We start from the raw sequence: 72,089 nt of genomic DNA on the forward strand, positions 1-72,089 counted from the left end.
TGTGTCCTAGGTCATGTTCAGGAGCAGTACAATTGGCCCGCCCTGACATATATTGTGGGTATTTATTTATATTTTTTTATATTCACGTACACACTCATGTGCATTTCACTACTTTTTGCACTTCTTTGGTCCTGATGAAGCGCCAACGACTCTAGCAGCGACAGAGGCGCGAAACATGTTGACCGTTTTAATGACACCGAGGCACAATGTGTCCTTGGGGACCATACTCAAAATGAGAGTTTATTGTTGACAGGAGGGTGACTAAACCAACATAACCCCCAGTCATTTTTTTAATTCACATTGCACACACTTTAGCTACCCTCTTTAGAACCCACACCCCACACACCCTCATACACCATCCGGCATGCCTCAAAAAGATCTCCGAGAAAGTGACCCTTCGGGGGCCCGTTGGGAATTGCAGCGCCGGCCCGACGAGGAGCATAGCCCGATGATGAAGCATGACACCCTTCGGGGTGTGTGAGGGCAACAAGAGGCAACATATGTGCTTTCCCCCTTGTGGTGGGTCTGCTCAACCCAGGACTCCCCCTCTTTTCTTTTTGTCTTTTTTATAAGACATATGGGTCAACCTCTGGACCCTATCCTTGGAACAGTGTCCAACCTTTGTTGTGGTAATATAACCTTTGGGAGCATGGACACTGGACCATTAACCGGCTCCTTGGTCCCCCCCCCCTCTTTTTGATGGAATATTTTCCATGAGTGACAGAGCAGTGGCACCAGATCAGCAAATGTGAGGGTCTACCTTTTTTGGAGATAGTCATAAAGTACATACCTACCTCCAGGAGGCATGTGAGTGCTGTATATAGCAACCAGATAAATATGTCATAAATGGGGGAAAAGACACTTAGGTATATTATCAATGAACAGATAAGCCATAAAGACTAAAGCGCAATATTTAAGGAGGAAGAGTAAAGGGGGATGCCATATAGATAGACAGGTAGTTAGTGTTGTGTGGATTTTAAGTTCTTCCATCACTGATGTATGAGAAAGTCGAAAATTCTTAGGTAAAAAAGTAGTTTATTGCAGAGTCTGGGCCATAAGTTGAGAAAACCTGCTGACATGTGTGTTCTTTGTTGGCATTTGGATTTCCAAGTTAGACAAAGGATGTTCCTTGTTGTGCATGTGCCACCATCTTTATTGGGCTTGGTGGACCGTTAGCCAGGTTTTGTTCAGGTAGTGTGCTCTAAATCAAACAAATAAATGTAAACTTGTTTCTAGCACTTAGTTGGAGCAAATAGAGATGAATTCAGAGAAGTCACCTGCAAAGCATAGCTGTATCAAGGAGGCAATAGATGAGATTAAATAAGGAAAAGAAGGTAGGTGTGTGTGAGTTATTCGAAGAGCAGGAAATGGTAATGATAATAAAAAGTCAGCGAGTTTCTGTTGAGTTCCGTGAGCGGAAGAATTGAAGTCCATTGTGCTGATCACGCTGATTGTTAGTGCCAGGAACTTGTCTCACACTGTAAAATCAGTGCTAATGGCAGCATGTGGTGCACCAGAGGGCACTGCTTCTTTCTGCTGCCTGACTAGATTTTCTTTTCGAGCTTCAGCTTTTGCAATTTCTCAATGTGAGCGGTAGCAACCTGTTGAACCGACCATGTTGAGAAATCTCTTCCAGGAGGCGTCTAGCGCGTGTTTGTCTTGTTTGCGCTCTTCAACTTAACATTTGTGAGCCGTATAGAAGAGAAACTCCACCACGCTGTGGTTGGGCTAGTTTTTGCCGGCAAAACTCCATGAACTCCACTGGCAGAGGGGAGGTTACCGCTCACCCCTAATTATAATTTGCATGTAGATATTATAGTCACCTATTGTTTTGTGGGGGCAATCGCTGGTGGTGATAGATTAATGGTCTGGTGTGTGTATATCAATAATGTGGGAGTAAGACATGATTCTATAAAGGAGACATTATCTAGATAGTTCAGGGTGATTGGGTCACTGATATCAAATGCATGAGTTGGGACTGAATAAATGTTGATGAACAAGAGTGCAAAGCAAGGATAAAGCAAATAGTAAAGGTGGGGTGTATGTGATCTCATCCACTGGTGACTGGCAGCATGTTGCCTAATTACTGTCACTTAAAAGTTGTTAGTTTTGTGTATCTCTCCATCTTCTTTTCATCCTCTGCACAGCTGTATCACTTAAAGATGGTACTTTGGAAGCTGACCAACGGAGGATCAGACCTCTCTTGGCTTTGTGCTAACTAGTCTATTACTTCAGTTACTGAGGCTCCTATCTCACCTACTAGACAGACCTGTCCATGTTTGGGGCCTCCTGGAGGAAACCTACTTTTCCATGACTTCATGCTCCAGTAAAGGTTAAAGCAGTGCGGGGCTGCCCTGTTGCAGGAGAGCCTGCCTGCTGGACTTCCTAACACTGAATGCATCCAAGTAAGCCCAGTCAACTACTGGCAGGTACTATCAGGCAATATATTTCCTATCAGGGCACACTGTGACTCAATTGTTGTTCCATCCTATCAATCATACAATGTTCCTCGTAGCTTTCTCAGCACACTAAGGACCTGATTCACAAAGGTACACTTACAGGTTTGTGTAAGTTTATGCTTTTTCAGTATTCACAAAACTTCATTTTTATAGTAAGTTTACAAGTGCTATCTTTTTACATGTGGAGACTGCGTAGTCTCTGCACTTGTAAACTTACTATTAAAATGCAGTTTTGTAAATACTGAAAAAGCATACATTTACACCAACCTGTAAGTTTACTGAATCAGGCCCCCACTGTGGTAGCCAAAAGATGACTAAAATGGTCTGTCAAAACAGTAGATATGGCATTCATATACACTCTTGCATACTATAGGTAAGAGGTCCCTGCACTAGTATATTTTTAGTGTGCATATTGAAGCAAGGGAAAGTGTTCTCCAATAATATGAGGTATTGAGGCAATTTACAAATGTGTGCACCCGTATTCACAGCACAGGCATAAATAAGTTTAATGTTTCTTTTTGTGCAATTTATGGTTGGTATAGATTATTTGCTTGTTTCTATAATTATTTGGATCATTAATATATATATGAGTACCACCCTCATCTCTTGAACAAATAATTGTGTGCATGTGTGGAAGAAATATTGCATAGAGCTCAAAATTGTGTCTGTAGACAGAACATACATATGTTCAAAGGTTGTATGTGATTCGTTCTGAAAGCTGATACTCTGGATTCAAGTTAAGAAGTCTGTGATCTGAGAGGGTTTGCAGTAATGTTTAATTTCTTGGTGCTAGTCTTGCTTCCTTTTGAAACGTCTCAAAACATTTGTTTGCATTCATATTCTATCAGGAACTGCAATGGTATAGATCAATGCCATACAGTAAATGATGCCACTATAAGTCTCAAAGCCCAAGCAGACGTCATCAAATGAACATTCTTGAAAGAAAATGGAGGGGTGAGTTGTTGTATTGATTAGTTTAATATTTCTTCCGATTGCTGTCCAGTAATATCATCTGCATAGTAGCAGTACCGTTATTGACTTTATACAGTGCTTACTAATCCTGGTGAGCCATTGAAGTGGTTTATGTGGCTCCAGAATTCAACGTTAGCGGTTAATCCAGGGGTATTTTTGGCTATTGGGATTAGTCTTGTGCGGTAAAAAAAAGTTTCTCCATGTTATACTTGACATCCTTGGTGTGGTATTCCCTGAAACCTTTTGCTTCCACTCCTCCTGTTTGCTGAATTTGTTTTTGTTAGGTTTAACACTTTACTGCTGCTAACCACTTCTAAAGTGCTGGTGCTGTCTCCATAAAACATGGCAAAATTGACACATTTAATTTACTTGCAAGTCCCTAGTTAAGTGGTACCACATGCACACAGGGCCTATAAATGAAATGCAACTAGTGGGCCTGAAGCACTTACTGTGCCACTAAAGTAGCATTTTAAAATGGGTCTCAGGCCTGCAATAGCAGTCTGTAATGCTGCTTAATACTGCCATCTCAGCTTGGCAAAATAAACCTTTTGCCAGGCCTTAACCTTACTTTTTAATACGTATAGGCCCTCCTAGAGTAGGCTTTAAAGGTTCATAGGGCAGCGTGAGGGGTATTTCAAACGTAGGACATTTGGGTTTAAGTTCTATTTGTCATAGCATTTAAAATCTCCTAGTCCTATTTCACAACTGTAAGGCCAATCTCTCTCTTGGACTAACACTGGGTTACCTTATTACTTTTAATAAGTGCTACCTTTGGTTTGGGAACAGGTAGAGCAGTCATATTTGGACACAAATGAATTGTAATTTAAATTCTTCTTTAATAGTAAAGTCAGATTTTAAATCACAATTCTGAAAATGCCACTTTTAGAAAGTATTTCCTTGTCCTATCAATTAGTGCCTTCAGCCAGTGTCCAGGGTCACATGATTGTGACCTTCTCTGCTGTCGGGTTTGTGTTTTCCTCTTAAACTGTGACACAAAAGGGCACTAGTTTTGGGCAGAATGAGCCATCCTGCCAGGGTGGCTGGGGCACCACTGTGTACTTCCCTACTTACACTAGGAAGTGTGTGTCTCCAGCACACACAAAGGAACCTGGCACTAGTCTTTTGTCACCCCAGACTTCTTAGAGAAGAACTTTCCAGAATCAGATGTGGGTATACTATAGGCAACCTCCTCCCACTTCAAAGGCTGACACCAGATACAAATATTGGACTTCTAGAGTCATACATCATTACAATTCTGGACCTGTGGACTTTACAGGAGAAGGACTGGCTTGCCTCCATCCCCCACATTACTGCCTTGCTGCCACCAGAGGCCTGCCCATTTGGTTGAGGTCTGCCTTGCTCTCTGTGAAGGAAGAATGGTTCAGTTTCCTTCATCCCAAACTAAGCTTAGTGACTCAAAGGATCAGTTGTCTGGCCTCCTGTTGGAGATACAGGGACCCAATTAGTTCCAAAGGCCTCCCTACTACTGACCAGCTGACCTGCTGCACTGGACCTTCCTGGCCCTGCAAACGGACCTGCCTGAGCCCTGCAGCCCTCTGCTAAATTGAGTTCTTGATCTCTAAGTTGGGCCGCCCAAGGGCCTGGACACTTGGCTGGCGTCAGTTGAGCTCCTCTTTTGAAGAAAGGTGAAAATCCAGAGGTTTTTGTGCTCTCCGGGAGCTTAAACAGGACTGTTTGTACCATTACTCTTCTGCCTGTAACAACCGCCAATGTGAGCCTCCACTGAACCGGACTCTTCGCTCTACAACCACGGCCAGCAACGAGCTGCACTTCGCACTACAGCAAAGACAGCCTGTGGGGACCACCAACATAAAGCTCCAGCAACAACTCGAGTAAGAGTTTGTCAGCTCTGCACACTACAGCAACAACAGCCCATGCCACCCAGCATGATCTTTGGCCTACAGCGACAGCCAACCACAATGCTCTCCCTGCTTCTCGTGGCCACCTCCACCATCAACAGTTTACTTCACACCAGACTTTGAAAAGGTAACTTTTTGAGTGGGACTAACCGGTTCCCTCTATCCAGCCCATGGTCCATGGCAATAAGCCTGAATTTGTGATGTTCCCTTGGTCTAGCTTGACCAGATGACCTCAAGTGGCACTTTTAGGTACTATATCTAGCAAAAACTTTAAAATTGAATATCTCAGGATCTACTGGTTGGATTCTCGTTGTTCTGGTATTATTCTATCTATTAAACATTACTCTATTATCCTAAATTCTCATGTGTGTTTTCACTTTGCTTCTGTTTCACTGCTGCAGAATACTTTACACTTTATCTCTAAGTTAAGGGTGGCTATTTTGTTCCAAGCTAACGGAAGGTTAAGCACTGGTTAATGTAGTGAAATGTGTAGTTAACCCTGACAAGGGTGGTGCTGGTCGACCGAGTGGGGCTTCCACCCCCTCAATCAATAACACTATTGCTTACACTCCAGTTTCTTTGTAGCAGATTACATTAATTCCAGTTTGGTGTGATCATCAGTAGGGGCCATAAGGTTAATGCAAATGGTTGGTGAGATAAATAGTTAGGGTGGCAGAGATTATCTCATCACATGGATGTTTCCATATGATTACTATTCCCTCCTGTGGGAGTGGAGTGTGTGTTCCATGGTGGGAATTCCCTAGAAGTTTTTGAACACCAACATGTGTTTACATTTGTGGTTATTGAGAAATAATGTTTTGGCCCCTTCGAATCCTAGAAACTGTTGGATATTTACACTTGTGATGGGAGGTGTCAATTACTTTTCCAGGTAAGTGTAGGTAACACTTCCCAGGACCACTGCCTGCTTTTGAAAAATATTTTTCCATCATTTACAAGGGGGGAGGGGAATCCTAGGTAATGCAAATACATTACCACCAACTTTGAGTTGGTGGTAAAATATCAAGGTTTTGTCACCGGATTTCAGTCACAAAACCTTGATACATAACACTGTAAATCTCTGTTTGTAAGGGACGCCCTAAACACGCCCCTTCCATCTAGTTATTTCAACACCCAAACTGCATTCTGGAGAATCCCAGTTTGAGTGTTAGTACATCATGAATACATTTTTTTGCCGTCGAAAATGGCACGATTTTGCGATTTAACCTGTTTGCGGCTGCAAAAATGCTTCATACATATGGCCTTATGTGAGCTAACTGAAGTCTAAAATCTGTGCCTTCTGGTTACACACACATTGCAGCATTAAACGTTATGCTCCTGGCTTATTAAAAAATACTATCGCAAAATCAAAACCCAGAAGCCATACAACATATATATAATGGTCTTATTCTATGTAACTGTTAGACCTGGCATCTGTGGAGTGATCTTCCCAATATTTTTGCTTCTGACCTCCTGTTTTGACTGTGTGCTGTATTTCATTTATGCTAGTTTTAGAACTCTGGGGACTGTACCACTGCTGATCACAGCTAAAGTGCAAGTGCTCACCAAACTTGATTATACAAATGCACAATTAGAGGAGCACATCGACTTAGAGTATTAGAGCTTTTTTTAGCCATAACAGAGATCCATTAGCAAAGAGTCCCCACTACCATGGTGTATATTATACACTTACAGTCAAAGTCAATATTGCATGTGAGACAATGTGAACGGAAAAGAGGAAGAGCGCTCCATGCTCTTTTTTCTTTTTCCTAGATTTAAATCGCTTGTTTGGACGATGCATGTTTTCAATATGTGGTAAATTGGATCGTGTTGTGTTGAGTATTGGATAGTAGTTGAAACCTGAAGTGAGTGACTTATTGTTTTGCTGTGAGTTTGGACTATATATGCTTGATAACCCTGAAGAAGTCCTGTGAACAAAGGACGAAACGCGTAGGCTGTGTTCTAGTTGTGTCAAGTCTTTTGTACAACGTTTTTGTGACTCAAGAATAAAAAGGAAAAAGAAAAAAGAACATGGAGAGCTCTTCCTCCTTTCTTTGAGAAAATAATGTTCACATTGTCTCACATGCAAAATTGACTTTGTCTATAAGTATATATTATACATTATGGTAGTGGGGACTCTTTGCTAATTGATTTCTGTTATAGCTAACAAAAAAGCTCTAATACTCTAAGTTGATATGCTCCTCTAATTGCAGAACTGCTAATTTTGTTTTTTTACTATTGCAAGGACTATCTCTCCCATAGATTATCATTGGAGCTGCTTGCAACCTCTCACAACTGTAACTTCCAATTAGGAAGAGATAGAGAGTTGTAGTTTGGGGTCCCTGAACTCACAATTTAAAAATACATCTTTTAGTAAAGTTGGTTTTTAAATTGCGTGCTTGAAAATCCCACTTTTAGAAACGGGCATTTTCTTGCTTGCCATTATGTGCCTCAGCCTGCCTGCATTTGTGGTCGAAAATCATTCGCATTTTACCACCCAATTTAAGTAGCTGGTAACCCATTTGCAAATGGGAAGGGGTCCCTAAATGACCCTTTCCCCCGTGTGAATGTTTGTAAAACCATTTTTAAGAGCAGGACGTGGTCCCAGGGACCACTGCCTGCTCTTAAAAAATGAAAAGAAACTTTTCATTTTTCGTTTTGTAGAGCATCTTGTTTTCCTTTGAGGAAAACGGGCTGCTTTACAAAAAAAAAAATTGCTTTATTGAAAAGCAATCACGGACATGGTTGTCTGCTATCTCAGCAGGCCACCATCCACGTAATTTTTGCGATTCTTAGGGGGTCGCAAATTGCGACCTACCTCATTAAGAATCATGAGGTAGGTCATTTGCGACCCCTAGGAATCGCAAAAGGTGTACTATATACCTTCATACATTGCATTTTGCGATTTCCTAATTGCGAATCCTTGTGATTCGCAATTAGGAAATCGCAAAATGCTATCTACATACATCTGGCCTACAGTTCCTTGAGTTTGCAAATAACACAAACTAGCTTTATATTGCTGGATGAATATAGAGAACAAGGCTACAACAGACATGTCTCTAACTTCTCCAAACATTGAAACCAAAAATGATAGAAAGATAAAGCAACCTCAGGTGCCATAGACATATATCAAAAGAACCAGACTTGACAGGGGAGAGCGGCAGGCAGCACATTCCTCAAAGGTATTGTTTATCAAAAAAGGCAAAGACTGTAATTCTTTGCTTTTAAGTGTAAATGAAGCTAAAAAACGCTGAAGTACTGGATTATTTCTGGCATCACCCCCGGTGATGGGAAATATTTGCTGTAGACAAAGAAGGTTAAAGTGTTTTTGTAAAATACTAGACTGTGAGAAACATTGCTTTCTATCCTTAGAGACAGACACTGTAATAGGCAGAAAGAGGACTGCGGGAGGACTGCACGTCAAGAGCTGACAGCAGATTAGCATCGCACTAGAGCAATGGTCCCGGATGACTTTGAGGATTGGCGATATGAAGGCAGTATGGAAATGGGGAAAGGACTGCAGCAAGGCGTTTCTAAGAGATTGCTACAAGCATCATCATTCGAAACAATTATACTAGAAATATTCAATGCTTTTCAAATTATTAGAATGAAAATCACACTAGTCGGGAGGTAAAATGTGATCTATTCATGCCCAACCCTTTACTACATCACTCCTAATCCCACCATCTCCTGGCACAAGCTTTTTTTCTTTCTTTTTGCATACTTTGCCATGTCATGTACATCACTATTCACGTGACCCAAAGCAACACAATTAATGTAAGAAATCTCTGCCTGCTGTGCACAGCACATGCGCTGGGCAGTTTTATGACAGGCATATACACACATAAACTTGCCCCAAGGTTTTGTATGTGTTTGCAAGGTTTTGTATGTGCGTTTGTGTGTGTGTGTGTGTGTGTGTGATGTCTAGCACAGGTGTTTTTTTAGTGTAATCGTACAGTAAAAAATACTTTTCCTAGACATAGTTTAACACTTTTCTGTTTTGTAAAGCAGAACAAACATGCAACCTTCGAAAGATTTGGAGAAAAGAAACCTTTCTCCAACATTACAGTTACCTCAAAGAGGTGTTAATTTTTGGTGCAAAACCCCTGTATGCCTTTTCAGTAGGTAGGGCTTTGTATCAACATATATAAGTGGTTGCAAGGTAACACACCTATATACCACCCATTCTATTGTGTTTCAGGGATAATTAAGAGAACCAGTGAAGCAGCACCTCCCAATGGCAAGGAGCATGGGGAAAGATATATGATCCATAACAGAAATGTGAGAAGAATTCCTGTGCCTTTTTACTAGAGAAAGGTGGAAAGGAGAAGATTGAGTAATGGTGGACCTTATGGTAAGGAGAGACTCTTTCATCCCAGAATCATGTATACTATTTTACTTAAATGTATTGCAATGGATTCTCCAAAGTATCTCAGGCACAGTCTGAGATCTTAAGGGCAGTAATGAGGAAGCTCATACTCAAAATAAAACAACACTGGTAATTAATCGAGCCATTTATAGTATTTTCTCAGATCTCACCTAATGCTTGTAGAAACATGCCCTCTATAACTGGATTGATAGTAATAGTAATGAAGTACATTAGCAAAGCACGTTTAATCGTGAGCAGAAATGCAAAAAGTGGAAGGAAAAATGGAAAACTACTAGGCTTATCTAGACAACTAGAAAACAAGCATTGTCAAAGCCAATAGGTTTCCCCTCTGAAATCTATTGCTTTTATCATTTTTTTCAAGAAATGTTGCACAGCGGTGCTGTCTGCTGGGCAACATGGCTTAAAGTTTTTTAAAAAAGATTTATGATGTGGACAGCACTGACCGCACCACAGTTTTTGTTTTACTTTAAAACATGCTTCACAGCAGCTGGCCCTGCTGTGTACCAAGTTGAAAAAACATTATGAAAACCAATTGATTGTTCTCCTTGCAGCCCAGCTTGGCATATTAATGATTATTATTTTAACAGCCATTTTCCAAGAGTCTCTGTATAACTAAGCGCAATAAAAACACCCAAAAATCAATGTGAGTTGTCAAACATTTTAGAAACACAATTGAAGTGTATACATGCTTGGTAAACTCCATAAGATGCGTCAAATACAAAGCATAACCAGCAATACTTTTATTTGTGTTGAAAAGAAACAGTGTTCGGTAGGATGCCTGTGATTTTGAACTAGAGAGAGCCCAATCGGGACCTGGGGACATTGCTAAACACCCAGTCAGCATTCTAGTGGTTAACACTGACATTCCAGCACAGGTTAAAAGGGACCCCACCAACCATAATGGAGGTAAAGACCCAAGAGGAGATGATAAATGAGGCGGAGAAGGACAGCAGTGCAAGGAAGCCTAGAAGGAAGAGGAGGTGGGGCAGGCGGCCCTGAAGAATAGCTGCAGGACGGAAGATTCATTGTGGCAGCTGGGGTGAGCCGAAGGAGCATAAGAGGATGATTGGCACAGAAGAAGAAGTAAGGTCCGGGGAACGCCAGCAGGAGACCAGGAGGATGCAACTACAGGCTCCAGCATCAAAGGAAAAGTTGGCAACCCCGGGGAGAGGCATACAGGAAGCCGTCACCACAGTTCTCACTCAGGGGTATATTTACACCAATTGCCACTAACCATTTTTTGCGTTAATTAGCGGCAATTTTTTTACCGCTATTGCTGAAAACTAGTGCCGTGTCAGTGACGTACTACATGTGACGTCACTACATGGTGATAGTATCAGCTAGCTGCGGTGAAAACTGGAGCTAACATTAGCATCAAGGCGATAAAAAGTTTGACATTAGCGAGGGAAAAGTGACGAAAGGCCAATTAGCGGCAAACAAATTCCTGTTAGTCAGCCCAACATCACTTTTCAGCCTCCAGAAGCAAAAATAGCCTATGAATCCACCTCTAATGAGAAAAATAAAATGAAAACAATGGAATGCTGAATGGGGCAGCCAGGGCCAAGTTCAACACAGGTCAACGAACCCCCCTCCCCCCCCCCCCCAAAATCCCCAACAGCCAGGATGACCAGCCAAAGTCCCTGGGGAAGAGGAAATGCAGAATCAAGGCCTCATTTATGAAAATAGGTGCATCGCTGGGGAAAAACAGTGATGCAGCACTTTTCATAGCGTCATCCTTGCGACACCATGCCAGTCAATGCCTGGAAGGAGGGATAGTCTCCAGGGTCCCGGAGATCTCGCTGGGCCTGTGTCTGAGGCCCGGAGTGGGAGGTGGCGGTGCTGTGGAATCGCTGCGGCCTGACAGTCGAGGCAGGCCGCGTCAAACCCAAGACTGTGGGCTGTGGTGGTAGACCCGGAGGCGTCGACGATCGGCCTTACTTGGCAAATGCTGACATGTTGCATCGAGACAGGTTGCTGACCTGTGCGAGAAGACCGCCTGCTGCTCCTTGGAGCTGTGATCAGTAGAGGTGCTCCTGTGGACCAACTTAGGGAGGTCTGCATTGCATAACACTTGCCACCACTACACCGGGGTGCACGGAGGTGATTGCCAATGGCGGGCGGTGCCTCTCTACATTACAGGCCAAAGGATGTGGTGCTGACCGGATGCAGTGGAGGGTTAGGCCCCTGAGCTGCGCCGAATTTGTGGGGTGGGAGAACTGCAACTTCACGGCTAAGGAGACCCTGTTGCACCACCTGCATCGGAAGGTTCCCCAGCGCACTTGGTTGCGACTGCTGTACCCAGGCTTGTAAAATCCCACCTGTGTGAGGCTCATGCTGGCTGAGTCACAGCATTCAGAGAGTGTGGTGGATTGAGCCCTGGTGTCGATGTCCAGGTGAGGAGAAGGTGGGACGCAGAGTGGAGGTGGCCCGTGGGTTGAGTCAGGCCCAGGCCCTTGGGGGTGCACCTTGATCTGCCATGACTCAGTGGGGCACTGGTAAACATGTAATCTGATCGCCACTGTTAGATCGGAGGACGCAACCAGGTGGTGCTGCTTTTCCTTACCCCCTGGTATTAAACTCTTGAATGTACAGGGGATTACCATAGTTGCTGCCTGAAGGAAGATTCCTGGGTAGCATACGCCAGACTGGAGGAGAGGGGCCGGCTGGCCACACTGCACTGCATGTCATACAGAGTGCCTGGGTGTCTGGTGCAATGATGGACCACCTACAGATGGGGGCGGTGTCGACATTTTGCCTCTCCTCCGTGTCAGTGAACCAAACAGATGGGGATCACTGGCCGCCAGGGCAGGTGACAGTGGACAGTCTGGACTCCAAACTAAACTCTATACTCACAGTGGCTACCTCTTTTGAACAAACAAACACTTCTTTTGAAAGCTGCATAGATAAAATAACAGTCGACTTCACCCTGGAGCACGCAGATCCTCCCAAGCTGAATGCTCCCTCAGCGATGTGGGCTCCACTGCGATGTGGTCACCCAGTGCGGAGTCCATGCAGCCCCTGGATGTAACTCATCAGACGGCAGATAACCTAATTTAATGTTGACTGGTTGTGCGTCTCTCCTTCTTCCACGGTTACAGCCAGCTCCGGAGAGTCTCTGGCTTTCTACGGTTCCTAGTCTCCAGTTTCCTCTTGGTAAAGTTACAATCTACCGAGATCAGCACTTAGAAGGGATCAGGTCCAGTCATCACACAAAGGGAACAGAACATTTGTTCAGGTGAGTGATGCAAGTCAGGGGTAGTGATGGTGGTCTCATTGGGGCTCCTAGATGCAATGGTATGAGGTCCATGGTGTTGATGACCTTGCCAAGGATGAATTATGGGAGTTATTCTATTATCCAAGGGCCTCATTGATGAAGCCCTATCATCGCTCTTGCAACACTGTAACGTCACTTGTTTGATGTTCTTGTGGCGCAATGGCCCAAGCATGTTTACAAGGCCACATAAAGCCACTTCAAGTGGCTTTTCATGGCCTTGTAAATAATATGTGCCCCTTTCATGCATTAAACAGTGTGAAAGTGGTGTTCAATGGGTGTTGGTGTGGGAGTTCTCACACTAAATCAATGGACTTTGAAGCATTCCTAAGGTTACGAGAAACCATAAACCTTTGAAATACGACAGAATCTAACACCACCCCAAGGGTGGTGTTTTTTTGGGAAGCTGCTAAGAGGATAAATGTATTAATTTCTCCTCTTTTTATCACTTGTTCTATTTGTGCAGCATTCTGCAGCACAGAGAGAAAGAGGGAATACCCTGTTTTGTGCAGGTAGGTGTCCCTTCCTGCACAACATCAATCAGTTCCGGAACACAGTCACCTTTGCAGCATGGGGCAAGGGTGCTTGTTTGGCACATGGCAGCCATAGTGGGACACCATTGGGGAAAAAAATAGGGGGGCTTATTCATGAGCCCCTTGCGACAGTTTAAAGCTGCTGGTGCATCATTTTCTTGACGTACTTGCAACGTGAATTTTGCACCATGTTACACCGTATTTACAAAGTGAAGCATCTAGACACATGAGTGACCTTGTGAAGCCCTGCGCCACATTATACCTGCTTCAGGTATAATGGTTTAGGGTGACCGTTCCCACACAACAAAGCCTTGTAGGAGTGGTGCAGTGAAATCTATGAGATTTCACTGCGACAATTCAAGGATGCCACTGCATTAAAACCTTATGCCTGCCTCATGCCAGGCGTAAGGGTGATGTAGTGCCAAAGGGATAGGCTGCCCCATGCATTGCTGGAGTTGCGTCATACTTGTGACACAACTGAAGCAATGAATGACTTTAGCGCCAATAGATACATCAGGATTCCAGATGTATCTGTCATTGATTGAGACATGGCACACCGTACACTAAATACAGCGCTTCCATGGAGTTACAGGGAGAGTGCAGTGAAAAGTATTACATCGCTTTTTTATTGCAGCAATGCAACACTTTTCATGAATGAGGCCCAGGAATGCACCCAATCTTATTAATAAGGCACATTCCTGACCTTTTGTTTTGGTGCAGCGCAGCAATATTCCTTGAAGTGCTGTCAGGTACTCAAACATCTTACATGTGGACCTATGTGTTTGCACCAATTTTAAGTCTAGGTATTTTTTGGCCATAAAACACTGCCTCTAATTGGACTTAGAGGCAGTTTTATTGGTTTTGCAACATACAAGGAAATCCTTGTAAATATTGCGTAGTGTGTTTTGCGGGAGTTCTCACACAGGGACGCCTACCTTGCATCTAGTTTTTGGTAATTCATGCTAAAAGAAATGCTGATGTGAAAATTGCCACTAATTTGTAAATAGGGTGATAAAAAAGAGCTGTTATAACGTCACAAAATTGACGCTACGGCGGTGTTCAATTTGTTGTAAATATGCCCCTCAGGGCCATGGCCTTAGGAAAGTACAGCCTAGTGCACCTGGCGGGACAGACGGATGGTTGGCAGTTCAGGAACTGCTACTGAGGTTTTGTTCTGCCATGTGTGGTCATTGGTGATGGGACCCCTTTTATTTCCGCTACCTCATTAACTGCCCTGACCCCAATAAAGAGCAGAATGGAGCAATGAAAACGATGAAAGAAGATATGGTGCAATGTCTAGAGCCACAAGTGAGGTATCATTTTACTCGGGAGACTGAGGGGAACACTGTGTGTTAGAACACTTGTGCCAGCATGGTGATCCCACGCAAAAATATGTGGAAAATGTGATTTATTCAGCTTAATTTGAGGTTTGCAGGGTATTCTGGGTAGAAAAACATTGGGGGAGTTTGAGTTTGAGTTTAAAATATTTATAGAGCGCGCGGACACCTGGCGGTTTCATGGCGCTGTGAAGTACTGAGCCCAAGAGGGCAAGAGGGTCGGAGAGGAGGGGAGGAATAGGACAATTATGATGGGAAGGCCTGTGAGAAAAGCAAGGTTTTGAGCGCCTTGCGAAAGTGCGGGTATTGAGTGGAAGATCTAAGGTGAGCGGGGAGAGAATTCCAGAAGACAGGGGCAGGTGTGGAAAATCTCGTGCCCCCCCACTTATTACACCTAAAGCGGGAAACTGTCAGGAATTGTAGAGAGGATGAGCGTAGTTCCCTGACGGGGGCGTAAGCTTTGATTTTCGAGGCGATGAACGCAGGGGCTGCGCCGGCCCGAGCTAGAAAGGTGATACATCCTATCTTGAACTGAACTCGTTCTCGTATAGGGAGCCAGTGCAAGGACTTCAAGAGCAGGTGGAATTTGGCCAGATTGTGAACCAGGCGGGCAGCCTGGTTTTGGACCAGTTGTAGTCGGCGCATGCTATAGGCGGGCATGCCGCAGTATAGAGCGTTGCCGTAGTCTAGGCGGGAGATTACCATCGCCAGGACGATGAGTTTCAGGGCGGAAAAATAAAAGAAACGGGAGACTTTGTGGATGGTGCAGAGTGAGAGAAAGGAGGAAGAGACCACGGAGCTGACCTGGGAGTGCAGTGTGAGTTGATCATTCAGTTTGATCCCTAGAGTGGGGGATCCGCGCAAGCCATACCGCCCTGGACTCCCAAGGGTGTCTAGCTTTCAGAATGTGTGAGTTTGGTAGATGTCCCTAGATGGCCGCCGAGTCCGGGGCCAAAAACCCAGGTGCACCCCTTGCAAATCCATGTCATTTTGTGATAGGTAATTTTGATATCTTCTCAATGGGCCCGATTCACAGAACAAACTTAAGACTAAATCCTAACCTTAGTACCATTCTGGTATTCACAGAATGCACCTAGTACTTCTGGTATTCACAGAATGAACTTACTACTTTTGCTATTCACAAAATGAACTTAGGACTTTTGCTATTCACAGAATCCATTTACGACCACTAAACTTACGTCCGCACTCGGGCCGGAATTTCCGCACCCGGAGCGGAATTTCCGGGCCCGGAGCGGAAAGTCCGCACGCGGGCCGGAAAGTCCGCTCCGGGTGCGGAATTCCCGCTTCTGGGCCGGAAATTCCGCTCCCGGGCCGGAAAATCTGAATTGGGACCAGACTACATTAACTGTTGCCATTGATCATTTGAGCCAAGGGGAAACACCTGTTCAAGTCCCTACCATCCCCCACCATGCATCAGCTGACGCACTCCAGCCAATCCCAGCCAACAGCTCCAGTTAGCCATCATGTTGCTAGTGCCTACCATCCCCCACCATGATCCAGCTGAAGCCAATTAACACTGATTGACCAGCAGCAAAAAACATTTAAAAGCAGCACACAGTGAAGGAACAGGTTTGGCCACACACAGTTTGTATTTGCAAGCAGAGACCGGCTAAGAAAAATGGAGCTCCTGAAGAGAAAGAGATACTACACAGCAGAGGAGACCACCATGCTTGTGGAGTTCATTGTCAGGCACCACAAACGCCTCTATGGACTCCCACCCTACTGCACCAGTGGGACACAGAAGGCAGCCCTGTGGCAGCAATTAGCCACTGCTGTCACAGCATTGGGGGAGGAGAGGCACACTGTCCAGGACCTTAAAAAAAAATGGCAGGATGAGCGGCTGAGGGTAAAGGAGAAATACTCCAGGATTGAATTACAACGGATCCTCCCAGCCGCATACTCTGGACCACGCATCCGCCTCACCACACAGCAGGAGGATATCCTGACAACCATACACCCCCACTTGGTCCATGGGCTGCCTGTCAGTGACGTCCACTACGTGGTACCAGGTAAGTGGGATGAAAAGATAAAGTGCATGAATAGAATGTCTGTGTTGCACTGTCAGTGTAAATAAGGAAGTAGTCCAAAGTGTATAAATTAATCCGTCAGTCAGAGACTACTGTGTCACCCTCTGTATGTAGCACTGCAAGTCCCACAATCCTTAGCGATGGAAATGGCAAATCCCTCCCCCACTTCAGAAAACATGGCCACTGTCCAGTTGCATTAATACACCAGCCCGCTAATTAGCAATTGACAAATAACAGCAGAGATGCGCCAGTAACAATGCCACACCCAATCCAACTCTTGAGCAACCGCGGATGCGTCACATTTACAATGCAGTGCACTGTGGCGCTGGGATAGACAGATGGGTGTCGCAACTGATGGCATTAGGGGGATGCTCTGCTGGAGTAGTGTCGCAAGTGTGACGCAACTCCAACTATGTCCATGGACCGCCTACACCTAACGTTCAGGGCAACTCATTACAGGTGCCTCAAGCTGGTTTAAGTTTGCATGGCACCACCCTATGAAAAGTGACTACGTGAAATGCCGTCGATTACAATGCATCACTTGTACGAGGCATAACCAAATAAACACACACCCTGCCTACATCACAGCTGATGCATGTTTAATGTTGCGCAGGACCGCACACCGTGAGGCATCCCCATAGATGCATAACATTGTGAATAAGTCTAAATGTGTCACCTGTATTACCCCACCGCTGTGTCACAGAAGTGATGCAACTGCGGTGTAAATGTATTACAAGGGGCGTGGAAACATGCCACTAAATCTCAAAGAAGTAAATCACCCCGTGCAAGCTTGAAGCACAAAGCAGAAGGTGAGAGAATCATCTGATCCAAAAGTCAGACACCTATTCTGTTGTACATTTCCCACCCTGCCACGCCATTACGACCCCAATGCACCACTGCTCCTACCTGCCCAGTCAGTAGCAGTACTGCATAACACTATTAGCATGCAGAAGAAATGGGGAAATCACAGAAATGTTCTACAAGCACATATTCCAGATGTTTAGTTTTCTCTCTTCTCGCCCATTGACACATTCAGCCAGAGCACAGACAACTGCCGCAGCAGAGGTCCCTGCATCGATTGGGAGGCATCGCCACCGTACACCCTCACCGACTGGTAAGTCAAAGTGGCCAGGAGATGGTCAAAATGCATACATTGTCAGGAGTGACCGAGGGACATGTAGTGCCCACATATGAAAGTCAACCAGAGATGAACAAATAGCTGCATTACTATTGGAGTAGTCAATGGACATCCACCTTTAGCTAATTATAATTGTGAACAGCTGAAGACAATATATTACATGTCTTGGCTCATCAAACCTTCGTAATTGCGGAACATGACATGTTTTACAGCAACAGGCCCAGACCTGGGAATCCAATCCTGTTATCGAGTGCCACAACTACTCAAAAGGGTGCCCCCACTATGTTGTAATGGTGTCTGTAGACGTAATCAATCAAAGTAATTGACTGAAATATGGCAATGATGAACAAGTGAGATCCCAGGGTCATTAGTATTGACAATGCATACACTGTCCAACTTTGAAGGTTTCCAATATATATCAAATTCCCAGTCCACACAGCTGGTCATGTACCACTTACATTGTCTGGCTTTTGTGTTGCCCATCAACAAAACACGATAGTGGACCTCACATCAGGATCCGTAGACATGTCATTGTGATATTGGTTGCATCCAGGTAGTGGGCCCATTCGAAGTTATGTGGGAGCAATCATGATATTACGTCTAACACACTTCAGTAACGCTGGTGCCCACAACTGCTTGTGCTCATCCTTTGTGCCAGAAATCTAGTGCATCACATGTGGCTGCCGGAATGTTAAGTAGCAAAACACACTTATCATTGTAGGTACAACGAGGTCCTCCCAGAATCAAAGACACACACTGACTTCTGCTACAAGGTTGGCTGTGACACTCTGTTCAGGGCCATCACACTGTTCCCGTGCTGGGCAAAGGGAGGGGAACCCAAGAATATATCAGGCTGACTGCTCATGAAATGTGCCTTTCACGTCCGCCGCATGTTGCATGTGTATTACAACACTGTTGTTCTGCATCACAATATGCTCACATATGGCATTTGAACCCATGCAAGATCAGACCCTGGTGGCTAATGAAAGGATGACACAAAATGTATGCCAAGTGAGTGCAGAATGGACATTCAATAGTACCATGAGTCATATGAAGTGACCAAAACACAACCGGCTTGCAATTCAATGATAGGAAACACCATGATGAAAATAGCATGGCTGAGGCCAACACTGATGCCAGTAGTGTACCTTTGAGATGAATGTAGGGGCTGCTAAGGTGAATCTTCATGCAGTTACACCTGCTAAATGACTAGGCAGAAGAGCAACACGCTAATCCAGTGCAGGCAGAAGGCATCAAAGCCTCTCAGCCTATCCGCAATGTGTGAGTATAAACCAAATGTTACATTCTGCTTGCCTCCTCTCCTACTGTATTCACATGTATAGGTGAGTGTTTGACAAAAGAGGTTTGGATGTCTGCTGTACAAGACACCAATCGTAGTCAGCTAAGTAGTACCATGATCTGGGAAATAGAGAACGCAAAGAGAGGACACTCAAAGGATGGACATAAGACATCTGTGTTCTCTCATACAAATATGTGTGACTTCATGCGTGGGGAAGCACAAATGAGCAACATCATGTCCCTGACAATTGCAAATCTCACACATGAAACCCTTTCTGACTTGACAACAAACAACATGAGACTCTGGAAATATGTAAGTCTGAATGGCAAAGGTGATAGCAGTGTAATGTGGAGGAATCCGGGTAATTTATCCCTTCCTATCAGTAATCTTCTCATACATGTGTGTCTGTTGATGTGTCATCTGATTGATGTCACTGCTGTGTGGAGGGAACGGCTGGCAACTGCTGCATGTGAGCAGGTGCCCAAATGTAAAGTTCTGGAGCTAAACATGCTGCACATAGTTCTGGATTACCCACCAATGGTCATTGAGAATGACATGTTGGCTCAGAGCTACCATCTGTTGTTGCAAAATATAGACCTGTATGTCTTATCACAGCTGCTGACCGGATTACACCCCAGCAGCGTGCACCATCCCGGGGACTGAATGACATCCTGCCTGCAGCTGTTCAACCCTCGCGCAGCCGTCCTTCAGGTAATTCTAGCATGAGGTGTCTGTTGATGTGTAATCTGATTGATGTCACTGCTGTGTGGAGGGAACGGCTGGCAACTGCTGCATGTGAGCAGGTGCCCAAATGTAAAGTTCAGGAGCTAAACATGCTGCACATAGTTCTGGATTACCCACAAATGGTCATTGAGAATGACATGTTGGCTCAGAGCTACCATCTGTTGTTGCCAAATCTAGACCTGTATGTCTTATCACAGCTGCTGACCGGATTACACCCCAGCAGCGTGCACCATCCCCGGGACTGAATGACATCCTGGCTGCAGCTGTTCAACCCTCGCGCACCCATCCTTCAGGTAATTCTGGCATGAGGTGTGTCACTGGCTTCGACTCCAAAGCCATGACAGAGATCCTGATTCCCCTCTGCATGTAATCAGCAGTCGTTGTGTACTAAGTGAAATACAAATCAGGAGTGTCATGTGCCTGTCTGACAATTGGTGATGCAGATAATTGAGAATGTTGTCACTTCCCTCTACAGCTGCTGGTTCAGGGACAGCTAGGCCTACGAAAGCCGTGAGGAGACAGGTCCAGCAGGTGACACTAGGGGGGAACACCAAGGGACAGAGAGTTGTGGCTGGAGCTGGTGAGTTTGCCTGTATCTGTGTAACACCTCAGTGCTATGGTGTGAGCTGTCATTTGTGGTGGTACCCTACACAGGTCACTTGATCCTCATCTGTTGATGCAAAGTACAGTTAATACAAACCCTTGTGTTGCACCACATGTTATACCAGGTCAATCCCTAATACGGTTGCAACCTCTGTTCCAGGGGATGCTGATGACGAGGATGACAGGCCTATGACCAGTGCGGGCCGACAGGGAATCAGAGGGGAGAATCCCCTGATCCTCCAAGCTGTGATGTCGGCTGCAGGCACTGCTCAGGAGGAGGAGGATGATTTTCCTGAGGACGTCTACTTGGTGGATGATGAGGACTACATGTCTGATGACGATGAAGATGCCAATGCACGCTATCGTGCCATATTGGCTAAATCGGTCAGGACATCAACTCCTCTGCCAAGCAACGGCCTTCAGCCTCCTCCCAGGAATACCATGGCCTGTCCCCAGACTCGAGCAAACCAGCCACAGCACCCATGCATCACAACACAGACATCACTCCCTCACAGTCCTCACGTCCAGGACCAACATGGTGGTTCCCCTACCCACTCTTCCCTAGACAGTGTATCCCTGCCATCCTCTCCACCATCTGGGGGTGGTACCAGCCCTGTTGTGCTGCCGGAATCCCCTGGGCACCATTCACCTGCCCACAGGCTCCCACCTGCCACCCCCCCCTGCTGTAGGACCTGCTCGTACCATCCATGGCAGACAGCTGCAGAGAGGGCCTGCACCTGGCTGTGATGACCAGTGGGAGCAGGACTTCTACCAACAGCAGAGCGATGTGAGGCAGGACATTAGTGCCATAGGGGCTACCCTGTCCGACATGTCGGACTCCCTGCAGGACATGGTTCACTTCCCTCAGGCGGTGGAGAGGCTGAGCCAAGTGTTGGATAGGACTCGGCAGGACATGTCCAGAAATATGCGAGACATGCTATCCATCCAGAGGGAAGAGAGTGCAAGACACCATGCCTTGGCCATGAAGATGATGGAGGGCAAATTGAGAGTGAGCCAACCTTTCCCTTCACGGTCAACGCAGGGAGGGGAGCCATCATATCTGCCCACAGGACAGCACATCCCCACACCTGTACCAACTGCACACCAACACAGCAAAGGGAGACATCCACACCAGCGGCCTGAACTGGCACTCCCAACACCAACCCCTGTTCAGGCACTCCCGCCACCTGCACAACCACCACCAACCCCTGTACAGGCACTCCCGCCACCTACACAACCACCATCAACACCTGTACAGGCACTGCCGCCACCTGCACAACCACCAACAACCCCTGTACAGGCACTCCCACCACCTGCACAACCAAAACCACCCCCTGTACAGGCACTCCCACCACCTGCACAACCACCACCACCTGTACAGTCACTCCCACCACCTGCACAACCACCACCACCTGTACAGTCGCTCCCGCCACCTGCACAACCACCACCACCACCTGTACAGGCACTCCCACCACGTGCACAACCACCAGCAACCCCTGTACAGGCACTCCCGCCTCCTGCCCAACCAGCACCACCACCACCTGTACAGGCACTCCCACCACGTGCACAACCTGCCCTTGTCCAGGCACAACCATCAAGTGTGCATACACCATCTGCCCCAGCACATGTGGATGACCCTGGACAGTCCCTTGGATAGTACTCACCTCCACGTAGGCGGCGAGCCAGACCTGAGCACTCCGAGCAGTCATCCCCCCCCAAATTGCGGCGTCGCACTCACCAGTGACAGGAACCCAGGACAATGTGATCACGTGATTGTGTGTGCACCAAATAAACACCTACCAAAAATAAAATTCTGTTGTGTATCATGTCCTGTGTAACGTTGTAGGTGGCCTCGAGATGTGAGAAGGTATGTGTGTGTGTGACACAGTTACAAGTGTAACCCATCATTGCAACCAGCCATTATGTGCATAGCAGATGACTCACCAGACATTCAGAATGAAGTCAAACAAGTGGAAGTTATTAGTATTACGAATTTTTAAGAAGGTACAAAAGAACAACCGTCCGTTTGGAAGGGAGAAAGGAAAACAAATGCTGATCCTAATGCAGAGGGAGATGGGAACCTGGATTGGGGTGGGGCAACAAAAATATAACACGTCAGGGAGTGTCAGGGAAAACAGTCTATTTACAAGGAGAAAATGAAATAATTGTTCACGTCAAAAGTCAAGTGTCCTTCTGGTCATCCTCTAGGACCACAATGTCCAGATCCTCAGAGTCCGATGCAGGCACACGTCTGGCGGGTGCAGGAACAGGCACCACTTGGGTTTGTGCCACACGAGGAGTACGGGGGGAAACAGTGTGGGCCAACGGACAGGGGGAGACATTGACAGTGGTATGGGAAGGGATTGGGGAGACAACAGACGACATGGCTGCGGTCAGTGAATTGATGCTGGTGGTGAGGGTGGCCATTGTTCGGAGCATGTCCTCTCGCATCATGCGTACCTCCCTACACACTTGTAGCTGGATGCGAGCGGACATGTCTGGCTGACCCTCACACATCCACATCATGTCCACTGGCACAGCCACAGGAGGAACAACACCGGGAGGGGCCTGGGGGGGAAAGGAGGGATGTGGTGCCTGAGGTCCGGAGCCAATGATGTTGGGGAGCTGGCGGCTACGATGAGGGGGACTGGTTGCAGGGGATGCAGCTGGGTCCCCCGATGGAATGGGGAACTCTAGAGGTAGGGAGGGGCTGATGGCAGGCCCAGATTGTTTGTTGGCCTGCCCCGAGGACACCTTTTCAGGGACCACAGGTGAAGAGTCCTGAGGAGAGTAGCTCTCCAACACCTCATGGTCCGAGGTGTCGTGTTCACCCCCCCCCCGATTCAATGTCTGCAGCCTCCACCCGGGATGTGGCACCAGCATCAGGGTGTCCCTTGTCAGTCCGGGTGGGCGCAATCCCCTTGCCTCTTGATGTTGAGGGTCCCTCCTCATCCTCCTCTTCCTCGCTGGTGGAAAGAGGGTGTAGCCGCCGCCGCACTGGTGGCCTCGCGCTCCGGACCTGGTCCTGCTGCCCTTCTGTTTCGCCAGCTGTGCCTGCTGAAATGTAAGCAAAATCCGAATGTTATGTTTGTGTCATGCAGGACGAGACACATTCATAGGAGCCAAGGTCAGACTTATTTTCCTCTGATCACACTCAATAGTTGTCAGTGTTTATGAGCTGACATTACGTGTATGTTCACCGTCATTTACTGGATTGAGTCTGACATGGCCATCTCACGTGGATGTGTGTGGCTTACACAACTGTATTGGCCAACCCTCAACCTGGCATTCTGGTGATCTGTGTGTCCTGCCACAGCTACATGTGTAGGTTCCAAAAGCAGTCCACCAATGGAGAACATGAAGTCCAGAATCTCAGATTATGGCCATTCATAGGGAGTCGCAGCTATTGAAGGTCTGGACAAGTGTCATCTGCTTTGTAGCATTGTATGGGACACGACAAGTGGAGAATGTGGGTCACACATGCACTGAGGCTCTGGCCTATTTCTGTAGCTAAATTGTGAGTCTAGCCTTTGGCTGTCCCCACACATGTTCTGACAATCCAGTGGCACATATTGGCTTTGGTGACTGATATGGTAATGCAGTACACCGCTGAACACTGGGGGAATTTAGTGATAGCTACCTGTACATGTGAAATGTGAAACAGGTCACTGAGGCTGAGACGTCTGTCAGTGGACACCCCTTGCAAATTTAGAAGCGCTTAAGAGTGATGCAAGGATGTCAAAGTCTGTCTTGACTCCATGGCACATGATGTTTTGTCACAATTGGAACCCAAACTCTAAAAATGCAATGCAAGTCATAGCATCCAATACCCTTTGGCCTGCCATGCGCACACTGGACAGTGTCTGTACCATTGCTCATCCAATGCACACATGATTTCCTAGTGCCAATTGTAGTGGTGCAGGAAGAGCTGAGTTCAGTACAAATGCACAATTATGGCTCATTTAGCCAGTTGTCATGACGAGACTCCAACTCCCAAAATGCACTCTGCCCTGTACAGTCCATATGCCACAGTGTGCCTTTTTAAGCTTGGTGACTGCTGCATGGACACGGAATCTGTGAATGGAGGCATCGGACACACAATGGTACAGCACTGTTTCACTCAGATCATACTCCCAGACACATTTAGCATATGATGCACTTACCATGTCCCTGCTGCTCATGCTCCTCCAGCTGAGCATGGAGGGTCGGCCAAGCTGATCGCAGGACCCTCCTGTACAGTGGGGATAGGCGAGGACGATGCACATGGTGCTGGGAAGACTGGCCCACCAGCTCCTCAGCCTTGTGCCGGGCCCACCGTTGTAGGTCCTCCCAGCGCTTGCGGCATGCCCTCGCACTCCTGGTGTGGACTCCCACTGCACTGCAGCTCTCGGCGATGTTGGCCCACAGCCTGGCCCGGGCTGCATTGCTCAGCTGGTGTTCAGGGTCCACATATAGCTGAGAAAATTTGGCCAGCACCCCCTCAGCCAAGATGTTCAACTCACTTTCAGTGAAAGGGGGTGCCTTCTCTTCGTAACCCTCAGCCATTATGGGGATAATAAGAAGGATGAGAGCAGCAGGATATCAGAGGATCTGTCTGTGATAGAGGATGACTCAGAATGAACACAAAATGGCTGCCAACTATTTCCTGTGATGTATTTCCTGCCTCCCACTTCCTGTAAAACATTTCCTGAATGAAATTATGTGTTCCGGGTTATTTTTGGAGTTTACGGCCCGTAAGCGCAGTTTCCGGTTCCGGAGCGGGGGGGTCCGCACACAGGCCATACGCTCCGTAATCTGAGCGTCCGCACACGGGCCGTTCGCTCCGTAATCGGAGCTTCCGCTTTTTGGCCGTAAACTCCGAAAATGACCCGGAACATATAATTCCATACAGGAAATGTTTGACAGGGAGTGGGAGGCACGTAATACATCACAGGAAATAGTTGGCAGCCATTTTGTATTCATCCAGATCCATCCACAATCTGGAATCAAATCTACTGCCATCCTGCTGTTCTGTTGTGGATAAAAAAGAAAAGACAGTGCATGTGAGAATTATTTAAATGTGACAATAGGGTGAAGAGACCATTTCAAGACATATCTGCAGTTTCAGTTTCAGTTTCTCATGCTTTGCATTATGGTACATGTAGTCCATATTAGGTGCTCATTTGCAGAGTTGTGTGATGTGTTACGGAACATTGTGTTGGAGAAGTGTGGATATATCACAGACACATGGGGGCAGATTTACGGCTTCTGGCACATCTCTGCTAATCAGCAGAGATGCGTCAGAAGAGTTGCGATGCATCTGCCCACCCGTGCGCCAACACAGATGCGCCGCATTGACAATGCGGTGCACCGTGGTGCTCGGATGTGCAGATGCGTGACACATCCCCCGTTGGAAAGGCGGCGCATTGCTGGAGTTGCATTGTATGCACAATGCAGCTCCAGCAAGGCACGGGGGTGCCCTATCCCTATGATGCTGCGTCAATCCTTACGCCTGCTTCAAGCAGGCGCAGGGTTTTGACGCAGCATGGCTTAAAAGTGACTGAGTGAAATATTGTAGATTTCAGCCAGCCACTTTTATGAGGCGTTCCTGCACCGGAAGGCCCCCCCCCTGCGCCAGAACGCCTACATGTGGCGCAGGCCTTAACAACGTTACGCATCTCCCAGATGTGTCATATAGTACATACCCCGCAGCATGGCGCTGGCTTTGCACCGCCGCTGCGTCACATAAGTGACGCAACGGCAGCGTGAAAGGGCCGCAAGTCCCACAGTAATCTGCCCCATGGTGTCTGATTGATCCATTGCATCACTCACGTCGTGGGCACATCATTTGTGGGGGAGTCACATCTGTTGATGGCACAGGGCAGACAATGCTATGGTTATGGTCTTTTCTGATTAAGAGACCCATCCTCATGAGGTCCGGCAAGGTCTCTCAGTACATGTATCATCTTCCATCTGCGGCTATAGATTCTTTAGGGACATCCACTACACTGATCGCTGACATGGGCACATGTGCTGAAGCAGGCTCAACCTTTTGACTACTGTCAAGAGCTGTGATTAACATGCAGTTAGTGTGGCTTGCAAAGTTGCCTCAGGAAGGAATTTATTGACACAGTCGTGAATATCCAAGTTTCATCATTGGCAACAGACAGCAATCCACATTTAGTCCATTCCACTACAGGTTGCTCATGTGAAAAACGTGGCAACAAGCTGCTCACGGACTTGCATGCCCTGACCTCGGTTATGTGCCATGGCCCGGTTTCCCAGATTCATGGGTAGCCGAGGTTCCAGCGGTATATGTAAGCCATGCGTTAAGGCAATGTTGTGCAAGACACAACAGGCTAAAATGATCTTGCACACTACTTCTGGGGAGCACTGCAGCACCCCCCCTGTACGGTCGAGACATCTGAATCGCGACTTCAACAGACCAAAAGTGCGCTCTATGATGGCTCGAGTCCGTATGTGTGCCCTATTGTACCTACGCTGTGGTACAGTGTCTGCACACCTGTAAGGGGTGAGGAGATGTGGGGTGAGTGCATACCCAGCGTCACCTGAGTAGAGGGGAAAGGGCAGTTGGTTAGATTTCCCTCTTTGACTTGCACAGGACATGATCTATACTGTATTACATGCATTGTCAGGTGGGCCCTGTATCTAGCTTTATGATTCTCATAGTACAATGGTTAATGTTGGGCGGCATTCAGACATTTCAAAAACACATATTCCTCCTTTCTAATGCTTGGTACTTACCCAGTAGCCACATGTTGCCAAATTCTCCCGCAGCCATCCGCCGGGCAAGAGGTGACATGCGGAATATGAAGCTGTCATGGGTACTGCCGGGGAACACCGCATGCACATCAATGAACCTCCCTCTGGCATCACAGACTGCTTGCACGTTAATGGAATGCCATCGGTGTCTGTTGCAGAAGATGTGTGCAATGTGGCGGGGTGGCTGAAGGGCCACATGGGTACAGTCAATTGCACCCAGCACACGTGGAAATTGTGCAATGAGAAAGAAATCTCGTGCTGCCCTTTGTCTCAGGGCCAGTGTCGGTGGCATATGTATGTGGTGGTGGGATCTTGCAGTGATGCATCGCAGTACCTGATGCAGGCACCGCGACTGGCTCGCCTGGGATATGCCCACATGGTCACTGGAGACCCTTTGGAATGAACCAGTGGCAAAGAAATGGAGCGCTGATAGGATCTTTAGGTATGCTGGTATTGCATGTGAGCAGCAGGTCACGGAGTCAAGTTCCTGCTCCCACTCACATACCATATCCAAGATGATTTCTGGAGGGAAACGGTACCTGGCCCTTACATCTTGACTGGACATTCCAATTAATTTGATCCTCTGTCTGAAGATCCTCTCTGCTCTGGCTCTCCTCCTCAAGTAGTTTTGCCGCATGGCAAGGGGCAGTGCAACAAACACATTCAGTGACATGTTGAAAGGGTTTGTGTGTGTCTGCTCTACAGTTATACATGCTGCCGAGCTAGGATTGGCTGGAGTGTGTCAGCTGATGCATGGTGGGGGATGGTAGGGACTTGGACAGGTGTTCACCCTTGGCTCACATGATCAATGGCCACCAAACCGGAATTTCCAGCCCGCAATCGGAACTTTCGGCCCGGAGCCGGACTTTCCGCCCGTAGCCGGACTTTCCGGCCCGTAAGCGGGACTTCCGGCCCGTAAGCGGATTTTCCGGCCCGTAAGCGGACTTTCCGCTCCGGGTGCGGAAATTCCGGCCCGGGTGCGGAAATTCCGGCCCGGGTGCGGACGTAAGTTTAGTAGTCGTAAATCCATTCTGTGAATAGCAAAAGTCCTAAGTTCATTCTGTGACTAGCAAAAGTTGTAAGTTCATTCTGTGAATACCAGAAGTACTAGGTGCATTCTGTGAATACCAGAATGGTACTAAGTTTAGGATTTTGTCTTAAGTTTGTTCTGTGAATCGGGCCCAATATGTTTAAGGCCGTTGCCTGTCGCAGGTACTTGGCCCACCCATGCAAGTGAGGTACCATTTTTATCAGGAGACCTGGGGAAACGTTGGGTGGTAGGAAATTTGTGTCAGCCTGGTGATCCCACAACTTTCCCACACAGATATTTTTGAAAAATGTGAATTGACAGCTAAATTTGAGGTTTGAAGGGGATTCTGGGTAGGAAAACGTTGGGGGGGTCCATGCAAGCCACACCTCCCTGGACTCCCCCGGGTGTCTAGTTTTCAGAAATGTGTGGGTTTGGTAGGTTTCCATGCATGGCCACCGAGGCCAAAAACCCAGGTCCTTCCCTTTGCAAAATCAGCTAGTTTTGTGATAAGTAATTTTGATGTAATTTTGATGTCTCCACAATAGGTTTTGGGCCCCTGCCTGTCAAGGCTACTTGGCCCACCCACACGAGTGAGTTAGTATTTTTATTGGGGGACCTGGGGCAACTCTGGGTGGTAGGAAATTTATGTCAGCCCGGTAATCCCACAACTTTCCCAGACAGACATTTGAGAAAAGTTTGATTTTTTTTTAAATTTGAGGTTTTTAGGTGATTCCAGGTAGTAAAATGTTGAGGGATCAACACAAGCCTCACCTCCCTGGACTCCTTTGGATGTCTAGTTTTAAAAAATATCTAGGTTTTTTAGGTTTCCCTAAATATCTGCAAACCCGGGACCAAAAATACAAGTGCTCACCTATCGAACACAAAATGAACAACATTTTGGTTCTGAGCTCAGCGGCCATCTAGGGAAACCTACCAAACTCACCATTACTGGAAAATTGACACCCAGGGAAGTCCAGGAAGTTGTGGCTTGCATGGATCTCCCAAAATTTTCCTACCCAGAGTCCTCTGCAAACCTTAAATTTAGCACACAAAAAAAATCACATTTTGCCCAAGGGGCAGCTGCCCCCTCCCTGATGCCTACTGGGTGGATCCCTGCTTGGGGATCACCCTCCTGGGGCGATCCTCAAGTAGTGATCCACTAAGGAGATTCTCCCCTTTCTAATGATACCTCTCCTGACTTTCTACATGCTCAGTGGGCTGAGATAGCCCCCTGAGCACGTAGAAAGTGAATCTGAAATGAGCCTTTCAGCTCATTTCAGTTTCTGTTTTACTGAAATGACGTCAGCGTGACATGCGCACTGATCATCATTTCAGGGAAACCAACTATGCAACCTCAGGACCTGGGGAAGGCTGTTGAGGGGAGAAGAGATCCCTCTGGTGCCTGCACCAGATGGATTTCAGATGCCATGTGCGAGGACAGATGGGAGCAGTCCTGAGCACGGAAGGGCTTAAGAAGATAATGCATTGTGCAATATCACTCAAACACATTGTGGAGTAATTGTTTTACTTCATTTGATTACAGTAAGCCGGTGTTTGGGGGTTTGGAAGCTGCTGAGTGTAACTTTGATTGCATTGTGTCCTGAAAACAACTGCAATGAAATCCAAACTGAAATTATTCTAGCAAGCAAGTTGAGTGCCTGTAAAGCATTCACTTAGTGGAGGCACCAGAGGAAATCAGTGACTAGGTGTAGTATTAATCAACAGGGCACGCCACACAGCTATGAACGAACACTATTCTTTTTTTCTGTGTTGAAAGTAAATGGTGGTTAAGAGTGGACACTGAGGAAGGTGCAGGGGGTGGGAGGGAGGGAGCTCAATGGGGCAATGAAGAGGATAAGAGAGGATATGGCATAACAGCTAGAGCACTGAATTTGAAGAATTTCGAATCTGGGGAACCGGGTTCGAGTCTCTGCGGGAGGCTGTGATGCAACTGGTGCTCATGTAAAGTTCTTTGAATGTAGAGTGCTCTAATACCTTAGGTGGAAATCACACTATACAAACACATGCACACATGAACTTGTATTGATTGCGGGGACAAAAGTAGAACAAAGGCTTCAAAAAGGAGGCAGGAAAGTTCAAAGGCAGAGCTACACAAATAACATACGTGCCAAACATGCTTGAGCACAAAGTAAAACGTAGTGCCATAAAAGACGGGGGAAAAGTTCAAAGGGAGTGGTTGGTCCAAGCTCCACTGATTAAAAAACACACAAAGGGAAAGACGGGCAAAACACGAAATGGCATTCTGCAACCAACAGAAAACAAGGAAAACAGAGTGATAAGTATACAAACAAATGGAAAGTTAGGACGGGCTGTAAATCCCTTATAAGATTTTTTAATACAAAAAACTTTGCAAGCTCAGTGCAAGTGCTGTACAGGTGAAACCTAAAAAGATGTCTTAGCTAACTTCATAGAAGCTTGGAGAAAACTCCTAGGAGACCAATTGTTTCTGGGTGTGGTTCTGTTTTAGAAACGATTTCCCCAGTACATTAATTATTATTTAAAGCAGTTTTTGATCACCTGTTGTGCCCACATTAGAGACTTACTGTATTTTAAATATATTCTGGAAGGACTTAGCTTTCTGGTCAGCTTTGATATTGAAGCACTTTATGCCAATATTCAACAGGATGGAGCCATAGAAATATTCACACTCATCCTCAATAGAAGAGAGATGCCACCTATCCTCTCTGCAGAAATAATAGCCAATCGGACTGAAATAGCATTGAAAACGTTTTTATTTACATAGAACATCAATTTTTTTACCTCCAAGTCAAATATGTAGCCATGGGCTGTGCCTTTGTTACTGGGATGGCTGACCTTTACATATCTCTTTTTGAAGAAAAATGCCTGTAAATGAAGTGAGAGGAAAATCCATGTCTTAGGTTCACAAATGAATAACACATATCAGCAAAATATTCTGCACTTAAAAGAACCAGAGGACTAAATATTGATATTCCTTGATCGGCTATGCAACAAAAATACAGAACTTTTCCATTTAGACAGATACAATATTAATTTTTGGGACGTCATTGTTCAATGCAAGAATGAAAAGCTCTGTTTGACTCTACACGAAATAATCAACCCCAATATATTATAGTGTTTATCAAGTTATCACGCTATAATCTAAGAAGAAATGTTCCCTGTAGACAAGTGCAATGGATTAGTAGAAACTATACAGAGAAAGTGGACTTTTTTGACCATGCTCTGAACTTAAAGAAAAAAATCTTCTAGAAAGAGAGTAGACAAAACGTCTGTGATGCCAATAAAAGAGCACAATACAAAGAGAGGCTTTATAAACACTTTACAAAAAGAGAGCAGAATCCCATTATTGTATGTTACTACCTACAACCAGCCACCCCACTGCCTGTACCAGTGAAATTTTTTTTTATAATAACTCACAATATTATCATTTTATTTGGTCTTGCTGGGGTGTCTCGACTGAGCGGGCCGATCTGCTCTGCTCTCAGAGTAGGGTACAGGTGAGGAGTGGTGAACACTTTGTAAGTGCGCATGAATGTTTGACCGACCCTCACGGGCCGGGAAAACATTCATGTGAACTTTGCATGTTCTGCATGCAGGTTGCATTACAGCATGCATGGAGAACATATATACATCTGTTATTCAGCGCCTTGAGACTTTCGGGTGATACGTGCGCTATACAAAAGTACATGTTATGTTTTTAACATGCACAGGCAACCATTCCCTGGCTGAGCATGGTTAGCTCAAACCAATCACAATGGTGCATTGCAGAGTTATGATTGGCTATGGGGAGCCTGGGGGTCCAGGTGTTTCCTGGTATCTGTTTGCACAGAAGAAGCCAGGAAGAGGACTTAGGAGAAACTGCTGTGGCTGGCCAGCAGGCTGGCAGATAAGTGATTTTTCATTTTTTTAACCCTCCTCCCCCTCTTCCCTGCTCCACTGCTGCTTCCTTAGAGCAGCTGCCTCTGCCTACAAGCCTTTGTCAAATAAAATAAAACAGATGTATCTTGTCATTTTTAAATATGCAGCCACATCATTTTGATTCAAAAAGAAGTTAGAATCTAAGGAAGTCAATAGTAAGAGGCAGTCCTTATTGTTTGTCAATGCAACTGATATATCCAAATGTAGGTATTTTGCTCTTTGTGCCCCTTGAACCAAGCTGTTCTGTCGTGCAGATGCCCAAATTGGCTAAAACCATTCTTGGGCTAGGCAGTTCGGGCTTCGCTTTTCCTATTGAAGCATGTCTAATAATTATTTGCATATTGACCGAGTCTTATCTGAGGTGGCATGGTGAGCATAAAATGACTGAAATGCAGCCTCCAAGGATTTACCCATGGCTGAGATTAATTCAAGCATTTCATCCATCATTTTCTTTGCATATGTTAGTCTGTCACCTTAAGTGGGATGGGTATGCCAATATGTGGGTCCCGTGCACACTGTGTCACTGGAACTAAGCTATACCTGGCTGTTGAGCCCTAACCAGGGCAAAAAACGAGTCCTGGAATGTTCGTGTTCTGGTTCAGGGAGAACCTTGTCTGGCAGTTCGAGATGAACTGTTCCCATTGAAGTGAGGTCAAGACTGATATGCATATATATGGCTGGGACCAAGCTGAGTGGAATTGTGTGAAAAATAACGATGGACTGAGATGTGGCCTGAGTAATTACAAGTGGCTGAGATTGGTTCAAGTATTCCATTCATCACATTTTTTGTATACTTTAGTTAACACTGAAATGCATCATGCTTCAACTCTTAACTATTGGACGCCCCTGATGGAGGGGAGTAGCTGGCTGGAAAAACAGAGCGGTCCCTACAGATGGGGCCCAGTCAGAACTTTGAGTGAATAATTGTCCACTACAAGGATGTAAATAAAAACTCCTAACAGGAAACAACCCCTGATGGTGCAGCCCCAGGCTCCCTAGAACAGGGCAAGTGGATGTGTAAGTGAGGGCGAGCAAACACAATGTAATGGCAGAACAGCCTATGGCCCACTATCAAAATATACATTGTCTCGGATGTCCAGATTATGTGAGGGATTTGACCTACCTGAGATGTCCATATGTTTGTATTTCTGTAGATGCACTAATTGGATAGGACAGTATCCTGTCCCTGTTCTACGTCAAATAGTATTTGGCACAGAGTATTGTTTCAATCACCATCTTGCCAAGAACACGAAAATCTACAAGCAGAGTGAAAAAATCAACTGGAGAGAAATTGTCTCTGTCCACAGAACAAACAGAAAGTCCAGTAAAAGGCATTAAGCAGGTGGACCACATCTGGCGCAACCCACATCAGCTGATCCTCCTCACTTGAGCCAACCAACACAAATAACACACACTGTGAGTAAGGTTGAGGTATCCTTACCCTAGGAACTTCTGCTTCCTACTCAACAAAGTCCCCTACTTGGAAACAACAGATATTTCCTCATCATTAGAGAAACCAGATCATTTGAGATTTCCTCCTTAATTAGGAAATCCCTGCCATAGCCATAACCACCCTCAACATCCATCGCTGTATGTGATTCCTGCATCCTTTGCAGATTTAACTGGATTTCAGGTTCAGCTACGTCAGCTAACTACCTGAAGCCATACCTGTAAAGTGAAAGCAAAAAATTGAAAAGGAAAAAGCCTGAAAACAATAACAATACATTGAACAAATATCTACTCAACTGAAGCACTGATTTTGTTTGAACAAAAACACCAATCAGGCTTCTCTAAAATAGTAGTTAAAAAATTGTGAGTCACACCTTGTTACAAAATCATAATGAAAAAGATTAAACAAATATTGCTACAGAATAAACAATCATACAAAGTAAAATTGAATATCAAACAGTGTATCCAAATCTGCCACCCATGCTAACTACAGAAAAGCTACAACCAATACCGTAATAAAATGAATTCTAAAATAAACACACAACCTCTTTGTAGAAACAAAAAACAAACTTAACAGCTTATCACCACAATCCAAGGGCCCGATTCACAGAACTAACTTAAGACAAAGGGGCATAATATCAAGAACGCCGTTAAAATTATCGCTAAAGCGGCGATAATGGGCTTGATAATATGCCACAGAGAATTCCCATAGAAGCCCATGTTCACAGCAGAACCTTAGCTTCTATGGGAATTCACAAGGGCATATTATCAAGCCCATTATCGCCGCTTTAGTGGCAGTTTCCTGCCGCTAAAGCGGCGATAATTTGAACGCTGTTCTTGATAATATGCCCCAAAATCCTAAACTTACTACCATTTTGGTATTTATCGAAGGCACTTACTCATTTTGGTATTCACAGAAGGCACTTACTCATTTATGAGTAAGTGCCTTCTATGAATACCAAAACGAGTGAGTGCCTTCTGTGAATACCAAAATGGTAGTAAGTTTAGGATTTTCTCTTAAGTTAGTTCTGTGAATCGGGCCCCAACTTACTACCAAAATTTGCAATATGACACGCTTAAAAATGTATTATCTAATCAATGCATACACATAATAAGCATAGTAGGAATGCCAGTAACATAAGCAACATTCTAGACATTCATGGTAATCTGCTGTCACTCTTTGCATATCTTCTTCACACACTTACACATACAATGGCAGTACATTTGGCTCATGCTTGAACTGTAGTCAGCGTGCTCTACAGAGAGGCAAATAATTGGATAAGGATGCAGTCTAAACACATTTATGACAGACTGACAGGCGGCGAGAGAAACTCACACAGCCTTCAGCCTCATCCCCAGAGCGCTCAATTTGGGCTCCATCGTGAACATGCGGAGTCAACTATCCATTAAACAAGGGTCACATGTGGAAAGAAGCCGTACTGAAACACTGCACCCAGAAATGGCAAGCACTTTTACAAATTGCAGGATGAAGAAAAGGGGGCTAAATTTTCCACCCCATCATGAAAACACATCCAAAACCTGACTACCTGGAGGAAACTTCGCTAACAGTATACACTGAATAAAGACAATTTTGGAAAGAAATAGCACTGAACCATGCCATCAAGAAAAAGAAAAAGCTTTAAATGAATGCAGTCTAAATTAAAGCATGAACGTTTGTGCCTGTCATGAACCCCGTCACACAACCTGCCTAACTGTAGGCAATGCGGGTCAGAGCAGCCACTGAGCAAGGGGCATATGCGTCATGAAACAAACTCTATTGTAAAATACCAACTGGAAAAATAAATATGTTTAGGGATTACAGAATGAAGTATTAATTGAAGTGTAGGGGCTTTTTATTATGGTGTATGAAATTTGCATATTTTGCTTTCACGCAATTATCCAAAAATCTAATACAATGTTATGAAATTGTGGGTGATTATGTGAAATGCAATTCTATCGCTTAGTGGTATGTTTTAGCATGACATTTGTGAACCTAGAACGCATTTGCTCTAAACAAATAGTGCAAAAAAGCTGCGCATGCTCTGCTGTTTCTGTGCATTAGCTGTAAGAATTTACCACAAATGGCATGTACGCAGTACATTTTTACTGTAAACAGCACGTGATTACATGACATGGGATAATTTTGGTAATTTTGTGTATCAAATGTAATGTGAAATTTCGGGAAAGTACGCAAATTACACTCCCGCAATTTAAAATTACCCAGGACTAATTGTTATTTGGGCAGTGTGGAAGGGAGCGGGTCAGACTGACCTACAGGGCAATCTGGCAGTGCCAAAAGGGCCGATCTGACAGGTCAATGTTTAGGCCTGTTTTTAGGCTGTTCGTAGGGTTGTTTCATGGTCTAGTACGGTATGTTTTTGTTGTTGTTTTAACTAAGATTACCACAGTCTTGCAGTTTTATATGGCACAAACATGGCCCAAGGGCATCAGAGCACCCTACATGAATACCAAATTGCATTACACAAGGTCAGATTCTTTTTTGACATTGTGGTGCCAATTCCGATCCGGTAAAAACCGGGTACGAACCGTCGGACGGAGCCTTTTCTCCGTCCGACTCGTACCCGGTGCGAAATCCATCCGAAAATGCAAGTACGATTCATACGGAAACACCATTTCCGTACGATTCGAACAAAACACCGACCGAACAGAAACTAAACACAATTCCGATCCTGAAAGGAGCCGACGTGACGTCGGTACGCATCCAGCCTACGTTTCACGAACCAGGAAGTACGATTCGAACCGACGTCATCCCGCACGGAAAATATTTACCGGCTGCCAAAAACTGCCGGGAAATCAGGACGACACACGCAAGGAGCAGCTGGACGCGACGAACAGACATGGACCCGAACCTACGTGCCATCCCTGCCCTCCTAGCAGTCCACCTGGCGTACAGGAACCGACGCAGACGCCGCAGAAGGTCAGCACAACAACCAGGGGCAAAGGGGGGGGCAGGGGCAGGACACACAACACCAACACATGGTACCAAATCACACATGGCCTGGACATACCTGACCATCAGGGCCTGGTCACTTCCAGGGGGTGGGGGCAAGGCCAGCAACGCAAGCGTCCGCCACAACGGAAGTGGATGGTCACGCGAACCGGTACGTACCCTACCCAGGCCGCAAGAGCGTGGGTACGGAACGTACCACGCGTCCCCCTACGTCACTCCAACAATAGCGGTACGGCCCGTACCCACGTCAGAAAGGCCTTGGTACAGCTCGTACCAGCATTGCTGGGGTCATGTAGGGGTACGCGTGGTACGACCCGTAGCCACGCCCCCAAGGCCTGTGTACGGTGCGGACCCCACGGCCCGCAACAATGGTGGGACGCACCGTACCCACACACCAAAGGCATGGGTACGGCCCGTACCCAGGCACGCAGAGCGTGGGCAGGGGTATGTACGGACCGTACCCCCACCCGTGGAAGTACGGCCCGTACCCCCACCCGTGCATGTACGCCCCGAACCCCCACTCGTGTATGTACGCCCCGAACCCCCACCCGTGTATGTACGCCCCGAACCGCCACCCGTGTATGTACGCACCCAAGCGCCACCCGTGTATGTACGCCCCGAACCCCCACCCCACCCTGGTATGTACGCCCCGAACCCCCACCCGTGTATGTACGCACCCAAGCGCCACCCGTGCATGTACGCCCCGAACCCCCACCCCACCCTGGTATGTACGCCCCGAACCCCCAGCCGTGTATGTACGCACCAAACCCCCACCCGTGTATGTACGCACCAAACCACCACACCAGCCGTGTATGTACGCACCAAACCCCCACCCCAGCCGTGTATGTACGCACCGAACCACCACCCGTGTATGTACGCACCAAACCCCCACCCGTGTATGTACGCACCTAACACACACCCCAGCAGAGTATGTACGCCCCGAACCCCCACCCGTGTATGTACGGACCGAACCCCCACCCCAGCAGAGTATGTACGCCCCGAACCCCCACCCGTGTATGTACGGACCGAACCCCCACCCCAGCCGTGTATGTACGCACCAAACCACCACCCGTGTATGTACGCCCCCGAACCCCCCCCCAGCCGTGTATGTACGCACCGAACCACCAGCCGTGTATGTACGCACCAAACCCCCACCCCAGCCGTGTATGTACGCACCGAACCACCAGCCGTGTATGTACGCACCAAACCCCCACCCCACTCGTGTATGTACGCCCCGAACCCCCACCCGTGTATGTACGCCCCGAACCGCCACCCGTGTATGTACGCACCCAAGCGCCACCCGTGTATGTACGCCCCGAACCCCCACCCCACCCTGGTATGTACGCCCCGAACCCCCACCCGTGTATGTACGCCCCGAACCGCCACCCGTGTATGTACGCACCCAAGCGCCACCCGTGTATGTACGCCCCGAACCCCCACCCCACCCTGGTATGTACGCCCCGAACCCCCACCCGTGTATGTACGCACCCAAGCGCCACCCGTGCATGTACGCCCCGAACCCCCACCCCACCCTGGTATGTACGCCCCGAACCCCCAGCCGTGTATGTACGCACCAAACCCCCACCCGTGTATGTACGCACCAAACCACCACACCAGCCGTGTATGTACGCACCAAACCCCCACCCCAGCCGTGTATGTACGCACCGAACCACCACCCGTGTATGTACGCACCGAACCACCACCCGTGTATGTACGCCCCCGAACCCCCACCCCAGCAGAGTATGTACGCCCCGAACCCCCACCCGTGTATGTACGGACCGAACCCCCACCCCAGCCGTGTATGTACGCACCAAACCACCACCCGTGTATGTACGCCCCCTAACCCCCCCCAGCCGTGTATGTACGCACCGAACCACCAGCCGTGTATGTACGCACCAAACCCCCACCCGTGTATGTACGGACCGAAACCCCACCCCAGCCGTGTATGTACGCACCAAACCACCACCCGTGTATGTACGCACCAAACCACCACCCCAGCCGTGTATGTACGCACCAAACCACCACCCGTGTATGTACGCACCAAACGCCCACCCGTGTATGTACGCACCAAACCACCACACCAGCCGTGTATGTACGCACCAAACCCCCACCCCAGCCGTGTATGTACGCACCGAACCACCACCCGTGTATGTACGCACCGAACCCCCCCCCAGCCGTGTATGTACGCACCGAACCACCACCCGTGTATGTACGGACCGAACCCCCACCCCAGCAGAGTATGTACGCCCCGAACCCCCACCCGTGTATGTACGGACCGAACCCCCACCCCAGCCGTGTATGTACGCACCAAACCACCACCCGTGTATGTACGCACCAAACCACCACCCCAGCCGTGTATGTACGCACCAAACCACCACCCGTGTATGTACGCACCAAACGCCCACCCGTGTATGTACGCACCAAACCACCACACCAGCCGTGTATGTACGCACCAAACCCCCACCCCAGCCGTGTATGTACGCACCGAACCACCACCCGTGTATGTACGGACCGAACCCCCACCCCAGCCGTGTATGTACGCACCAAACCACCACCCGTGTATGTACGCACCAAACCACCACCCCAGCCGTGTATGTACGCACCAAACCACCACCCGTGTATGTACGCACCAAACGCCCACCCGTGTATGTACGCACCAAACCACCACACCAGCCGTGTATGTACGCACCAAACCCCCACCCCAGCCGTGTATGTACGCACCGAACCACCACCCGTGTATGTACGCACCGAACCCCCACCCCAGCAGAGTATGTACGCCCCGAACCCCCACCCGTGTATGTACGGACCGAACCCCCACCCGTGTATGTACGCACCAAACCCCCACCCGTGCATGTACGCACCGAACCTGCTATAAGAATGGGGTGTGCAAAACACCCCCAGCAGTGCCCAGACACAGGAGGGGTGGGTGCAGGGTCCTCCCAGCAGTGCCCAGACACAGGAGGGGTGGGTGCAGGGTCCTCCCAGCAGTGCCCAGACACAGGAGGGGTGTGTACCTATCACTCCCAGCAGTGCCCAGACACAGGAGGGGTGGGTGCAGGGTCCTCCCAGCAGTGCCCAGACACAGGAGGGGTGGGTGCAGGGTCCTCCCAGCAGTGCCCAGACACAGGAGGGGTGTGTGCCTATCACTCCCAGCAGTGCCCAGACACAGGAGGGGTGTGTACCTATCACTCCCAGCAGTGCCCAGACATCGGACAATATACCCCATCAACAAGTTCAGTGACCTACAAGGGTGATACCCCAGATGCAGGCGGAGCCATCGCTGAGCCAGCATGGCTATATTGAAAGGCAACCCTCACACATCCAGGAAATGTAGACACAGCACAGCACAGCATTTGGGAGACACCCTGCAGGAAAAATGGCCTGGGCCACAGAGGACGGAACACACCTTGGGACAATGTCACCATACAGTGAGAGCAAACATGACCAAATACCATTTGCAGAGACCTTTGTGATGGCACGCAGATGGCAGGGTACACCCCATGAGCAGCACACTCCAACATTTCACAGACCCCTAACACATTATCACCACCCCAACGCAGGGAGCACCAGCACCAACAGCAAGTCCAGGAAAGCATCAGTGTGCAAAACAAAAAGAAAAGGCTTTATTCAGCAGGAAAATATATCAGAGAAAATGTCCACTATGTACAAGGGCCATGGGCCAGCCCAGCAGCAATGTCCGGGGGGGGGGTACACATCGGGACGTGTGTCCCCTAGCTTGCCTGCACAGTTCACAAGTCCATTTCATCCACAGAAGAGGGGGCATCAGGGGGGAGGGTGGAAACAGGCACCGCAGGGACAGGAGGGGAAAGGGTAGGTGTTGTGGGTGCAGGGAGGGATGAATCTGCCACAGGGGGGGTGCCAGCGCCAAAGGTGGAGGACAGAATGGCGCTGCACACGTCGGCAAGTTCCCCCAGCGACTCCCCCGTACCCAATCCAACCACAGGCCCCAAGGAGGGGGGGGGGGCAAAGGGATGGGTCGCAGCGCCACTGGGGGAGGGTGTGGACAGGGTGGGGGACTCAACTCCCCTGGCCGGGTCCCGCCTCCACCGCTTGCGGGGTGGTGTCATCCTGGGGCTGGGGGGCACACTCGCAGTGGATGATGCTGTCACTGACTGTTGGCCAGGAGAGCTAAGGGGAGTGGATTTGGAGGGAGTGGGTTGTGTGGAATGCGGACTCCCACTGTGGCTGCGTGTTCTACGTTTCCCCCCCGACCCAGTGGGTGTGCCTTCCTCACCCTGTGTGTGCGTGACAGGAGGTGTGCGCTTCGACTTCCCTGGTGGTGTGGTGCCTGTGTCTGTTGGGGTGCGTGCACGCTGACGTCTGGATGTGCGTGGGACAGGCACGGGAGTGGGAATTGTGGATGGGGCAGGGGTAGGGGGTGTTACGCAGCGCTGCAGGAGATCCAGTGCTGCAGTCAGTGTGGAGTCTATGGACCTCAGCAACTGCCGTTGGTCAGACTGCGCAGCCGACATGCCCTCCATGTATGCCTCCATCTGGGTCAGCACCTGGGTGTGGGCATGGAGGACATTTAGCATCGCAGTCTGACCAACCTGCAACTGCCTCAGGATGTCCACAGACTCCGCACTCACCGCAGCAGTGGTGACAGGGGCAGGGGGTGCGGTGCCTGGCAGGAAGGAGACATGTGGGGACCGAGCACGGAGGGAAGGGCCACGAGCATGTGGGAGGCCGGTGATGGAACCTGAGGTGGCGGGGGGATGTGGAGGGCTGCCATCAGCTGGGGGGGCAGACTCCGCCACCTCTGGGAGCTCAGCCTCGGACCCGTCTGCGTCATAGTCTGTGTTGGCAGTCAACAGGTCCTCCGCCTCACTCCCTTCGGCCTCCGTGCCACTCCATGTGCCAGACAGGACAGCACTGCTGGTACTGGTGCTCAATCTCTCCTCCCGGTCCGTGCTAGTGTCTCCTTCCGTGTCCCCCGGCGATGCTGTGGGCAAGGTGAAGAGACAGGAGAAAATCAGACACCTGTACACTTATGTCACATGAGTCAAATATACATAGGTCACATTGCATAGCCTGAAAAGCAACAGGAGTAACACCTACAAAACAATGTACACATGTAGGCCATGGAACACACAGTTTTTCTACCCACCATGCCACTGAGACACAATGGAGATCATGACACAACAGCAAATCACTGCACCTGAAATTTTAGAGAGGAGTCAGCCTCTGGGGACAAATGTGCACAGCACCTGCACCACACTGCGTCGTCAAAAAGGGATGAGCATGAATCATATCCATTTACTCTTGCCGCATGCTGCAAAGGCAATACATGAAACCAGGCCACACATGACAGGGTCACTGCACCTTGAGCGTATGTCCAGTCAAACATCACACACAGGCTAAACCCAGCAAGGAGGATGAAGCTTCTGACATGTAGGCCTTGTACGCACAAACCACCCACACCTGAGACAATCTCATTGAGACGGAGAAAGTATGTACACCTCTTACTCTGGGATGGAAACACATGGCCTCCACTAATTCATGACTGTAAACACACAGCCCCTGGTGGCCATGTCCACACATCATTGACAGGCAAACATCATCAGATTGTCTCAACAACACACACAGGTAATGCCCACTGTGAGTATGCACAAGCAAAATGGGTCCCCCTGTACAGTGGACACATGTAGCAACCTGTAGGTCCTAACAGTTGAGCCCAGGGTACAATGCCACCCTACGCAACCCATGGCAAAGACACAGTGAATGGCCATATTGTTGGATGACGCACATGATACCTAGGAAGAGGTGCCCCAGGGCACAGTAGTGCCCACACTCCTCCATGGTCCAGGATGGACATGACTGCAAATTAAGCAACCGTCCCTGCACTTAGCAGGCCTCCCACTCAGGCACATCATGTCAGAGGGCACACAATTGGACATGCATGCTGGAAGGCTGTACATTTTGGAGACACACCCCTATGTCGTGATTCACAATCAGTGCCAAGTGACATGGACACCACAATGACTGAAATTGGCCATGGCACACGCAAGGTCCCCATACCTGTGGCACATCACCCCCACACATGATGCTGATAGCATAGGGCACCTGCATGAACTGCCTGCATAAATAACCTTGTGCAAGAGTGGCGACAGACCAGGGAACACATTGCAAGGAGGGGAAGGGAGGGAGTGAGAACAGCACTGTGCTACTTTGTGGAGAAGTTGACGCACTGCACAATCAAACCCTGGCAGTGTATCCATGCAACTGCACACTTACATTGGCTGGGGACACACAACTGACACACATGTACCTACCCCCTTCCTGCTGCTGCCTCTCCTGTAGGCGCCTGTCCATATCGGGGAAGACCACCGCCAGCACACGCTTCTGGATGTGGGTCAGACGACGGCGGCCACGGTTCTTACGGCTCTCAGGTGAGTCCCCCAGCAGGAGCCGTGCAATCCTCCTCGTCCAGCACCGGATGTCCTGCCAGCGTTTCCTCACCTGAGACAGGCTCCGCCTCCGACCCTCTGTACCCCTCACGGCACTGACGGCTTCCCTCCAGATCTCCCCCTTGGCAATGGCGCCTACCTGTGAGGATGCAAAAGAGAGAATACATTAATCCACATGAGCAAAGACACAGAGACACACATATAGAACAATCCTCATTATGAACAGGCCATGGTATGCATGCAACTAATTGCACCTTTGTCATAGGGACATTATCCACTGTGGAAGGCCAAATGCACTACGTGCCAGTGGAAGCACACGGGTGGCATGAGGGGTACCACACACTCACTGACCAGGGATCACACTGTGCCTCACAGGCTACACCAGGATTATGTACAGCACCTCACAGCAGTCACCTGCCCCAGCACACTGATGCTACCTCAGCAGAGTACACAGACACACACAGGTACAGGACAATCACATGGCATTGCCAACTGCGGGTACACACCTCACTCTGCCCATGTGCCAGTAGACGGGGGTGTCACAGGTGTGGGGCTGGCTCAGCACGGCATGCACACAGCACTGCTCCCTGCTCACATCCGATGGCCAGGCCATATCCATCCCTCATGCTGCTTGTGTGCAACACTCCCCATATGCACTCACCCACATGACAGGGGACTAACACACACACCAATGTGCAGGGGACGAACACGGCCTTTGGACACTCACAGCACAGGTACACTGAACAAACACACATCCATGGGTACTGACACCTGTCACACTGGGGGGAACACAGGATCACATCAGGACTGTGGAAACAACATCCCCAGGAGGAGTATGCAGGCAGAATGTGGCATGCACCTTGCATTCATTGTCACAGTAGGCACTATGCAAGTGAGGAGTGCACACAGGAAACACAGCATGCTCTGCATGGGTGACATGAGGCCTTCCACACCCTGGGACCCACTCCAAACAACAGTGCATGTCTGTCACACATGGACACAATGCCAGAAGTCACTGTCACACAAAAGGGGCACAGTCTAAGCTAGTGGAGTCTGCACTCACCTGAACCCCTGGTCGACCATACAGGCTCTGGAACTGTGGGAGGATCACATCTATCAGGGCAAGGTTCTCCTCCTGGGTGAATGGCTGTGACCTCTCCACAGTCCTGGACATGGTGCCAGAGGAATCACTATCAGCAGCAGTGGTCAGGGATGAATGGATGTGCAGGCAAGTGCTCTCTCATGGGACCTGGCTGCCTTATATATGCCTGGCTGGCCTGTTCATGTATAGGAGTACAGATTGATTGGTCAGTCACATTAGCATCCTACGTTTCATCCAATCCCTTCAAACCTACCCCAGTGTGTGGCTTTGCATGGTTTCAGTTTTGATAATGATGTCAAGTCAACATCCACATTGCAACAATGTAGATTCTTTCAAACTGACTTCTGCTGTGCACCTGGTGCTCAAATTCAAAAATTTAACTCAGTCTCCATGGCAACCATCAGGCATTTAGGCCCTTATACTTGTCCCTCATGTGTCCCCTATGTGTTTTCATACATTTACACACAGGTACGGTGCGTTCCACGCCCTAGGGCACCCCACAAGCAGTGATACCGACCGTACATGCGCTTGTACGGTCCGGATCACAATATGGGCGCTGGCGTATGCGTACGCCACAGTAGTACGGACTGTACACGCGCTTGTACGGTCCGGATCACAATATGGGCGCTGGCGTATGCGTACGCCACAGTAGTACGGACTGTACACGCGCTTGTACGGTCCGGATCACAATATGGGCGCTGGCGTATGCGTACGCCACAGTAGTACGGACTGTACACGCGCTTGTACGGTCCGGATCACAATATGGGCGCTGGCGTATGCGTACGCCACAGTAGTACGGACCGTACAAGCGCGTGTACAGTCCGTACTACTGTGGCGTACGCATACGCCAGCGCCCATATTGTGATCCGGACCGTACAAGCGCGTGTACAGTCCGTACTACTGTGGCGTACGCATACGCCAGCGCACATATTGTGATCCGGACCGTACAAGCGCGTGTACAGTCCGTACTACTGTGGCGTACGCATACGCCAGCGGCAATATTGGCCCAGGGACCCTATACACGCGCTCCGAGCGTATGTACGGTGCGTATAACAACTGTCAGTGGTGACAGGCGGCACACAGACAGGAATGGAGCGGACAGGTATTGCCAAGGGTGGACACCAATGCATTGTCTGTGCAATACCACCTGTGTGTGACACAGGTGTGTCAGGATGTGATGTGGCACTTTACCCCTGAGGTGTGGGCAAAGCACATGTACGATGAGCTGTGTACACATGTCGTGTGTGATGGTGCGCATTGTACCACACATCCCCTGCACTCCTTTGACATGTGTGCATGTCGTACACACTAGTGGAGCCATGAGTCACTTGCATGTCCCAGTCACGGACACCCGCACCTGTCCCCTGATGCCAGGTACACGGAATATTACATATGACACGTGTATGGCTGCGTTGCATGCTGCAACCATGTCATGTGTGTGGCATGTCTTTCCATGATTTTGCTGTAGGTGTGTGATTCAATGTGTCAGCAGTTGCTGCTGCCAACATGTGTCTGTGTGTCGATGGGCATGGCACACTGTTCCGCACACCAGCCCACATATGTGATTTGCCATGAGGTGTGTATGTATCCAACTACACGGAGTATCAACACAAGTACATATCCACATGCTCCCTATGTATGTTCTGTCTCGACATGTACTCCTCAAAGGCAATGTGTGTGGCCTGTCCTATTCCTATGACATGTGACCAGTGCATATCGCATCCAACTACCTGTCTGTACCATACGCATACTACCTCTGCACATGTGTGGATGTCTGTGAATCCTGTGATGCGTGTGCATGTTCACTTACACTGGCCCACAGCTAGTCTCATGCCATGTCATCGTGATCTTGCCCCCCTCCGTTAGTGGCTGTCCCTTGGTAGGAGTGTAACCTGACTGGCGTTCGTGTCCAGGAACTGTGGCACAGACCTGACTCACAACGTGGCATATGTGTATTGGCTGTGTAACATGTGCTCAGTGCATTGACGATGTTGTTGTACAGTGCTCACTCTTAGGTGTTCCTTCCATTTCACTGCAGGGCTCCGCCTCTCCCTCGACGTATGCCAGACATTGCTGCCCTGCATGAACGGGACTGTATACGCCGCTACAGATTCAGCCAACGGTTGATTGATGAGTTGACTGGCCGGCTGGAAGCACAACTCCTCCCGCGCCACAGGTATCCAAGTGCACTGACACCCAAGTTGAAGGTGATGGCAGCCCTACATTTCCTTGCCACGGGTACGTTCCAACATACCATTGCTGATGTCGGGGGCATGTCCCAGACGATGTTCAGCCGTGTTCTGCATGATTTCTTAGAGGCCATGTTGGTTCACCTGGATGAGTACATTAAATTCCCAAATCGTGAGCAGTTGACAGATGTCAAGCGTGAGTTCTATGCCCTGGGAGGGATGCCCCATGTCATTGGGTCCATAGATGGGACACATGTTGCGTTGGTACCACCACAGGCACAGGAGGTGGTGTATAGGAATCGCAAACATTATCACTCCATTAATGCCCTTGTGGTGTGTCTGTCCAACATGGTGATTTCACATGTCTGTGTTCGCTTTCCAGGATCAGCACACGATGCCTTCATCATGAGGCGTAGCAGGGTGCCAGAAATGATGCTGCAGCTGCGGAACGAGCGAGCATGTATTGTTGGTGGGTAGACTCTGGCAGTTCTGTGTTTGGCGTCATCTTCCAATCTCACTGCCTGTGCTGACACACTTCTGTCCATGATGTTTCCTTGTAGGGGACGCTGGCTATCCCAACATGCCATGGCTGATGACGCCTGTCCGCAACCCCAGCACGGCTGCCGAGCACCTCTACAACAACGCACATGGGCGGACCAGGAGAGTCATTGAGAGGACGTTTGGACTTCTGAAGAGCCGATTCCGGTGCCTCCACAAGACCGGCGGAGCACTCCCATATGCCCCGGTGAAGGTGTGCAAGATCATCATCGTCTGCTGCATGCTGCACAACATGGCAGTGGAGGAAGCTGTTCCACTCATACTGGATCAAGATGACCAGGACCATCCACCCGTGGAGGATGAAGGGCTTGGTGACGGGGCAAGTGATGTGGAGGAGGAGGAGGCTGTGGAGGACATGCGGAGTCGGCTCATACGCAACTTCTTTGCTTAGTGGTGAGTTCCAGTGTCTGAGTGTGCACGCATTGGGCCGTGTGTGGCATGTGTTGCAATGTGTGTGTCCATCTGCATGTCTGCCAAGTGAGTCAGTGGTGTGTATTGAAGTGTCACTCAAGTGATGGCGCAATGGAAGGATGTTGTCTGAGGGTCATCATTGTCACCTGTCATGTTAACAACATGATACGTGTTAAGTACATGCTTGCGGATGTGCTCCTTTGTGCTGAATCCTTGTGTGTCTCTCTTCCACAGGTCCATGTGCATGCTGTCTGCTGGTGGCATTGTTGTGCTCCTGCTACTCCTCATGAACACAGCGACATGTGCTGATTCAGCGTCACATGCACGGGCAAGTGTTGAAATCTCCTCAGGGTAAGGGATGCCTCACGTCGTTTTGGGTGTGTGAATTGTTTGTAGTCTGTGTGCACTTCTCCGGTTCATGTGTGTTCCATTTGCATACATGGTGATCCTACATGGGGAACATGACATGGGGCAGGCTTCACCTGGAGCCATGCTCAGACTTGGTGACTGTCATGTGGCAGGGGATTGGGGATTGTGATGAGGCCATCATTGTGTGTAACACTGGCCTCGGAAACATACAGGTTGCACCGGGTTGACATGGTGTGTGATTGCCCCATCAGGGCCTCAATGGTGTATAGCGGCCTCTCCGTGGCAGCAGGGGGTGTTTAGCTGTTATCCGTCACTTGTGTGCCAGGTCAATGGGATGCCAGCATCTGTGTTGCAATGGGGGGTGCCAGTGTTGCTCCCACATGTACATCCACATGACCTGTGTATGTGTTGACAGAGTATCATTGTCATTCCAACACACATGACTAATAAATTTGTCCCTCTGTCTCCAAGGTGCCTCTTCCCTGTCAATGGTGCCCTGTTGCCACTGTGCGTGCCGCAGGTCTGGCATAGTTTTCATAGGTGGTGCATATGTGTCTATGTGTAGAGTGACAAGATGCTAGGGGTTTGTCAGGGAGTGGGAACTGTATTATGCACAAGATGCACAGTTCCATCCACCTCAAGGCAAGAGAGACCATCCCCCAGGGAAACTACAACATCTGTGTAGAATCCTACCCTGCAGTCTACGGACATGTGCCTCACGACTCCCATGGTACTTGTCCATATCCGGAGTGCATCTGCACAGCTCTGCTACTGCGTCGGGCAACCAGGCCACATCAACGTCCTAACGGGATGGGGGGAATGTTTCACAGCCAGCTGCAGGATGACCTTCTAGATCCACGCCCACACTCATGATGCAGCCCACAACCCCAACACAACCATGTGGCACAGTGATCCTAAACTGCATTCTGGCATCTCCATGCATCCAACCTTGGCCTAGCCACCATTCTCAACATCCGCCTGACGCAAGCATGCTGCACATTGTAGGGACACATGTCTAGACATACCTGGGAGCGGCAAGCCAGGTCACTCCACATGATCCCTGACCTCTGCGCATGACTGTTGCTCCCCTGAATGTGTCTGTAGCCACAGTTGTGCGGGAACCACTCAGCTGGTTGGGCCCAGCACAGGTGAGTTTGGTACTCCATGTCTGTATCAGATGAGACATTGGGACCCATGTGTGTCCTGGGCAAGACTGCGACCCCACGGTTTGGATGGTTGGAGTTAATTCTGAGATCAGGCATGCTTTGACTGTACGACACACACATGTATTGTAATAATGTAGAATCACGGCATCATCTTGTAAGTGTGATTAATTTATTTGTGGTGGGGTACGGGTTTGTGGGGATGACAAGAGGTGCACAGCGGGAGTGTAGAATCCAAAGTTCACTGGGGGAGTTGGTATCCTTGTCGTAGCAAAATGTCAGAGTCCATGCCACAGTCTTCGTCAACATAGGTCAGACAGTGACCAGCAAGTCCATGTGGCAGACAATGTCATGTGCTGCTATTGGGCCAGAGGGCCAGGTGCCAGGCCAGGTGACCTGGGAGATGGTGATGTTCTGCTGACTCTCACAGTCTTTTTCGTGGACGACCCACCTTCCTGCGGGGACCCTCGGAAGCAGTCCGTGACGATGTCTGTGACGCTCCGTCGGATGAATCCTCCTCCTCCTGATCCCTCCCTGTGTCTGGTAATGGCCTTCGCCTGGTGCCACAGGGAGGGTTGCCCATGTTGTCGGCAATCCGACGGAGTACACCGGTCATTTGGGTTTGCACCGCCACGAGCTCAGCCTGTCTATCCTCCATCCTTCCTTGGTGTTGCAGTTGACAGGCATGTTGCTGGGACTGCAGGGTCTTCATCTCCTGGAGGGTCCCCTTGATGTCATTGAGGGTGGACGCAATCTGGTCCATGCCCCTGGTGTCACGCCGGTATGTATCCAGGATGTTGCTGACCTGGGACACTACCGGGTCCTGAGCTGCCTGGTCAGGTTCGCGCCTCCGCCGTCCTCCACTCCCGCCACCCCTGCCCACGTGCACCTGGCCTGCCGTTGTGGGTGCATCGGGTCTCCGGGACCCCTGAGGGATGGCATCTGCGTTGCCGCCTGCCTCCTCCTGGGTGCCCGGAGGACCGTGTCCCTCCTGGGCAGACTGGCTGGGTGGTCGTGTGCGGGCAGGGCTCCTGGACGTCTCCTGGGATGTGGCAGGAATGGGGGTGGTGGTTGGCACAGTTGTACCTGACGCAGGTGCTGCAGGTGGTTGGACACCAGAGGGGCCAGGTTGGTCTGGGTCATCCACGGAGTGGTGAGAGTCATCGCTGGCGGTGGGGTCATCATCCCGCGGAGCCTGGTCCTGTGTGACTTCCCCCCCAGTGTTGGGGGGTGTTCGTCGACGTTGACCTGTGTGTGAGAGAGACAATGTTGACAGTGTCACATGTGGCATCCATGTTGCATGCATTTCTGATTTGGCACTCTTCCTCTGGGTAGTTGGATCTGTCCTGCATTCCTCTCACAGTGCACTTGTGCATGGCTATGTCCCTTGGCCACAGCTGTCAGGGCTTTACGCATGTGTGAGACACAATCTTAGTTGATGCATCTATTTGGGTACACAGTCAGCAGTGTGGTGTGCGGGCGTAGCGAGCCATGCAGAGGCGCCTTACGTGTTGCACTGTACGTGGCCAAATGGTGTTTTGGCAAGGCAATTTGATGTTGCAGGTAGGGGACTGAAGCATTTGTGACAGGGTTCTTACCGACACGGTGGGTGGGTATACTGGGTGTGTGGTTAGGTCTGTGCCTGCAGCACGGATGGACTCGTGCACAGATTGACACATGGACCGGTCTTCATCTACGGAAGGGGGGTTGAGGCACTGCCAGACCTGGTCTGCATGCACACAGTCCACCGGCTGACGAGTGGACATGGCCACACCACCCAAGGGTGATTTAGTCTCCCTGTGTCTCCCTTCCTCCCTCCCTCTGTCACCCTCCTCCCTCCCTCTGTCGGTCTCCCTCTGTCACCCTACTCCCTCCCTCTGTCTGTCTCCCTGTGTCCCCCCTCTGTCTCCTTCCCTCTCATTCCCCCTCTCCCTCCCTCTCTTTGTCACTCTCTGTCACCTCAGGCCAGCTTCCTGGGCACACACAGTTAGCCGGTCTTTGAATGGCCATTGGCTTGTTCATGTGAGTTAGTCCCTGTTCTCCGGGCACCCATTGGGCAGTGTGTCTGAGTGTAGGCTGCTGCTGTGGCGGTGTGTGCTGAGACTCTATCAGAGCGATGCATCTTCATTGTCTGCTGTTATGTGCAAATTGTGCCTTCAGACCCATGGCATCCTGCATGGCAGCCATCATTTGCAGGCAAGACAGTACTGTGTGGGTACACACAGTTTGTATGGCTGTGCCCTGGGCCATATGGGCTGAGGGCATTGTTGTGTGCTTGTGAGTTGCTCAATGTTAGTTTTGCTGCCCCCACTCCCAGCATCGACCACATCCTGTGTTGTGTTGGTGTATTGTGTGGCCTGTGACTTGGCATGGCCCTGATTGATGCATGGGGCATGGAGGTGCCAGTGGCATGTGTGTGTTTGTGGAGTGTTGTTGTGTCCGGTGGTGGCTTGGGGGGGTGGCATGCATGATTGATTGTGTATGGCATCCCCCCATGTGAGGTGAGTTGTTTGTGTACTCACCAGGGTCTGGGAGTCCTGGCAGTCCGTGTAGTCCCTCCACCGCCAGCGTGGACATCACCTTCTCCTCCCAGGGATGGTATTGTACCGGTCTGGGGGGCGGCCCTCCTCCAGTGATGTTCCCCTGGTTGTGATTGTCAGTCATCTTCCTCTTGACCGTCCTCCGCAGATCGTACCACCTGGATTGGCACTCGTGCCTGGTCCTTCTGGTTGTCCCAACAGCATTCACAGAATCGACGATCCTCTGCCACATGGCGGTTTTTTCGGATATGCTGGTCTGTCTGACCAATGTCCCAAAGAGCTGTGGCTCGACTCTGAGGATTTCGTCGACAAGGATCTCCAGCTCCTCCTTTGTGAACTTTGGATTCTTGGTGGTGGACATGGCGTGGGGTGTGGTTGTGGGGGTGTGGGTGTGGATGGCTGTGGGTGTGGGGTGTGGTAGTGGAGGTGTGTGTGTGAATGTGATGAGGGGGTGTTTGTGTAGGTGGTTGTGTGAAGGTATGCAAGTGTGAGGTTCAAGTATGGTGGTGTGGGTCGTCTGTGGGCTCTGGCAGCAGTGGGTCTGTTGCAAAGGCTCATGGTTTGTGTGTGTGGTCCATTTTTATTGGTCCATTTGTGGGTGTGGCTGTGTTTGAAATTTGTGTGGGTGTGTTATGAGGAGTGATTGAGTTTTGGGCCTCTGTTTGGCAGTTTGGCAGTTGCAGGTGAGTGTATGTGATGTTTGTGGGGTTGTTGGGCCTGTTTGGTGGTGTGGGGAAACTCTACTTGACTCTCCTTGTGTAAATATGGTTTGTCCGGGTTCAGTACGTGTTTTTTTGGCGTCAGTACGGTCCGTACATGCACTGGTGGGGGTGCGGTCCGTACATTCCCTGGTGGGGTGGTGGTTCGGTGCGTACATACACGGCTGGGGTGGGGGTTTGGTGCGTACATACACGGCTGGTGGTTCGGTGCGTACATACACGGCTGGGGTGGGGGTTTGGTGCGTACATACACGGCTGGTGGTTCGGTGCGTACATACACGGCTGGGGGGGGTTCGGGGGCGTACATACACGGCTGGTGGTTCGGTGCGTACATACACGGCTGGGGGGGGTTCGGGGGCGTACATACACGGCTGGTGGTTCGGTGCGTACATACACGGCTGGTGGTTCGGTGCGTACATACACGGCTGGGGGGGGGTTCGGGGGCGTACATACACGGGTGGGTGTTTGGTGCGTACATACACGGCTGGTGGTTCGGTGCGTACATACACGGCTGGGGGGGGGTTCGGGGGCGTACATACACGGGTGGGTGTTTGGTGCGTACATACACGGCTGGTGGTTCGGTGCGTACATACACGGCTGGGGGGGGGTTCGGGGGCGTACATACACGGCTGGTGGTTCGGTGCGTACATACACGGCTGGGGGGGGGGTTCGGGGGCGTACATACATGGGTGGGTGTTTGGTGCGTACATACACGGCTGGGGGGGGGTTCGGGGGCGTACATACACGGCTGGTGGTTCGGTGCGTACATACACGGCTGGGGGGGGTTCGGGGGCGTACATACACGGGTGGGTGTTTGGTGCGTACATACACGGCTGGTGGTTCGGTGCGTACATACACGGCTGGGGTGGGGGTTTGGTGCGTACATACACGGCTGGTGGTTCGGTGCGTACATACACGGCTGGGGGGGGTTCGGGGGCGTACATACACGGCTGGTGGTTCGGTGCGTACATACACGGCTGGGGGGGGGTTCGGGGGCGTACATACACGGGTGGGTGTTTGGTGCGTACATACACGGCTGGTGGTTCGGTGCGTACATACACGGCTGGGGGGGGGTTCGGGGGCGTACATACACGGCTGGTGGTTCGGTGCGTACATACACGGCTGGGGGGGGGGTTCGGGGGCGTACATACATGGGTGGGTGTTTGGTGCGTACATACACGGCTGGTGGTTCGGTGCGTACATACACGGCTGGGGTGGGGGTTTGGTGCGTACATACACGGCTGGTGGTTCGGTGCGTACATACACGGCTGGGGGGGGTTCGGGGGCGTACATACACGGCTGGTGGTTCGGTGCGTACATACACGGCTGGGGGGGGTTCGGGGGCGTACATACACGGGTGGGTGTTTGGTGCGTACATACACGGCTGGTGGTTCGGTGCGTACATACACGGCTGGGGGGGGTTCGGGGGCGTACATACACGGCTGGTGGTTCGGTGCGTACATACACGGCTGGGGGGGGGGTTCGGGGGCGTACATACATGGGTGGGTGTTTGGTGCGTACATACACGGCTGGTGGTTCGGTGCGTACATACACGGCTGGGGTGGGGGTTTGGTGCGTACATACACGGCTGGTGGTTCGGTGCGTACATACACGGCTGGGGGGGGTTCGGGGGCGTACATACACGGCTGGTGGTTCGGTGCGTACATACACGGCTGGTGGTTCGGTGCGTACATACACGGCTGGGGGGGGGTTCGGGGGCGTACATACACGGGTGGGTGTTTGGTGCGTACATACACGGCTGGTGGTTCGGTGCGTACATACACGGCTGGGGGGGGGTTCGGGGGCGTACATACACGGGTGGGTGTTTGGTGCGTACATACACGGCTGGTGGTTCGGTGCGTACATACACGGCTGGGGGGGGGTTCGGGGGCGTACATACACGGCTGGTGGTTCGGTGCGTACATACACGGCTGGGGGGGGGGTTCGGGGGCGTACATACATGGGTGGGTGTTTGGTGCGTACATACACGGCTGGTGGTTCGGTGCGTACATACACGGCTGGGGTGGGGGTTTGGTGCGTACATACACGGCTGGTGGTTCGGTGCGTACATACACGGCTGGGGGGGGGTTCGGGGGCGTACATACACGGCTGGTGGTTCGGTGCGTACATACACGGCTGGGGGGGGGTTCGGGGGCGTACATACACGGGTGGGTGTTTGGTGCGTACATACACGGCTGGTGGTTCGGTGCGTACATACACGGCTGGGGGGGGTTCGGGGGCGTACATACACGGGTGGGTGTTTGGTGCGTACATACACGGCTGGTGGTTCGGTCCGTACATACACGGCTGGGGGGGTTCGGGGGCGTACATACACGGCTGGTGGTTCGGTGCGTACATACAGGGCTGGGGGGGGGTTTGGTGCGTACATACACGGCTGGTGGTTCGGTGCGTACATACACGGGTGGGGGTTCGGGGCGTACATACGCGGGCGGGGGGTGGTGGGGTGTTCGGCGCGTATGCGGGCACATGTCTCCATGGTTGCTATGGGAGTTCGGTTCGGACGGTGTTTTTTGCGTACGGTTGTGAAATGGGGAGGACGGGAGGGATCGTACTTGCGCAGTCGGACTTTATTTTTCCGCACGGTGGGTTTCTCGCCCGGGGACGTGTCGGTGACTTTTCCCGACCCGAGGACGTGTGGGGAAATCTTCCCAATGCGATTCGTATGGACTTTTTTCCGTTCGAATCGTACTTGGCAGTTTGTACGCTACTTTGACGATTCGGACGGAAAAAAATCCGGATACGAGTCGGACGGGGAATTTTTTTACCGGATCGGAATTGGCACCTGTGTGTTTACAAGTTCAAAACTGTCTCGATTTCCAAACGGAGACCACCTTTTTGCTTCGAAAGGGGAGCCTTTCCAAGTACTACACATTGGGAGTTAGAAAAACACATTTTATTGCTGATGTCTACATCACCACATTAAATGCATTCATCACACGAGAATTAATTACCATTGTATGTGAAAGTGTGAGAAGGAACTATACACATCTGTTGACATACTGAAGATCTTCAAGCGAAAAGAAGATGCAGTGTTCACATTAGAGGACAGATAGAGAGTAAGTGGGGGCGAGAGAGAGTGAGGTGAACAGGGTGACACAAGGGAGAGAAAACAGAAGAGAGAGAGAAAAAGAAGTGATGAAAAGAACTGTGATGACATGTCAGATATGCAGATGGAGAATTTCTGAAAAATGTCAGGAGTAAAAGGGCATAAGTGGCAAACAGAGGGAGAGAATGTAGATCCAAGTGGTGTGGCCGTATTAGTAATGTTCAATTCAAAACCTATTTCTAGAGTGGAGTCATTTTCAATTCTGATTATTCACAACAAAATTATTCTTATCACTCATTCTTCTGATATTGCTAACAAGTACTGGCGAAACCAATAGATCTGCATGTGTGCACGTTCACTGATGTGTTATATGTTCTAGATGCAATCACAGAAAACTAACACAGAAACACGCAAATGCTGGCTATTGCATACTGGTCTGAGATCAATGCATTCTTCAAAAAAAGAATTTGACCTGAAATGCTGTCTCTTTCTGTCTGTTTGTCACTTCTAAAGAACACTACTTCATAATGCAGTAACAATACGATAACCAGATCACTCTCCAATTGCTCGCTGGCATTGATTGCCTTTGACATTATACAGCACTCTTCTGCCTTTTTGGCAATGTTTTCTCTATTCAAGTACAATTATGTACACACATAAAAATGTTATCTGGGCTTGGAGACCATGGTTGACTTTTTATTATTAGTTTATTCTGCATGGGCTTCAGCATCGCCATCCAACACTTCTTAAACCTCAGGTAGCCCATATATTACATTCCAGATATTTCAGAACTGAAAATATATATAGTACTCATAGGTAAATGACACAGTTATAAATAGTACAAATAAAGGCTATTGTGCCCTGAAAAATTGGAATGAAAATCAGATGTGTCAGAAAAAACTACTAAACATATGTATTATATTTTTTACACAGAGTAGTTTGTAAATATTTGATTTGAATTGTCAGTTCCCTTTTTATGTCCTGATGATGCCTATTTCTAAACAGGCAGAAACACATCAACACCATTTTTAAGCAAAAGAGAGAAATCAAGAAAGCTACAAAGACATTAGTGTGGCAAACAAAGTGTGAATATTACATTGCCTAATCATAAAAAAGGCCTTTTTGTACAATTAACCCTGACTGGAGGATAGGAGTCACAAATAAAAAGTGATCACATTTTATTATTATTGGTGTTAGGTGTAAATAAAACACATACAATAAAAAGTGTGCACATTTGGCATATTTCAGTACAATTGGTTCCCAATTAATTTTCAACAGATGTCAGGGTGCAGTGTCACACAATAAATTTAGTTGAAAATAATAGGGTTTTGACTGGCAGAATAAATCTGACAATTTTATGAAGTAGCACTGAATTTTTACTAGCAGGAAGCAGTACACTTAGTTTACATGACTTCTTCAGCACAATGGCTGAATTATGAAAACCTTTCTGTTGGTGATATTTAAAATAGTATCAACATTTGCAGTTCTTTATGTTAGTAACTGTTAGACATGGGTCTCTAGTTGGCAGTGGTTTGCACCCTGTCCAAGTAAGGATCCTCACTCTATCCAGGATAAGGGAGTCAAACAGCTAAGATCACCCCCTTAGTAGCTTGGAAAGAGCAGTCAGGCTTATCTCAGAGGCAATGTGTAAAGCATTTGTACTCAAACACACAGTAAGAAAGTGAAAACACTACAAAAGATGTCCACACCAGTTTAGAAAAATAGCCAATATTTATCTGAATAAACAAGACTAAAGGGTTAAAAATCCAACATACACAAATCAAGATATCACTTTTTAAAGGTTAAGCAAGTTTAGTCCATAGAAATCAATGGATGCATTCATTTTAGCTCAATATACCTTAGCTGCATCAAAAACCCAAAGATGGTGCACGGTGCAGGGGAGGTGATGTGCTGAAAATGGCAAGCGATGACTCAGTTCCCTACAACACAGGGGAGGTGATGCATCATTCCTGACTGGCAGGAAAGGTGCTGTGTCGAATTCTTAATGCTAGTCAGGAGAGATGATGCTGTTAAAAGGTAGTGGCAGTTGCAGTCGATAACCTTTCAAGTATTGCCCGGCGGTAATCGCCTCTTATACCATTCGAAAATTAACCAACAAAGAGGCAGGCGCCGGAGACTGGAAGGCAGGAAAACAAAGTTTTATTCCGTCGGAGTAGAACACATCAGATCAGACAGCAAGGTATCGTCACGAGGTGCTCTCCCCACATCTCTGAGGCCTGGCCTCTTATACACAGGTTTATGACTTTATTGCAGGTTTATCATACATGGCACATTCTTGAGATCGCTTTGATACATGAAAGAACATCCTCAGAATCCCCACTTCAAGCTCGTTCCCACACATATCTACAGTGGAAGTCCCCACCCCACACACAGTAGGAGATGGCTATCACACAGCTGGACATTCCGCCAATTCCCGGGGGTGTGTGCGACTGGTCGGGTCTCAGGGGGTGGGGGGGCCTTGATCTACTGTAATTCCCTTTGATGTGGGGTGTTTCCCTTACAGTAGGGGCAATAAACTGCATCCGCAGGGCTAGGTGATGGCCTGGGATCGGTTCGGACAATTGGGCGCAGAGGAAGGGGGTTATCAAAGAGATGCATGACCATGTATGGGATGTCGGTCAGGCGTGGGATGTGGTTCCATGGCAGGGTCGCACAGAAGGAGAGGGTTTATGGCCCATGTATGAGAGAGCGGGGGGTGGCCGGCGCGCGGGTGAATGTTCGCAGCGCCAGGGGGACGCGCTGGCGATCGGCAATGAGCAGGGAGAGAGACCAGGGTGCCTAAAATGGCTGCCGTGCGTTTTCCTGTGTGTTGCGCTGGGGAGAGACAAGATGGCGCAGATAATGTTCAGTTACGGGCTACATTTCCACAGTCCTCCCTTTTAACATATCTCGCCAGCTTGTTTAGTTCGGATCTATCCCCATAATGCCACGAACTTCTACCTCGTATAGAGCTTTCATATGTTCTGCTTCAAAGTTCAGAGTCTTAGGGCAGATGCAGTTCATGAGAAGTGAACATAAAGGTGGCAAACACTGAATCCCCAGGCAACATCCACATAGGATCACAATTGGTATTAGGATAAACGCAAACAACCTCCACCCCCAACTTTTAATAGTGTCCCAAAACCAACTCCCAAACGACCATCCTTCTTGCTCCTGATGAACCTCTGCGGAAAGTCTGTGGAGGTGTTCAATCGCCTAGTAGACTGAGGGTGAGTTATCCGGTACGTAGGTACAACAGCTGGACCCAATGATGCAGCATGCTCCTCCACGATCGGCCAGAACTACATCTAGAACGAGGCGGTTCTGAAGAGCTACCAGGCGGACGGCCTGAAGCTCAGCGGTGTTGTTGGTGAGGATGCCAGCTGTAATGTTCATTGTGGTTTCGACTGCCTGGGTCAGGTGCCGGATGGCACGGCTGATTGCCATTGGACACCACAGTGGAACAAGTCCCTTTACTGCATCCATGAACTGTGCTCCAGTGGAGTCGGCTTGTACAATGTCCTTTGCACGTTTCTGCCGGTGATGGTTTGCTGGAGCCACATATGTTGGAGGAAGGATAAAAGCGATGTAGCAGGTGCCTCCCCACCCTTTCGGAAGCCAGGTGTAGGCCTTAGTACCACAGACGAAGTACATATTTGGGGAGGTAACAAAGGAGGGTGGGTCAACTGAGTCCAATGTTCGGGTGATGAGACAGGAACTGTGGCCCACCAGCTGCGTTCCCAGACCTTCGATGCACACAAGACCTGTGATGTTGATGACGGATAGGGCCACTGTTAGGGTGGCGGCCGTTCGTTTCCGGAGGTAAGAGAAGGTGGGTCTGGCTGGGTTGTTAAACACCTGCATTTCGACTCGCTCTTTGGCAGGGATGTCCATATGAAAGGAAGTGTTTGATCTCAGAGGACAGAAGGGAGCAGAAGTTTTTCCAGTTCTGTTCAGCCAGAACCCATGGTAGAAGTGTGACATAGTTTTGTCGGAAGTGGCATTGTCCTTGTAGCTTTCTTGCAGGAGGATTAGCCAAGCGAGGCAAGAGCCATGGACAGAGAAGGGCGAAGGGATGAAAGGGATAGAATGTCCAGTGGCATGTGGCAGCAATCCACAGATCCAGCAGTTGGTTGCATTGGCGGCAAGATTGTGTTGGTGGAGCAACTGTACAAAAGAGTTATTCCAGAACTCCTTACGCCTTCCTCGGAGTTGGGGTGAAAGTGAGATCAGATGGTGTTCTTTCATGGTGGTAGGTTGGACAGTGGTCAACAATGTCTCATGAGCGGGTGCACTCTCTTCCACGATCCAGAAGGTGATCATGAGGAGAAGGCAAAAGAGTAGGGTAATAAAAAGCGCGATAGTCTTTGAGCTGTGCATTTTGTCAGTCTTTGGGTTTTTGTAGTGGATATTCGGACGTCCGGTTGCTTCCATCATCTTCATGTCGGGCGCTTCCATCATCTTCAAGGGACTCGGTAGCGGGCAGAAACACAGACTTTGTCTAATTTCTCTTCTGGAGGCCTTTGAGGTGATTAGGCTACCGGTTCGAGATTTCAACTTAGTTCGTGGTCTGCTTAGCCGAAGTTCCCTCCTTTCGTCGCAGGTTATACCCTTCTTTGGACGGTACAGTGGGATCGGGATATTTCATTAATTCAAGTTTCTTTGTGTCCGGGTAGCAGCTCAGGGATGGTCGGCCTTCGTCCAGGAGTTCTTCTTGGCCGGCGATGTTGTCGGTTGTCGTCAGGGTCGGTGATACCTTTTTGCAATGATGTGCATGCAGCCAATTGCGCTTCCCCTCCACTCGAAGAGCTGTTCGGGTGGTGATCAGGACTTGCAGGGGGCCCGTCCACCGGGGCTCCAGACTCCTTGCACGCTGGAAATTACGCACTAGGACGAAATCTCCGGGTTGGATATCGTGCCCGGGGCCCCTGGAAGTATCGGGAATGGCTTGCAGCACCTGCTGATGGATAACAGACAACGTTTTAGTTAGGTTGTACAAATAGTCAGACATGAGGACGTCCGGGACGTCGTGAATGGATGTTGGTTTTGGTGCGGTCCAAAGGTTCATGGGCCGCCCGAAGACGACCTCGTAGGGGGTTAAGTGGTGTTTGGTGGGAGTGGAACGCATTGATAGCAATGCTAGCGGGAGAGCGTCTGGCCATTTCAGTCCTGTGGTGGCAACTATTTTGGCTATTTTGAGCTTCAGTGTGGCATTATGACGCTCAACCAAGCCTGCAGATTGGTGATGGAAGACCGCATGGAACTTCTGTTTTACACCCAACCCTTTTAAGATGAGTTGGATAACTTCGGCTACAAAGTGGGGGCCGTTGTCGCTCCACAAAATTCGACAAAGGCCGTAACTTGGGAAGAATTCTTTCAGCAATACCTTTGCGGTAGTCATAGCAGTGTTGTCGCGGGTCGGGTAAGCTTCTACCCACTTGCTGAAAGCACACACAACGACAAGTACGTACTTCAAGCTTTGGCACCTTTCTAACTGGATGTAGTCCATCTGTAGGACCTCAAAGGGATGATTAGGAACCCCAAACCCTCCCCGGGGTACAGCAGTTCCTTTACCAGGGTTGTGTTGGAGGCATACCAGGCATTGTTGGACCAGACGTTTGGCTGAGTCTGGGATCTTGTCGTTGTGCCAGACCTTGGAGATGAGCTCGATCATGGGGGCAGACCCTATGTGCGCGGGGGAGTGTGTCATGGTTAGCATGGGAATCAGGAACGAGTCAGGTATCAACCATTTGTTCGTGTCTTTAGTTCACCAGCAACCGTCATCGTCCATCGATCCCACCCGTGCCCATTCAGTCAATTCGCGTGGTGAGCTGGCTAATTGGATGTCCCTAATCGTCTCCCTAGCATCCTTCCATTTCTCAATTTGTGACCTGGTCACGTACATGCGTGTTGTTGACCTATTCTCGGCTGTGGTTCGGGCGGTGATGTCAGCCAGCGCATTTCCCTGTCCTATAATGTCCGTCACCTTTTTGTGTGCCTAGCATTTGATCACAGCTAGTCGTATGGGGAGGAGGACTGCTTCGGTCAGAGCGGAGACTAGATCTCCGTGTAGGATGGGTGTGCCATGGGAAGTCAGGAATCCCCTCTCCTTCCATAGGAGCCCAAAGTGGTGAACCACCCCGAAGGCATACTGGCTGTCGGTGTAAATGTTTGCGGTTGTCCCCGCTGCTAGGATGCATGCTCGTGTGAGAGCAATCAGTTCAGCCGCCTGTGCGGATCGCTGTGTGATGCGGGCTGTCTCAACAACTGTTCGGGCCATGGTAACTGCATAGGCGGCTGACGTGGTGCCGTCGGGGAGCTTGATGCATGAGCCATCTACCCACAGTTCTCCGTCAGGATCTGGGAAGGCAGTATCTCGGAGGTCAACCCTACTCTTGGTCTGTTCGTCAGTGAGGGTCACACAGTCATGTATAGGGGACGCATTGGGGTCAGTGTCAGGGAGAGGTAGCAGAGTAGCTGGATTCAGAGTGGTGCATCGTTTCAGTGTGATGTGGGGTGCAAGCAGAGTCAGTTCATAACCAGTCAGTCGTGCGCTAGTCAGGTGTTGAGTCTTGGTCTGGTTCAGGTGGGTGTCAACCGCATGGGGTACTAACACAGTGAGGGGGTTCAAGAGCACGATCCCCTCACTTTGCCGGATAGAGACAGCAGTGGCAGCTACTGCTCGAAGGCAGGCGGGCAAAGCTCTGGCTACAGGGTCAAGAGTGGCAGAGAAGTAGGCACAAGGGTGTTGTTTAGGACCTATGGACTGGGTTAGGACAGACAACGCGCATCCCTCCCTTTCGTGGGTGTAGAGGGAGAAAGGTTTAGTGTAGTCTGGGGTTCCTAAGACTGGTGCTGAACAAAGGGCATTTCGCAATTCTTTGAAGGAAGACTGGCATTCGGGTGTCCAGGGGAGGGGGAAGGGGGCGTCTTTAGCTAGCAAGGAAAGCAGAGGTTTTACAATAAGGCTGATGTTTGGCAACCACTGTCGACAGAAGGAGGTGAGGCCGACCAGAGACCGCACTTGCTTCTGAGTTTTGGGGACAGGGGTTTCTAAGATGGTCTGAATTCGGTCAGGTGTAAGTTTCCTCCCGTCTTTGGATAGGAGGTGGCCTAGGTATGTCACTTGGGGTTGGCAGAATTGTAACTTCTTCCTGGAGACCTTGTGACCGTTCTCCGCAAGGAAGTGGAGGAGGTGAATGGTGGCTGTGACTGCAAGTGGAGTGGTGTCGGCCGCCAAAAGAATATCATCAACGTACTGTATTAACACCACTCCATCTGGTAGTTGGACTGCATCTAGTTGTCTCTTGAGGGCTTGGCTATAAATGCTGGGGCTCTCAGTGTAGCCTTGGGGTGCCCTACAGAATCTGTACGAACGGGCTTTTAAGGTGAAGCCGAACAGGTAGCGGCTGTCTGGGTGGATGGGGATGGAAAAGAATGCGTTCTTGAGATCAATAACGGTAAAGGTGGTGGCAGTGGACGGAATTAGGGTGAGGATGGTGGTGATGTCCGAGACCACGGGGTACTGAGGTATGACTACTTTGTTAACCTCTCGCAAGTCAACAATGAAGCGGTATGCTTTCTCATCTCCCTCACCTTGCCTCTTTACAATGGGTAGGATAGGGCTGTTGCAAACATTACTGACTACTTCTTCTACCACTCCTGCATCGACTAGGGACTGGATGATTTCCATCAATGCCTTCTCGCCTTCGGGCGATATCCGATACTGTGGAAGTTTTGGGAGCACCGCGTCCGGTCGGACAGTTATGTGTACGGGGGCGATCACCATGCGTCCTACGTCCGAGTCGGTTTTTGCCCACAGGTGTGAGGGTAACGTGTCGAGTAGGGACAAGTCAGCATTGGTTATGGAGAACATACGTCGTGTGAGACAAGACCTGAACAGATCCGGGTTATCGTGCAGGATGACTCGCACTCCGTCTGGGGAACATCTGATGGTAGCTCGGAAATGTTTTAGCAAATCAAGTCCCATGATAGCATCGGGGGTGTTGGAGGAGAGCAGGAATGTCGTGTCAGTGGTGTTATCTTCTAAGTCAAAGGAGATTGGTGCTGACAAGGGGTTAGTGGAGGGTGTCCTATCGAAGCCTATTGAGGTTACGTGTGAGCCAGTCAAGGGTGCCCTAGGAATCAGTCGTTTAGATAACGCACTACGTGTCGCCCCAGTATCTACCAGAAATGGAGACTTTGTGCCCAGGACCTTAGCAGTGACGTAAGGACCTTGCTGGTCAACACGGAGTTCGACTGGATCCCTCCCTTGCCTCTGGCGGTCCTATGCAAAGTCATGGGTGTTTTCGTAGTCGGACTGCTGGCACTGGTTCTGTCGGGGGCGATCAAAGGTGTTTGGTCTGCCTGGCCTATCGTTGGCAGTGTCGTTCGTGTACCCTCGTCCCTGTCCTCTAATTCTGGGGTCATATGCTATGTCTCTGGTGTCTCTATTTTTGTTCATCTCCAGAAGGACCGAGCACTGGGATTTCCAGTGTCCGAACCCTCTACAGAACGCACATTGGTTCCCGTCTAAGTCTCTTCGTCCAGTGTAAGGCGTAGGTGTATGGTCTCTAGGGGGTAGCTTTCTAGGGGCGGTTGGTTGGTAATTTCCTTTAGGGGGCTCCCTTCCTATGGTCACCCCTTGCAACTGTGCTATCATTACCCTCTCCTTCAGTTCCTTTTTCTCGGACGCCCTATCGTTCTCATTCTTTTGATGTTCGTAGTATTGGGCCATCTGGAGGATAGCAGCGGGTTTGGAGGCTGCCCAACTACTCTCGCTGGTCTGTAGCTTCTGGGAGACTTCTTGTGACAGACCCTTCACATAATTCTGGACAAAGAGGTGATGTCCGGTTGCAGTGGTCATGTCCTGGCCACTATAATCGGAAAACACTGCCTCGAATCGGGAGAAGTATTCAGACACATCCTCCTGGGGTTTCTGGTGACAAGCCGTCACTATTGACCAGTCTACCTTCCTTTCTGGGATTAGAGTCTTCAATTTCTGTACGATCTTGTCTGGGAGTTCCAATATGGCTTTTAGGGGTTTTTGTCCAGGTTCTCGCTGCTTATCTATGGTATCGAGTTGTACCCAGGTGTATCCGAACGGTTCAGCGTGGTCGACTTTCCGGATTTGCTTCCACACATCAGCCGGCAGACATAACCCGAAGAACAAATCGATATCCGCTAAGGTCATTATGGTTGAACCTAAGGCCGTACCTAGTTCGGTGTAGAAGGCCGTTGGGTTCTTTCTTAAGTCGGGTAGGGTTTTCCTAAAGGTCAAGATGTCTTGTCGGTCCCATGGCTGGTAAACCCAGTTATATACAACCCTCCCCTTCGCATCCTGGTGGTTGATGTCGTCGTGTGTTCCCTGACCTCGTGGGGGGACCCAGTAGGGGGCGGCTTCTTTGATGGGCATCATGGTATCAGCCTTCCCTGTCTGGGGTTCAGTCGCTATGGGGGTCCCTGCTTTGGTTGTCTGTCTGTGTTCTCTAAGATGCCGGAAGACTTTGAGTGTACGAGTGAAGAGGTTCGTCACATCGCCCTCTCCTCCCTCCCCAATGTCTACCTTCCTATACAAGGTCGCTAAGCCTTCGGGACCTGTATCTTGGTACCTATCCTCATAGGCATTCAGGGTGTGGTAACAAAGTCGTACGACAAAGTGCCGTCTGCGGTTGTCAGCATACGAGTTATACATGTCTGTTACATATTCCTCACTTTCTTTTCGTTCTACTAGTGTCCTTACCACCTTATCGATTCCGGCTTGTTCATCCTTTGTTAGTCGATTCATTCTGGCGGAATCTTTCTTTCTCATCTCAGGGTCATCTAACGTTATTGCTAACGTTGTGTTCAGTACGAGAGGCTCGGCCGGCGCGGAGGCCGCGAGGACCGAGGCCCTGGTACTGCTTTCACTTGCGTTTGGGGGTTGCGGGTGCTGTACTACAGGTTGGGAGGGGGCATATGGAGGGGGCATGTAGATGATTGGGGGACCTAATAGCAATTCGTCATTCGCTCGTTGCTTGGAAGGTAACTCAGGGTAGAGCGTAGAGGAGGTCCTAACAGGGCACTGGCCTGATGTTTCAGACTCTTGTTTTAGTTTAGCTTCCTTTCTCTCCTTTATCTCTTCCTCTAGCTTTCTAGCGGCAAGGTGAGCTGCCTTTCGTAATTCCCTTTCTGCTTTTACTTCTTCCCTCTTTTTCCGTTGCATTGCTTCTTTGCGCCACATGCCGATACTGTCAAGCATAGTAGGCGTCGTTTTATTACTACGTAGAGCTATTTCTAATGCTTCTATTTTATGATCATCGAAGGATCCCATCAGTGGCCACTGACTCTCGGGGTCCCTTTTTGTATATTTATGCCATAGTTTGCTATAAGCTACGGCGACTAGTCCATATTTAGTGAACATGTCCTTATTAGGGGTGCCTTCCAGTGGAGCCGGATGGTTCACCTCTAATAAGCGGTCCGGGCAGAACCAACTACCAATCAGTGGGGAGAAGACAGGCATGACGGGTTACAACGGGGACAAAAGTCTGCACTACCTATCTTTTCACTGCTTGCAAAGACTAGACAGAATATCTCTGTTCCACGTTATTTGTAAGCAGAGAATACCTCCAAAGAACCAATATCGAACAACCAGTGTTCGGACAATCAATCAGTGGGGAGATAAAAATAGGCACGACGGGTTACAATGGGGACAAAAGTCTGCGTTACCTACCCTTCACTATTTCCAAAGACTAGACAGAATATTTCTATTCTACGTTATTTGCAAACAGAGAATATCTCAAAGAGCACTATTCTTCAAAACAATCAATGTTCGGACAATCAATCAGTGGGGAGATAAAAATAGGCACGACGGGTTACAATGGGGACAAAAGTCTGCGTTACCTACCCTTCACTATCTGCAAAGGAAGAGAGAGTATTTCTACTCCTCCCCGTTTGTAGACAGCGAATATCTCAAAGAGAACAATCAATAAGCAATACTAGTATTTTCAATCAATCAATCTATCGTTTCGCAATTTGTCGTGTTTCACGACCTTACCCGGACCGCATGGACAGTTTCTCGTCTTCCGCCTCCAGCGCCCGATCGTCCTCTACTCTCCGTATTTGCCGCGGCACTCCTGATGGTTCCCAGTCAGGACCGTAGATCACTCGAGAGAGGTCGGTTCGGAACCAGTGAAGTTCGGATGATCGACTGCCAGACGAGGGTCTATCGGGCAGGAGCTCTTTCCAATCGTTGCAGTCGTTCACTCTGTCGTCGGGACCTCTCCCACTGGATCCACGTGTCGCTGATGGGCCCCACGCTTGGGACGCCAATTGTTAAAAGGTAGTGGCAGTTGCAGTCGATAACCTTTCAAGTATTGCCCGGCGGTAATCGCCTCTTATACCATTCGAAAATTAACCAACAAAGAGGCAGGCGCCGGAGACTGGAAGGCAGGAAAACAAAGTTTTATTCTGTCGGAGTAGAACACATCAGATCAGACAGCAAGGTATCGTCACCAGGTGCTCTCCCCACATCTCTGAGGCCTGGCCTCTTATACACAGGTTTATGACTTTATTGCAGGTTTATCATACATGGCACATTCTTGAGATCGCTTTGATACATGAAAGAACATCCTCAGAATCCCCACTTCAAGCTCGTTCCCACACATATCTACAGTGGAAGTCCCCACCCCACACACAGTAGGAGATGGCTATCACACAGCTGGACATTCCGCCAATTCCCGGGGGTGTGCGCGACTGGTCGGGTCTCAGGGGGTGGGGAGGCCTTGATCTACTGTAATTCCCTTTGATGTGGGGTGTTTCCCTTACAGTAGGGGCAATAAACTGCATCCGCAGGGCTAGGTGATGGCCTGGGATCGGTTCGGACAATTGGGCGCAGAGGAAGGGGGTTATCAAAGAGATGCATGACCATGTATGGGATGTCGGTCAGGCGTGGGATGTGGTTCCATGGCAGGGTCGCGCAGAAGGAGAGGGTTTATGGCCCATGTATGAGAGAGCGGGGGTGGCCGGCGCGCGGGGGAATGTTCGCAGCGCCAGGGGGACGCGCTGGCGATCGGCAATGAGAAGGGAGAGAGACCAGGGTGCCTAAAATGGCTGCCATGCGTTTTCCTGTGTGTTGCGCTGGGGAGAGACAAGATGGCGCAGATAATGTTCAGTTACGGGCTACATTTCCACAGTCCTCCCTTTTAACACATCTCGCCAGCTTGTTTAGTTCGGATCTATCCCCATAATGCCACGAACTTCTACCTCGTATAGAGCTTTCATATGTTCTGCTTCAAAGTTCAGAGTCTTAGAGCAGATGCAGTTTATGAGAAGTGAACATAAAGGTGGCAAACACTGAATCCCCAGGCAACATCCACATAGGATCACAATTGGTATTAGGATAAACGCAAACAACCTCCACCCCCAACTTTTAATAGTGTCCCAAAACCAACTCCCAAGCGACCATCCTTCTTGCTCCTGATGAACCTCTGCGGAAAGTCTGTGGAGGTGTTCAATCACCTTGTAGACTGAGGGTGAGTTATCCGGTACGTAGGTACAACAGCTGGACCCAATGATGCGGCATGCTCCTCCACGATCGGCCAGAACTACGTCTAGAACGAGGCGGTTCTGAAGAGCTACCAGGCGGACGGCCTGAAGCTCAGCGGTGTTGTTGGTGAGGATGCCGGCTGTAATGTTCATTGTGGTTTCGACTGCCTGGGTCAGGTGCCGGATGGCACGGCTGTTTGCCATTGGACCCCACAGTGGAACAAGTCCCTTTACTGCATCCATGAACTGTGCTCCAGTGGAGTCGGCTTGTACAATGTCCTTTGCACGTTTCTGCCGGTGATGGTTTGCTGGAGCCACATATGTTGGAGGAAGGATAAAAGCGATGTAGCAGGTGCCTCCCCACCCTTTCGGAAGCCAGGTGTAGGCCTTAGTACCACAGACGAAGTACATATTTGGGGAGGTAACAAAGGAGGGTGGGTCAACTGAGTCCAATGTTCGGGTGATGAGAAAGGAACTGTGGCCCACCAGCTGCGTTCCCAGACCTTCGATGCACACAAGACCTGTGATGTTGATGACGGATAGGGCCACTGTTAGGGTGGCGGCCGTTCGTTTCCGGAGGTAAGAGAAGGTGGGTCTGGCTGGGTTGTTAAACACCTGCATTTCGACTCGCTCTTTGGCAGGGATGTCCATATGAAAGGAAGTGTTTGATCTCAGAGGACAGAAGGGAGCAGAAGTTTTTCCAGTTCTGTTCAGCCAGAACCCATGGTAGAAGTGTGACATAGTTTTGTCGGAAGTGGCATTGTCCTTGTAGCTTTCTTGCAGGAGGATTAGCGAAGCGAGGCAAGAGCCATTGACAGAGAAGGGCGAAGGGATGAAAGGGATAGAATGTCCAGTGGCATGTGGCAGCAATCCACAGATCCAGCAGTTGGTTGCATTGGCGGCAAGATTGTGTTGGTGGAGCAACTGTACAAAAGAGATATTCCAGAACTCCTTACGCCTTCCTCGGAGTTGGGGTGAAAGTGAGATCAGATGGTGTTCTTTCAGGGTGGTAGGTTGGACAGTGGTCAACAATGTCTCATGAGCGGGTGCACTCTCTTCCACGATCCAGAAGGTGATCATGAGGAGAAGGCAAAAGAGTAGGGTAATAAAAAGCGCGATAGTCTTTGAGCTGTGCATTTTGTCAGTCTTTGGGTTTTTGTAGTGGATATTCGGACGTCCAGTTGCTTCCATCATCTTCATGTCGGGCGCTTCCATCACCTTCAAGGGACTCGGTAGCGGGCAGAAACACAGACTTTGTCTAATTTCTCTTCTGGAGGCCTTTGAGGTGATTAGGCTACCGGTTCGAGATTTCAACTTAGTTCGTGGTCTGCTTAGCCGAAGTTCCCTCCTTTCGTCGCAGGTTATACCCTTCTTTGGACGGCACAGTGGGATCGGGATATTTCATTAATTCAAGTGTCTTTGTGTCCGGGTAGCAGCTCAGGGATGGTCGGCCTTCGTCCAGGAGTTCTTCTTGGCCGACGATGTTGTCGGTTGTCGTCAGGGTCGGTGATACCTTTTTGCAATGATGTGCGTGCAGCCAATTGCGCTTCCCCTCCACTCGAAGAGCTGTTCGGGTGGTGATCAGGACTTGCAGGGGGCCCGTCCACCGGGGCTCCAGACTCCTTGCACGCTGGAAATTACGCACTAGGACGAAATCTCCGGGTTGGATATCGTGCCCGGGGCCCCTGGAAGCATCGGGAATGGCTTGCAGCACCTACTGATGGATAACAGACAACGTTTTAGTTAGGTTGTACAAATAGTCAGACATGAGGACGTCCGGGACGTCGTGAATGGATGTGGGTTTTGGTGCGGTCCAAAGGTTCATGGGCCGCCCGAAGACGACCTCGTAGGGGGTTAAGTGGTGTTTGATGGGAGTGGAACGCATTGATAGCAATGCTAGCGGGAGAGCGTCTGGCCATTTCAGTCCTGTGGTGGCAACTATTTTGGCTATTTTGAGCTTCAGTGTGGCATTATGTCGCTCAACCAAGCCTGCAGATTCGGGATGGAAGACCGCATGGAACTTCTGTTTTACACCTAACCCTTGTAAGATGAGTTGGATAACTTCGGCTACAAAGTGGGGGCCGTTGTCGCTCCACAAAATTCGACAAAGGCCGTAACGGGGGAAGAATTCTTTCAGCAATACCTTTGCGGTAGTCATAGCAGTGTTGTCGCGGGTCGGGTAAGCTTCTACCCACTTGCTGAAAGCACACACAACGACAAGTACGTACTTCAAGCTTTGGCACCTTTCTAACTGGATGTAGTCCATCTGTAGGACCTCAAAGGGATGATTAGGAACCCCAAACCCTCCCCGGGGTACAGCAGTTCCTTTACCAGGGTTGTGTTGGAGGCATACCAGGCATTGTTGGACCAGACGTTTGGCTGAGTCTGGGATCTTGTCGTTGTGCCAGACCTTGGAGATGAGCTCGATCATGGGGGCAGACCCTATGTGCGCGGGGGAGTGTGTCATGGTTAGCATGGGAATCAGGAACGAGTCAGGTAGCAACCATTTGTTCGTGTCTTTAGTTCGCCAGCAACCGTCATCGTCCTTCAATCCCACCCGTGCCCATTCAGTCAATTCGCGTGGTGAGCTGGCTAATTGGATGTCCCTAATCGCCTCCCTAGCATCCTTCCATTTCTCAATTTGTGACCTGGTCACGTACATGCGTGTTGTTGACCTATTCTCGGCTGTGGTTCGGGCGGTGATGTCAGCCAGCGCATTTCCCTGTCCTATAATGTCCGTCACCTTTTTGTGTGCCTGGCATTTGATCACAGCTAGTCGTGTGGGGAGGAGGACTGCTTCGGTCAGAGCGGAGACTAGATCTCCGTGTAGGATGGGTGTGCCATGGGAAGTCAGGAATCCCCTCTCCTTCCATAGGAGCCCAAAGTGGTGAACCACCCCGAAGGCATACTGGCTGTCGGTGTAAATGTTTGTGGTTGTCCCCGCTGCTAGGATGCATGCTCGTGTGAGAGCAATCAGTTCAGCTGCCTGTGCGGATCGCTGTGTGATGCGGGCTGTCTCAACAACTGTTCGGGCCGTGGTAACTGCATAGGCGGCTGAGGTGGTGCCGTCGGGGAGCTTGATGCATGAGCCATCTACCCACATTTCTCCGTCAGGATCTGGGAAGGCAGTATCTCGGAGGTCAACCCTACTCTTGGTCTGTTCGTCAGTGAGGGTCACACAGTCATGTATAGGGGACGCATTGGGGTCAGTGTCAGGGAGAGGTAGCAGAGTAGCTGGATTCAGAGTGGTGCATCGTTTCAGTGTGATGTGGGGTGCAAGCAGAGTCAGTTCATAACCAGTCAGTCGTGCGCTAGTCAGGTGTTGAGTCTTGGTCTGGTTCAGGAGGGTGTCAACCGCATGGGGTACTAACACAGTGAGGGGGTTTGAGAGCACGATCCCCTCACTTTGCCGGATAGAGACAGCAGCGACGGCTACTGCTCGAAGGCAGGCGGGCAAAGCTCTGGCTACAGGGTCAAGAGTGGCAGAGAAGTAGGCACAAGGGCGTTGTTTAGGACCTATGGACTGGGTTAGGACAGACAACGCGCATCCCTCCCTTTCGTGGGTGTAGAGGGAGAAAGGTTTAGTGTAGTCTGGGGTTCCTAGGACTGGTGCTGAACAAAGGGCATTTCGCAATTCTTTGAAGGAAGACTGGCATTCGGGTGTCCAGGGGAGGGGGAAGGGGGCGTCTTTAGCTAGCAAGGAAAGCAGAGGTTTTACAATAAGGCTGAAGTTTGGCAACCACTGTCGACAGAAGGAGCTGAGGCCGACCAGAGACCGCACTTGCTTCTGAGTTTTGGGGACAGGGGTTTCTAAGATGGTCTGAATTCGGTCAGGTGTAAGTTTCCTCCCGTCTTTGGATAGGAGGTGGCCTAGGTATGTCACTTGGGGTTGGCAGAATTGTAACTTCTTCCTGGAGACCTTGTGACCGTTCTCCGCAAGGAAGTGGAGGAGGTGAATGGTGGCTGTGACTGCAAGTGGAGTGGTGTCGGCCGCCAAAAGAATATCATCAACGTACTGTATTAACACCACTCCATCTGGTAGTTGGACTGCATCTAGTTGTCTCTTGAGGGCTTGGCTATAAATGCTGGGGCTCTCAGTGTAGCCTTGGGGTGCCCTACAGAATCTGTACGAACGGGCTTTTAAGGTGAAGCCGAACAGGTAGCGGCTGTCTGGGTGGATGGGGATGGAAAAGAATGCGTTCTTGAGATCAATAAC

The sequence above is a fragment of the Triturus cristatus genome, chromosome 6 (assembly GCF_964204655.1).
Source record: "Triturus cristatus chromosome 6, aTriCri1.1, whole genome shotgun sequence".
Taxonomy (NCBI): domain Eukaryota; kingdom Metazoa; phylum Chordata; class Amphibia; order Caudata; family Salamandridae; genus Triturus; species Triturus cristatus.